Source organism: Kogia breviceps, chromosome 15 (assembly GCF_026419965.1).
Source record: "Kogia breviceps isolate mKogBre1 chromosome 15, mKogBre1 haplotype 1, whole genome shotgun sequence".
In the NCBI taxonomy this organism is placed as follows: Eukaryota; Metazoa; Chordata; class Mammalia; order Artiodactyla; family Physeteridae; genus Kogia; species Kogia breviceps.
This window is the reverse complement of record NC_081324.1, coordinates 4,173,811-4,228,798: the sequence shown is the minus strand read 5'-3', so window position 1 is coordinate 4,228,798 and position 54,988 is coordinate 4,173,811. Positions and strand designations below refer to the sequence as shown.

At 39.0% G+C, this 54,988-nt stretch overlaps 1 protein-coding gene across 1 annotated transcript; it reads left to right on the top strand.

The window, feature by feature from the left end:
- The first annotated feature begins 11,771 nt into the window (after window positions 1-11,771).
- On the top strand, window positions 11,772-40,270 carry C15H18orf63 (chromosome 15 C18orf63 homolog). Its single transcript, XM_059039698.1, has 12 exons — window positions 11,772-11,905; window positions 13,938-14,016; window positions 15,961-16,017; window positions 17,804-17,915; window positions 18,832-18,873; window positions 20,343-20,419; window positions 27,878-27,987; window positions 30,611-30,707; window positions 30,820-30,905; window positions 32,102-32,285; window positions 39,034-40,023; window positions 40,214-40,270. Exons 1-12 carry the CDS (start codon window positions 11,772-11,774, stop codon window positions 40,268-40,270), a joined length of 2,025 nt encoding a protein of 674 aa, XP_058895681.1.
- The last annotated feature ends 14,718 nt before the right edge of the window (window positions 40,271-54,988 follow it).

The window sequence follows — 54,988 nt, the reverse complement described above, 5'->3', positions numbered from 1 at the left end:
GCCCTAGCGCCACCAGAGAGAGAAAAACCCACATGCCACAACTAGAGAGAAGCCCTAGTGCCACAACAAAAGATCCTGCATGCATCAATGAAGATCCCACGTGCCTCAACTAAGGGCCAATGCAGCCAAATAAATAAATATTTTTAAAAAAATAGTAAACCAGATTATGTATACTATTTTCCTAACAGTTCCCAGGTCTGCTGAACCTCCCAGTGACTCTGGCAGAGCATTGAAGTCTTTTGAGTGCATGGCTACCTCTATAATCCAATGCCAAGACCGTTTCAGATTTCAGTCCCAGTTCCAAATAACTCCATAAGTGGTTAAAACAAAACTTTGGTGCCAGTGACCTGGTCCTATCTCTGGATTAGTAACTTATCAAATGCATGACTATGACCTAATCAGTTAACTCATCTAAGCCACTGCTTATAAAATGCTTAGCACAGGGTCTGGCACATAGAAAGCAATCAATAGATTTTAGCATGTGCTATTATCAATCAAGACTTCCTTATTCTAAAACACAGGTATAAGGAAACATCCTACGTGGAAGGTGCTCCAAGGTGAAGTAAATTTAGGCAAATTTAGAAACAAACAAACCTGAGAAATTAAAGGGACATAAGAATTTATAAACTCTTCCTGACCTCCCCTCCAGCAAAGAAATTTTAATAAACATTTAGAAAATCAACTCTACTCCTAAAGTTCCTCAGGTAAAATATACTGTAGAAAGCACTCAGTCTTCTACCATAAAGCACAAATAAGCAAACATTATTATATTTTTTATTCCTTTTCTAATTCTTTCTGCCACTAATGCACAAGAAACACTTCATCAGCTCTTTCCTTCCCATTGACAAATCATTATATTTGCCATAACCATAGAGAGCAGGTTCCCTCTTAACAAATGGGCACTCTAAAAAGATGGACTACAAATTATCGACATGGATAATTTGTATTAAGTCCATGTCTTTTAAATATGTTAGCATAGGTTAACTTTTCCCTCCTAAAAATATCTGTATCTCTAGTATGTATACCCTATTTAGTTGATTTCCAAACAATTCCCCATCTATTAGCAATAATATCCAAAATTTTCTAAATTTTTAAAATTTTCATTCATTTTAAATAAAGCATTTATGTCTTGAAGTTTTTTTAATCCATGCATATTTATAACACACCAGAATGTCAGTTGATAATCTCTAATCAGTTGAATAGCAAAGGCAGAAATGAGCAGAAAACAATAGATATCTGATCACAAAGCCAATACAAAAGTCTTAAGTTCATTGCTGAGGTAGGGCAACATTCCTCAGTAACTTCAGACAAAGACAAGTTAAGTATATGTAGGACATCTTATTGTAAATACGTTCTTAGGCACATTTTCCTTGTATGTCCATCTTTAAGTAGGAGCAGGTAAATAAAAAGATTAGATGTTTGATTGTACGTGGTTGCAATATTAAACTTCTTTTTAAAAATCTTTCTGTCTCCAGCACAAGTAAACAGAACAAGAGTAAAATGGTATAGATAAGAAAATTTCCAGATATCCTATTTAACTCTGTAAAGCCTTCAGGGTTCTAGACAGTTCTATGAAATACAGCTGACAGTGGTATCATCATCAGGTCACGCAAGTCAGAAGCTTGGGAATCATGCAGGTCAGTCTCTCCTCTTTATCCCTACTACCACAGCCCCAGATTTGCCTTTCATGATTACCTGCCTGTCTGCTTACAATAACTTCCTAACAGGCTCTTTTTGCCTCTAGTCTTGAACTCCTCAGACCCATCTTCCATGAGTAATGGATCCAAAATTAAAATCTGATCATATCACTATTTGCCTAAGACATTCCAATATTTCCCAATAACTAAAGTTCAAATTCCTTACCAGAACATCCAAGATCATTCAAAATCTGTCTCTCTCTCTAGCTTCATCCTTTGTCATTTGCCCCTCAAGCCTTATAGCCTAGCAACAGTGAGCTATTTTTAGATCTCCAATACACTGCATTCTTTCCTCACTTCCATACCCTTGATCAAGCCCTGTCCTTTGCCTCTTACCTTAACTTTACCTCTTAACTTCTTACTCTCCTTACCTCCTTTCTCCTACTTCCTTTATCCTGGCCAAGGACTCAGGATCCTTTTTGACTCAGCTTAGGAGTCAACTGTGGAGGAAGCATGTGCTGACCACACCTTTCCACTCCAAGTAGCACCCTCTCTGCTCATTTATTCCCCAACCACGGCTATCATGCACTCACTACATCATCGGTCGACATGTCTGTCTTTCTCCCTGGACCAAGAGTTCCTAAAGGACAGGAATGGTTAGTCACATCTGTATCTTCAGAGCCTAGCACAGTGCCTGGCACTCAGCACGTGCTCCATAAATGTGATATAGGAGATGGCATGTGAGTACTCGGAAAAATCATAATTACACTATAATCATACTGAGAAATGTGGATTCATTTATCTGACACTAGCAAGAGTATTAGCCAAGTTTTTAACTTTTCCCAGGACACCTACTGAAACAGGGTGGGGCGGGTAATCATCGGTTAGATCCATTACACCTGTAACTTGCCCTCACTGATCAAGCTTGCTTTAATTGATTTTACAAAAACTTGCATGTACTCCAAGTGCCACACAGCCCAAATAATAACAGATGTTTGCCCAAGTTGTTTATTAGGAACTGGAGTCATCTGTGTCCAGTTCAAGCTCAAGACAGTTAAGACTGGTTAAGATGGCGAAAATGTCTCATGTCAGAAGGCCAAAAACTCCACCCTCAAAACATGCTAATGCCACCATTTTCTGAGCACGTGTCCCAAGAAGAAGCCTGTGGCTTCGATGCACAACGATGATTACCTCACCTTTTTCTTGTCTCTAATTACCTTTCCTCACACTCCCCGTGCTCCTGACACCCCAGCTTTATTCCATAAATATCCCAAGTCCCTTGCCTTTGGGGAAGTGGATTTGAGATTTGTTCTCCCATCTCCTCACTTGGTGGCCTCGAGAATAAACCCTTTCTCTGCTGCAAACCTTAGGGTCTCAGCGTTTGGCTTGCATGTCAGACAAACAAACCTGGCTTGGTAACACTACAAAAAGTAAAACTGTTTTCTTTCTTTCCAAGTCTAGGAAACTGGGGAAAAGAAGCTAAATGCAGCAGCAGCAGCATGAAAATAGTTTAAAATGAATGAGTGTGTGGACCTAACACCAGTCCAAGGTGCTCAATGCAGCCACATAAGTGTACAAGTAACAGGAATGATGGAGAGGGCAGTGGAGTTCTCGAAAGCTGAGAGCCCCATATCAGAAACACCTAAATAAAAATACCATCTAGGACCTCTAAGTCTGATGTCAGAAGGAAGTAAAAGTTTCTTCTTTCTCGGTATGCAACTGCATCCCTCCATATCCTTCCTTCCCTGATTCTCTCACTGATTACTGATACCACTCCCCACCACCTACCACTACGCTACTCTCCTTGACACTCTGGCATAAGTGTGGATAAAAAGCCCTTTCTTTGCTTGCTTAGAGCAGAGCCAGAATATTCAAATGAACTCTGCTAAAGGATAACCTAAAAGAATTTTCCACTATGAGAGCCTGACATAGTTCATTCACCTTTAATAAATGAAGCAGTGATGCCAATTCAAAAAGTCTGTCTGATTGTCGAATCTCAGATGACTGTGAGGTGCACACCCAGTGAGGACCCTTTATAGGGACCCTTCCTTCTAAGTCCCAGTCTCCCTCTGTATGTTTGAGGGCAGAAGATTATACTCTACCCATAAATACAATCTTAGACATCCCAGTTCTTCGAATTCCCGGCCAAGGTGCATGCTGAACCCGGCCGCAACACCCACATAGGTCTTGTCATCTTCGTTCCAGTTTCCTGTCTGAAGATCTGACTCTACGCCAGGTAGTTCTTCTGAGAAATGACCTTCATTTTCATGTGGTACTTGGCTACCTACGAAGTATGGCCTAATCTTTGCATGTCCTAACGGTTTAAACATGATTTAACAGAATGCAAGAATCTTAATCTTTATAAAAGATACATACAGATAACTAGTGCGTGGAATCCTTAAGAGTATTCCTTCCCATCTTGAATGCCTGTGAGTGAGATAAAGGGAAACTTAAGTAACTCATATACTTGGAAAATTGAATAAGCTTGTCCACAAGCTTTTCATCAAAATGTATCCTGTGAGGAAAGTTTTTCCCTGGATGAAAATTCTTGCGGGCCCTATAACATTCTGTAGTTTTTTGTTAATTAAAAAGTATGATGTAATGTTTTATACATATAAATGGATGTGCATATATATTTTGAAGCACAGTACTATAAATGAACACCAATGAACTCTTCACTTGACTTGGGGACAGTGGGCTCCTCCCATATCCCATTCTTCTGCCTCCCCAAAATCATTATCCTGAGTTGTGTTCATGATGTCCTTGCCTATTAAAAAAATTAGTTTTGCACATATGGATATATCAACAAACAATTTATTCAGCTTTCCTGGAGAACTATTGAGCTTTATAAAAATAGGATTATACTGTATGTAGTCTTCTGGAACTTTCTTCTCCATTCAAAATTATGTTTTAAAAACTCATCCATATTGAATAGAAGGAAATACAAAACAAAAGAACAAGAATGGTCTTAGCAGAATTCTTCATAATAATTCTAAACTGGAAGCACTCAAATTGTCCTTCAACCTGCAATGAAAATGAATAAAATACCGCTGCCCTCAACAATATGGATGAATCTCATGAATATAATATTTACAAAAGAAGCTATACACAAGAGAGTTTGTGTTGTATGATTCCATTAAGTTTTCAAAGCAAGCAAAATTAATGTATGGTGTTCGCAGTTGGGACAGTAGTTACCTTTGAGGAAGTGGTGAGTGGCTGGGAGAGGCCATGAGGAGTATCTCCTGGATACAGGTAATGTTCTATCTTTAGATCTGGGTGGTAGGTATATAAGGGTGGTCATTTTCGAAAAAAATTTGAAAAACTGTCTAAGTGTCTACAGTAAGTCCCCTACATACAAACCTTCAAGTTGCGAACTTTCAAAGATGCGAACGTGCATTCACGTGTCTAGTCACGTAAGTTAGTTCACGTGTCTGGCGTACATTGTCACGTGTGTGCATCCTCTACGAGTGGTTGTGCTTTTGTGTACTTTACCGTACGATACTGCTGCTGTGCAACACAAGGAGCTTACTAATGAAGACCCGATGGAACTGGAGGCTTAGAGAAAGGACGAAGAGAGGCAAGAGTAAGAAGAAGTAACTGAAGAACCAAAGAGATTCATGACGCAGGAAATGGCAAGGGGATTTTCTTTATTTGAGGAGGCACTGTTAGTTTTTGAGGCACAGAACCCAAACGTAGAATGGTACACGAAGGTTGCAACAGCCATTCAGAATGCAATCCAGTATTACTGTCATCTATGATGAGAAAAAAAGAGCTACTACCCAGACATCACTGGATCATTTTCCAAGAGGGTAGACAGAATTAAATCCAGCAAGGAACCAGAACCTGTGCCATTAATGTCAGGCCTGAGTGACACTGCAGCTTGCCCTCCGTCTCCAGTTGCTGACGATCCTTCAGTTCTACCATCTCCCACCTCCTCTCCTCCTCCAGTCAGTAACTTCTTGCCTGTTCACTCGATGCCAGCCCCTGTATGCCAGCTGCTGTACTGTACTACTGTACTTTTCAAGGTACTGTACTGTACGACTTTAAATGTTTTCTTTATTTTTTGTGTTTGTTTTTTATGTATTATTTGTGTGAAAAGTATTATAAACCTATTACAGTGCAGTACTATATAGCCGACTGTGTTAGTTGGGTACCTACGCTAACTTTGTTGGACTTACAAACAAATTGGACTTAGAAACGTGCTCTTGGAACAGAACTTGTTTGTGTGTAGAGGACCTGCTGTACTTATGATATGTTCACGTTTTAATTTTGAACGTTTTATCCATATTATTGCATATAAATGTAGTTCATTATTTTTTTCTTTGCTGTATAATATCCAATTTTGTAAATATAATTCAATTTATCTATCTGTTCCGCTGTCCCTGAACATTTGGGATTTTGTTTGTTTGTTGCATTTACTTATTTTATTCAACAAACAATGCTGCTACAAACATATTTCTTGGTGCACATATGTAAGAGTCTCTTTAGGGGAAGTGTATATAAGGAATTTCTAAGTCTAAGGGTATGTTAATATTCAACTTCAGAAGATTACATCATATTATTTTCAAATTTACATTCCTACATTCCAACAGTGTATGGAGATCTTATTCTGCATCCTTACTAACCCTTAGAATTTTGCCAATACTGTGGTATTTCATTGTGGTCTTATTTAGATTTAATAATTAATGAGGTTGAGTATCTTTTCATAGGCTTATAAGCCATCCTTTTTCTTCCTTCTGCAAAATACCTGTTCATGACCTTAGTGCTTTTTTCTATGACTGACTGTCTTACTCTAATTGATTTGTGAGAGTTCTTTATATAATCTGGAAACTAATCACTTGTGGGTTACTTTTATGAAAATATCTTCTCCCAACTTGTGGCCTGTCTCTTCACTTTATTTTACTTTTGAAAAACAAAAGTTTTTTAAAAGCTTTTTATTATAGAAAAGTTCAAACACACCACAAAAGTGGAGAAGATAGTAAAATACATAAAAGCACAGATAATAATAGGAACCTTCACTCATTTTCAATAATTATCAAAACATGGCCAATTCTGTTACCTCTTTGTCACCACTCTCATCTCCCACTGGATCATTCTAAAGCAAATCCAAGATATGTCATTTCATCCATAAATACTTCTATATGTCTGTGAAATAAGGATCTTATAAGTATTATCTTTAGATGTTAGTTTGCCATCTAGAAAATAATTCCTTAGTACAATTAAATATACAGAGTACGCAAATTTCTGACTGTTTCATAAATAGTTTTTATAGTTTATTTAAATCAAGATCCAAATAAAAGCCACACATTTCACATTTTATGTGAAGAGAATTGGACTAGTTAGTACTTGGATGTTTGATGTAAACTGTTTTTCATAGGAGGCTGATTTTACTCACCAACCTTTACTACAATCTCACATTGTGGTTATAATAACCAAACAAAATGTAAGTATTGAGCACTTCGTTACCAAGTTAGGATATCTAAAAGCATTCCTCTTTGCCGAAACTCATTTTTCAAATAAAATAAGTAAAGTACTCTAATAGATCAAACTTTAAACACAATACAAAACCTCATTCTTTCACAGTATAACTTCTCGAACCTGGTAAGATGTGAGGTTGAAAAGTGGCAAATCTTCTCTTACTTGATAAAAATCTCCTGACATTCCACCCATGAGCTTCCTCCTCCTCATCTCCCTGAACTTACACAGGAGTCTCCCAGGAGTCAGTGTGAGGACTTCTTTCTTTCTACCCTTTCACTCTCTTCCAGATCTGTTCTGGTCTCATGATTTTAAATACCATCTATTACATACAGATCTCTCCTCAGAACTCCTCCTCTTCACTTCTCAAAGTTAACGTGTCCCAAAACTGACCTCCTCTTATTTTCATCCACAAACTTTCTCCTCCCAGTCTTCCCCTTAAGTTAATGGCAACCCCATCCTCCCAAGTCAGCACAAAGACCCTGCAGCTGTGCTTAACTCTCAGACTCCACATCAATCCATATCCACAGCCTATCAGATCTAACTTCAAAGGATCTTCACAGTGCAATCCCATCTCATCACCTCCACTGCCTCTGCCCCGATCCCAGCCGCATCTTCCTTCTCCTGGACCACTGCCATTGCCTCCTAGCTGCTCTCCTTTCTGTCCCTCTGTTCCCTTCAGTCCATTCTCAGCACAGCGCCTGGGTGCGCCCGTTACAATACACACAGCTTCTCAAGCCTAACACTGTCTGATCCGCTTTAACCTCCCGGCCTCGCGTCCCTACCTCTCCTTCCAGCTCCACTGCAGCCAGCTGGTCACCTTCCCGCCTGCCTCAGGCGTTCTGCTTGCACTCGCAATTCCCTCCCTTACAACGTCCTCCCCTGACCTGCGTGTGGCCGCCCACTCCCATCTCCTTTCTGTCCTACATGTCACCTCCATGAGGCCTCGCGACCTCCAAAAGGGCCTCTCCCGGCACTCCGTCTTCCTGTCCCAGCACACCTATCACCATCTTCCAGACCGATATTTTGCGCACTTAATCGTATTAGTCTATCCCCCAACCCTCAAGAAAAATGTAAGCTCCAGGAGGGCAGGGAACGCTCTTAGTTCAATGCTCCATCAGTGACTCCTAGAAAAGCTCCGGGCACACAGCAGGCGCTTAATAAAATACCTAAGAACTAGCCCTTGAGCCGGGCTTCCGCTCCACGCCACGCTGCAGGGCGCCCCACTCAAGAAGTTCCACCGCCGAACATTCACCGGAACCAAGGGCCGCCCTACGCATGAGGCCCGACAGCCCGTCAGTGCGGCGAGCATGGGGCTCGGCACCTGTGGCTCCCCAGCGGCCATACCGCGCGGATGCATCCTACCTCTCTCTGCAAGACAGCAAGGGCGTCGAGACGGGCCACACCGGCGCCAACTCCGGCTCTTCTCTCTGGGAACCACAAGCGCCAGCAGAACAGCGCAGGCAGTCAAAAGCTTTGGCGGGAAAAACTGGCGCGCGCGGGGCATTCTGGGAGCGCTCGGGGTTACGCTTGGGGTCGCGGGGCGCGCGGGGCATTCTGGGGGTTCTCGGGTAAGCTGGGGGCGCTGGTTGGGGGGGGGTGAGGGAACCGCTGAGGTCGCGGGGCATGCTGGGAGCGGTACCTCAGAGCCGCCGGGAGGACGCTGAGAAGCGTGGGCTCGCGGCCCTGGAGACTGAGGTGAGGGGGGCCGTGACCCGGGAGACCAATTTCTTGTCTGAGCCAGAGACTGAGAGGGCGAGCGCGGGAGGTCGCTGCAGGCCGGGCCGCCTCACCGCGAAGCTCGTGAGTTCGCGTCAGGGGGCGATGGCTCCGAGGGCGTTGCTTTGACAGGACGCGCGTGTGAAGAGCTAGTTCTAGCTTGTGAAAAGGAAAAAGGAAAGGAACGAAGAGTCGTTCTTTCACGAAGGCCCACAGGTTATAATAGTAGGGCACCTTATTTAATTGGTAACTTATAGAACTGCCTTTTAAATAAGGTGCTTAAGCTAAATAAAGACCTTGGAGGTGTTTCCACCAGTTCCATGCTGTGCGTTAAGAAGATGGGGCCCGGCAGTGCCGGGGTGGGCGGGGGGACTGGCCTGTTGACCTTGGAAGCCATCGGTGGGCCAGCAGGAGTCCGACCTGCAGGCAGGCTTTTTCCCACCGAGGGCCCCAACAGAGGGAGAAACTGCAGCTCCAGAGGGGCCGAAAGTTGCTTAGACCTCACAGCCTGGGCGTTCACAGCGAGTTTGGTTCTCCTGGGGTGCTGAGTCATCACGTGGAGAATCTTGTTAGGTACCTGTTCCTTACTGGTAACACTTCACCAGGGCAGAAATATGGTCAGAATTTTATTTTGGAGTCAGCAAGTTTTCCATTTGTCAGCTTGGACGTGAAAGATGCTCGTCTCCGATCAGTATGTTAATTAACTGTTCATCCGTGCATGTTATATATAGTATAACCGAGTCTCGAGCCTTAACATTACAGTTCGTATACAATCTATGAAAAGAAAACAAACTTTTAATTTGTAAGTTTTGCCAATTATGAACTGAAAAAAACTTGTTTTAACGTAGTTCTAAATAGTAAAATTAAATAAATTCTCACCTGTACCTGAACAGGTCAGCGTTGTTGCCATACAATTTTCCGAGCACTCTTGGAGATTGACAAGGGAAGGGGAGGGCCCCTCACAGGAATTTCTTGGTGACTTCGCTGGAAGATACTCAAAGGAAAAGTGAGGCACAAAGTACTTTCAGTGGGAAATGTGTTTTAGAAATGGAAGTAACAAATCTCTAACTTTCGCCCATGTCTTTGACCTACTTCCATTAAAATATGCACAGTTGTACCTCTGGGCCCAAGCCATAGTCAGTTCTTTGTTTTATATTTTACTTTATTTATTGTTGATGCCCTTTACTAAAACGCTTCAGAGGCAGTGAATTTTAGCAGAGTTATGAAGTAGATTGTGTTGGCCTTGGAACTTTGTACTTCATTTTTATTTTATTTATTAATTTATGTATTTATTTATTTATTTTTGGCTGCGTTGGGTCTTCGTTGCCGCGCGCGGGCTTTCTCTAGTTGCAGCGAGCAGAGGCTACTCTTCGTTGTGGTGCGAGGGCTTCTCATTGCGGTGGCTTCTCTGGTTGCAGAGCACGGGCTCCAGGTGCACGCGCTTCAGTAGTTGCGGCTCGTGGGCTCCAGAGCGCCGGCTCAGTAGCTGTGGCGCACGGGCTTAGTTGCTCCGCGGCATGTGGGATCTTCCTGGACCAGGGCTCGAACCCTTGTTGCCTGTATTGGCAGGCGGATTCTTAACCACTGCGCAATCCGGGAAGCCCTGTACTTCATTTTTTTAAAAAAAATTTCACAACAGTAAGCATTTACATAGGAGAGTAGAAAAGCAGAGAGAAGGAAGGACTCGTTCTATTTTTAATATCAGAAATCATCTTGATTAGGTATTTAACACCTTGTGTGACTTTGTGTTAATCATTTCCAAGAGTACTTCCACTTTTAAAAGAACCTAAGGGGTCTTTAATGATGAAAATTTCAAGCACTGTCGTACTTGAGTGAGAAAGATGTGTGGGGAGCAGAAGGGCATTGCCACTTTGCCTTGAAGGGCACCACAGAGACATTTGGTTACTGAGATCAGACCTAAGGCTGGTCACACCCCAGGTTCCAGGACTGATATATTACTACTCTTCTTCTTAAAGAGAGAAAATATGTAGGTGTTTAAGGGTTTGAAGTACTAGAATACCAGTTACCTTCCCTGGATGTTATTTGTGTGTCCTAGAGAAATTGAGCTTAAATTACATGCTTTACTTTTACATTGCAGTTTTCTTTTCTGTCGTACATAAGATAGACTCCAAAGTCTATGCCCTGTGAATTACCAACTGTAAAATGTGTCCCACGTAGAAGTTTGAAAGCCAGATAATTAGTGGAAAAGGAAACTAGATAAAAATTTAGAGATCTCAGTAAGCATTTTCTTTCATGTAAAATAATGAAAGTATATTCTTCAACTTTGAAGTGCTTTATAGAGATAACCTGAAATGGCAGACGACTTTGCTATACATTTTGATTTTTTGAAATTATTCTTGTCATAGGAAAGATTTCATTTTCCTGAAAACAAAATGAAACTTAAGAATAGCCAGAAGCTTTAGAAGGAATTTGTTAAATAAAAACTATAATAGAAACATATCTAGTACCCAGAACAGAGTAGGCATTTAATACACATTGCTGGGGTTTTTTGTATTATTTGTACTCAAATTATTCTATTTGTTGTATAGAACTGCAGGTTTAAAATTCTAGCTTATATTTTTGGGGTGACAAAAGTGTTCTAAAATGTATCGTGATGGTTGCAACTCTGTGCATATAATAAAAACCATTTAATTGTACACTTTAAATAGGTGAATTGTTTGTTATACGAATCACATCCTTATAAAACTTGTACCCCCCCCCAAATTCTAGATTATCATTAGAAAAACTCATAGGTAAAATGTGAATGACACTTAACTGTTGATGTTTGCTAACTTGTTTTTATCATCTTGTACTAACACAATATCAAATATTCTGTAATGGATTGGTATTGAAACCCTATTGGTAAAATAGTTTGCTACCCTTTTACTGTTGTTTATTTTTAAAGGCCTGATTACTGAGACATTCAGTCAACAAGAAAGTATGAATGACTGTAGGCAGCAGTCGCTGTTCTTCATCACGCTCCCAGATTTACACCAACTCTGTGCTGTCAGGATAGTATTGAGTAATGGAGTGGCAGATACTGAGACGAGGAGTACACAGTTGAAGATATGCAGGTAAAAAAAGCACATCTTATAACTAAGACTATAAACTTTTTGAGACCTTTAAGAGCTGTTTTAATAGTATCTCCTTTAAAGCAAAATATTCATTTACTCAGTCTGTTTATATAATTTTGAAATAAAGGAATTCAGTTTTGTTCTAATCAGGTATACTGAATTACATTTAGAGGAGGACTTGAAATACTTGAGATAGACTATCTCACTTTTGAGTTTTTATATTTGTGGCTTCTTGTGTGATATTTTAATTTAAATATTTTATAGACATTGATGAATTAAATCAGGCTTCCAAAACATAGAGATAGTAATTAATAAATATATATGAAGTACCTACTGTTTATGAGGCACTTTAGGAGATACTGTAAACATTTTAGATTAATATAATTTTTAAATTTTCAGGTTGATATAAGAGTATTTCTGAGGAATATTTCTCCAAGAACTATCTTGAAATATCTGACCCAAGACTAAGCTGAAAAACAGCTTAGTCGAAGCCTAAAGTATAACACTGTGATTACTGAGGACCCACCATGTATTAGCCCCTTCAATTGTTTGAGACATTCAAAAAAGAACTCTTAGAATAGGTAACAATCTTATATCTGTAACTGAATTTCTTGGAAAGGAACAAACATGTATAAGATTGCTAGGGGCCAGAAATAAGACACTCTTGGGGTGTCCTCCATTTTGCTCTTATTTATAAAACTTTTCTCCTGCCCACTGTATATTTTCCCACTCAAATGCAGCCAGGAGTCTGTACCCTCCTGCTAAGGTACAATTTGATACCCATTGAGCATTCACTTGTGACCCCTTTGGGAAACAAATAAGTAGAAAACCTTAAGAGAGACTTTTTGCTGTTCACCCTCATATGGGTCATGCCCATAGAGAGGAGTGTTTTGACTTATTGTTCCAATCACTGACAAAGAGGCTGGATCAGAGAGCAGAGATGTGGTTGTGTCAAAGGCGGGCCTTGCAAAAGCACGTACCTGCTGCACCACAGTTCTGACAGAGATGAGGCCACCAGAAACAGATTGACCCATCTCACTTTTTGATGTAATCCCCCCCACACACACTCCTGGTTTTTAAAATTTGTTTCCTTAATGATTAATAATTTTGAAAATTTTTACATTTCCACCTCTATTCCCTTTTATGTTTTTCCCATTTTTTCCAACAAAATTATTGATGGTAATTTGAATTGTAATGATTGTTGTTGTAAGTTCATTTGACTTTTGAATACTGAACTAAAACCGCTACTCACTTCATTCTGGCTTGGAAAAAACTTCCTTTTTGAAGAAAAAGAATCTAGTCAATAGTTCTCACACTAAAATAATTGATAATTTCACTGATGGGTGAATCCTTAGACTCCTTCCTCCAGTGCTTCTGACCACTACTTTAAAAAAAAAAAAAAAAAAGGAAAATGCAAGAAACAGGAATTAAAAGAGCTAGATTCTTCACAGTGGTTAGACTTTTTCAAGTCTATACTTAAGATAGAATTGGAGTTTTAAAAGAGAAATTTTGGGGACTTCCCTGGTGGTTCAGTGGGTAAGACTCTGTGCTCCCAATGCAGGGGGCCTGGGTTCGATCCCGGGTGGGGGAACTAGATCCTGCATGCATGCCACAACTAAATCCTGCATGCATGCCACAGCTAAGAGTTTGCATGCTGCAACTAAGAGTCCGCATGCCGCAGTGAAGATCCCACGTGCTGCAGCTACGACCTGGCGCAGCCAAAATAAATAAATAGAATTAAAGAGAAATTTTGGTTCACAGATGAAAGGAGTTAGGAAACAGATGCATGGACAAGTTTTCATATTAATATATCTAAAACTTTATAATTCTCTTAATTTAAATCTTGCCTGACTGCTTACAGTGTTCAAGGCAACATGCTAAGTGTGGTGAGAGATACAGAAATCTATAATAAATCCTTGGCTAGAAGAAACGTAAACTTTTGATTGGAACTAAGTAATTTTTAAATGTTCTGGTAAAGTAAAAACAGAGAGTGGGCAGTCCACTTTAAAATTAATACATTTCATCTCCACAGGCAATTGCTGTTTTTGCACCAAGATATCCTGACATCACCTGTACCTGAAATATTTACCCAAATTTGGGTGGTGATGGCGGTAAGTATTTTAACATTTTATAAAGTATTATTACTAATTATTGGGAGCAATATTGATAAACATTAATTCAGGTATTATAGCTCAAATTGAACATGGTTTATGAAGACAAATTACATTGTGTTGTAGGTTGATCAAACCATTAACAGACTTTAACTTTGATATACCTGATGTTTAAGATCCATTTTTGTGGCTCTAAATTCATATTTAGTTTTCCCTGTCATTAATGTTAAGATAAAGATTATCAATGAATAAAATACGTTACGGCATAATTTTTAAGATAGCACAGACTTAATCCTTTTCTTATATTTTATTCTTTAGAATTACATTCAATATAAAAGGAGAAGTTTCTTGTTCCAGCAAATCTCCAATTTTTAAAGAACTTAGGTCAATAGGTTTTTTTTTTTCTTTTGAATTTTTGAATTTTCTTTTAGTTTTTTATACAGCAGGTTCTTATTAGTTATCTATTTTATACGTAATAGTGTATATGTGTCAATCCCAGTCTCCCAATTCATCATACCACCACCTGCTCAATAGTTTTTTTTAATTTGGAAATTTCATTAAAATTTTTTCTTAGTAAAATTAGAACAAGAAATATATTACCAGTGCTGTATATAACTGGGATGATAAATAAAGTACCAAGAATCTTTATAAAAGTTATATTTCCCTGAGATTTTTGTCAAAATCTTTCGGAAAATCCTCTGATTCTGAGATTATAATTCCCTAGAACCCAGTGAAGTCAATATTTAATAACAATGCTGATAGACCATTCAAAATCTTCTTCAGGTCTTTTATTTCTCTTCTAGGTTTTATGGTTTTATGTCCATCTTTTATCTTTTCATCCTTAATATAGCTTTTAAGAAAGACAAGCTGTTGGTGAACAAGTATACAGTAAAGTCTCTTATTTGTGTTCTTTTCTACCTGAAAAATTTATGAAACAAGGAGGACATTGTTTTAGAGTTCTGGTAAATTCTAGTATCCTAATCCTAGCAAGAATAGTAAGAGGAAAATTGCCATCTAAAAATATGTTTTACTTTCTTACAAAGATATTACACACTGTAAAAATTTTTACAAAAATATTTAAAATAGAAAATGGGATTATTATACATACTATTTTGAAACTTACCTTTTATTTCCCCTTTAACAGCCTGGGTATTGTTCTGTGTCAGTACATATATTTTACTCATTTTTAAGGATGTGAAATATTTCATTGTATGGGTGTATAATAATTTAATTATTACCTTCTAATGCTCATCTGAGTTTTTAGTCTTGTGCTATTATAAACAATGCTTCAGGAAGTGGAAATTATATCATTTTAATTTATCTGGTAGTTTCTGTGGGTTAAATTCTTAGATGTTGGATTGCAGTACATTTTAAACTGTAATCTACATGCTGCTAAATTGTGCTCTGAAAAGCTTTTACTAGATTACATTTAATAAATAGTGTATGAGAGAACCTATATTTCGACATCCTCACAAACACTAAATATTAGCAGTCTTTGCATATCTGCCAATTTGTTAGGTTAAAAATATCAATAATATCTTCTTTTAATTTCTGTTTCATTGGTTAATTGGAACACCTTAGCCTTTTGAACTTTCTCTTGATCTTCCACGTGTGTCCATTTTCCTTATTCATGTTTAAGAAATTACTGTTTCTTAAGAAAGGTATTAAATATTTATTATATGAAATTTATTGGCCTTTTCATTTATATGGTTTTTGGATTCAGGTCACTCCCAGAAAGGCTTTCCTCACTTTGGAATGTACCCACAGATTCTATTTCAGGAAGAGAATGATTATTACCTGCTTCTTTCTCCTGGGCATAGAAACTGTTAAGATGATGGCCCTCTGCTTTACTCTGCTGAATAATGTTTAAATTCTTTATGTAGTGCATTATTTAATAATATATTTATGTTAAGTCCTTCTTATCAATGTGGATTTTTTTAATAGATACCATTTTATAAAGCTGGAAAACTTAATGCCTATATTGAAAAATATGGAGCTAAGGTAAGTTTTAAAAAGGATAATAATTCCAGATGTTGTTTATATTGATTTTGTATTCAGCTGCTTTTGTCAGTAAACAAAAATTGGAGTATCTTTCTCATAAGTTATTGCTATGCATGTGAAAGAACCCAACATTTTTTTTCCCAGGACAATTATTTTGTGCACATTTAGTAGAGAAAGAGGGGAAGAGTCTTAATTTTGTTGGGTACTTTCTTGCAGGCATTTTATGTGGCATAACTTCACTTATCATCTGTATCTTCCAAAAAGTGAATATCCCCATTTTTACAGATGATGAAAATGAAACCCAGAGAGGTGAAAATATTGTCCACAATCATATAGCTAATAAGTAGAGGAACAAAACACTATAGATTGTATTTCCCGTGGTGGTGAGTGTCTGGATCTTAGCAAGAAAAAAAAATGAATACGTGGAGTTGAGCACCTGTCATGTCTCAGTTACTCAGGCCATGGAGACTTTGCTGGAGCTCCCTCATGTCTCTGCATTGATCACTGAGGCACTGTATCCTTTGTTATTCCAGCAGCCCATCCAGGCATCACTGCTGGCCTCTGTTCCTACACCTAGTGGGGTTCGGGTTAATGAGGTTTTCCGTCATCTCCAAGATGAGATGCTTTCTTTAAGTTCTAGGAGGATGATAAGATCTCAACACTACCTGGAGATTCTTTGCAGTTCCCTGAGAAATGTTTGAATAACCTGAAAGCTGGTTTTAGCCATCATTTACAATCTGTGGGAAGGCAATATTCTTTCCCACCCTTGTGGAGCCTTCATGATTATGCTCAATTTTTCTTTATATAGATATTTTCTACATGATAATAATCACAGCAGATATTTATTACACATCTATAATATACTGAGCACTTTACTTGTTTCTGGAGATAGAGCTGTGAACCAGATAAACTTCCTGCCTTCAGGAATCTTAAAGTAGGAAATAATTCCCTCCTTTTTACTTACTGGGTGACAGTTACCTTTGGCTCGCTCACTTTTCTACATGCTAGCAAAGGCAATGGCAGTGTTTTCTTCTGGGCTACATTTGTAAGGACGTTTGTATAGCAAACAGCCCTGAGAAGTTTCCTCATATGCATGTGCTATTCCATATGCAACCGAATACTCAAGGAGGGACTCCGCTGATCTCAGAGTTTTCTGTCTATGCAGCTCTCTTCTCTCAATACTTAACCCCCAAACTCTAGCTTCTTTGGTCTCCCTGGACTCTCAGTTGTCTGCTCAACCCACAGAGCCCACTGCCTCTTCCAGGATTCCTCCTCCCTGCACTGCAGCCTGGAAACCCTCTTTAATCAATATGCTGAGGGTACTCATGAGTTTCCCATCTAATCATTAAAAATTCTGTACAAGTAGAGATACTCTGCTGGTTGCATGTGTGCCCATGTAAATATTTAATTGTTTTCTGATATTGAACTAGAGTGAACCATAATGAGAAATATTACAATATAGTTCTGGACTTGTTTCCTTTGTGTACAGCAAAATACAAAGTAAAGTTTAGGGTCCTAGCACCGGAGCTCCAAAAATTTAGGCTTATTGAGACAGGATAAGCAGGTAGAATTTGCCCATTATAGGCATAGTTTCAAAGTGAATATATTTTAACACTTTTTAAACTTTAGAACCAGATAGGATTAGCTGTAGTGATGACTATAACTTATATCCAGGATAACCCAGTTTGTTAGGTGGTGCTCTAAACACACAGACACTTTTCTCTGAGTTTGTAGGGACATAACAATTGCTGTGAACTTGCCCATATTTTGTGCTTTAATATTTTAGGTGGAGGCTCCACAACGAGTAATTCCTGTAATTCTTCAAAACTGCCTTTCATATTCACTCACAGCTAGACTTGCTCCAGCTTGGAATAAAGCTGGCCATCTCTTGGTGCAAGGTGACTTTATCTCTTTCAGTCATTGGGGCTTTCCGAACTAGCTAGCTTACTGCTATTATGGACATGTGTTTTTAATTTTAAGATATTATTTTTAGGGAATGGTTTTTAAAGCATAGCCCCAACCAAGCATTCTCAAGCAAGCCCACATCAACATAAGTGTCATCTCCTTACTTTGGGATTATATCCAGAGGGCTCCAGTGTTTCTTTGAAAAAAAAAATGTTTTTATTATAGAATACTTGACATTTAAAGAGGAATAAATATGTTACGGAGCATTATAATAAAATGAACACAAATTACCAGTATTGTTGGAACCAAAAGTCTGTTTGAATTTTTTATTGAGATCTGTTTTCTAAATATTTTATACCAGGAATAAATATTTGAGGGAAGAACTGGGTATTTCTGTCCTTTTAATTGAAGAGATACTTTGAGTGATTGTATTTTTTCTCTGAATTGTCTTTAGATATTCATATAAAACTTCATTTTATTTACTTTTAAAATTTTATTTATTCATTTATTTATTTGGGCTGTGTTGGGTCTTCATTGCTCCATGGGCTTTCTCTAGTTGCGGCAAGCGGGGGCTACTCTTCGTTGTGGAGCACGAGCTCTAGGCACACGGGCTTCAGTAGTTGTGGCACGCAGGCTCAGTAGTTGTGGCTCACGGGCTCTAGAGCGCAGGCTCAGCAGTTGGGGCACATGGACTTAGTTGCTCCGCGGCATGTGGGATCTTCCCAGACCAGGGATCAAACCCGTGTCCCCTGCATTGGCAGGCGGATTCTTAACCACTGCACCACCAGGGTGCAGTCCCTAAAACTGTATTTTAAAGCATTTTCCATAGCTTTGATAATTTTACATAAAAAGGTTATATTAAGCATTTATAAGTTTTAATAATATGGCATATCCTGTGAATTTTTTAAGGAAGAGAATTTCTTTCTCAGATGGGAAAGCAAAGTGCTATTGGTAAGTAAAAATACGTAAGTTAGTAGTTAAAACATTAATATAATAACAGTTGTTTAAAGAACGGTACAGATGGTTAGGTTGTTAAATCTTGATGATTAGGTTATATCAGAATTTAATCATATATTGTTGTAATCACAGTTTTACTCAGGAAATCACCTCTGGTTCAAAATATACATTCTACTTACATAAGAAAAAAAAATCACTTCTCTTAATTGGAATAAAAGCTATATTTTTAATTTCTCTACTTAAAGAAAACTGTGACCAAAAAGGAGTTTAATTCTGCAGGCATTTATAAAGTATAGTTTCCAGAGCCATATCATGAGAATTCTTTAGTACTGTTGTAAGTAAAAACTTTATTTCTTTTGAGTACATGATTCTTTTTCTTCTTAAAAAAAAAAAAAAAGATTGTCTAAAGAGACACAGATGATCTAAAACACACAGTTTACAATATGGTTTAATCTAATTCTTTCATTGATGTGCATGGTTATATTGCAGGTAGACATGTTCCTAAATAGTAGTCCAGAGATAGCAGATGGGGGAAATCCTGAGCCAAGTAGACATTATTGTCAGTCATAGGAGCTTTTACCACCATTTGGCCGTAGCCTTAAATCTCGGACTAGCTCCTGTAATCCACAGAGTATTTGCTCTGAGTTGACTTTCAAGCTGAAGCCTATTTGCCCTCCTTGCTCTGGTTTTATGTTTAAGTTGGAAAGTGGCACTCACTGTGCATTAGCTCTGGATGAACGGGTTCATTACCTAAATTTAGTTCCATCCCCAAACACTGTCAGGAGACTACAGCTGTCGGAGGTTAAAGATAACAGCTTAGGAGAGCAAACTTCCTCACTCGTGTGTTAGAATTTTTTCATCTAGTTTTACTGAATGTAATATTCTATGGCAAAACTGACAAATTGTAGATGTATAACACTACCAGTACACCAGAAGCCCTGTCGTGCTTTATTCCAGGTACCACTATCTGACTTGTGTAAGTAATTTTAATCACAAGAAAGCAAGATAGAAGCCTTGGGGCTCTGAAAGATCTGGAATATATCTGCCAGTATATTTGAGGACATTTGTTAGTAAGACTAGTGAAGTCAAAAGCATAGCCTGGTACCTCTTCTAATTTAAGAAGAGCCTTCATCTTTCACATATAATAGATGTCAGACTTCTAAAAAGTATTTGTTGAGTTTTCCTCTCAATTGTGAGATGTCTCATTTTTCTTATTGTAACCCTACCCTACAGATACATACCCACATATGCTTTTGTCTTCTTTTAGATGTCTCATCTATAGACCATCAAATATTATATGGTGATTATTTGAATTTTACCATGTGTGAAAAAAATCCGTTCTTAACTGAGTTTCCAACTTGAATAAATTGAGTTAAATTAATTTCTTTTGTTACTAAAATACTTAATTTGATAGGATGGAGTAATAATTCCGGAAAGTTCACAGTTAATAATTTTATTTTCAGTATTAGACATCAATGTAACAGAAACTCAAGTTTGTCTAAGCATAGAAGCTTACACAATCAGACTGCCACCACCTCAGGTACCACATATTTTGATTTCTATAATTAACCTTACTATACTTACTATATAATTAATATATTTATTATTATTACTGATATGCTAGGAGGTTTTAATTTTTAACAAGAAGAGTGATAAGAAAGTTTTTATTATCAAAATTCATATTATTAAATGCTTGCTATATTGATATTGTCCTAAATCTGCTTACCAAAGAAAACACGATTCTGTCGGTTTAACACAGATCTAATTATATTACTGCCTTGCTCAAAAATCTTTTTAGGTGGCATTCAAGACTCCACAACCCTGCCCTGCCTCGGCACCCACTTCGTGCCTCTTCTTTCATCTCCAAATATTAAAAATCCTATTTCAGCTCATACTAAATGTAATAACCCCCCATTGGCATTATTAGAGCTTTTTTTTTTCATCTATTCTTTACACATAACAGTTTTTTCCTTCTTAGTGGAAGGATATGTCTTTTATTTTGCTGATTCTCACAGCACCCAGCATAGAATCTTACACATTAATGGTAACTCAGTAAATGTTGTTTTCCTTCTTCTATGACAGTGGTTCTCAACAGAGAAGGGTGGAGGGCAAAATTAGTGATTTTGTTCCCGGTGAGACATTTGTAATGTCTGGAGAAAACTTGGCTGTCACAAAGTGGGAGGGGTGTGTTGCTACTGGCATTTAGTGGATAGAGGCCAGGATGCTGCTAAATATTCTACAGTACACAGGACAGCAGCCCCACTCCCATCCCCACAAAGAGTTTTCCAGCCCAAACTGTCAGTAGTCTCCAGATTGAGTAACCCCACTCATAGCACAGATGACACTTCCTTTGCCTAGAGTGCCCCTCTGATTGGCTATACATTATGCTTATTCTTTAAGGGCCAGCTCAAATGCTGCTTTATTCATTTCTCTATAATTTTTTGATTACCTGTTCTTTTGAGGCAATAAACAAGTCAAAAATGAATAGGATCTACTTTCTGGCCTTCAAGAGTTATGTAAGCCAGTAGGAAAGCTGACCTGAATATAAATAATTGGAATTGTTACTGAGTCAAAGCTCATACTGCCTGCTGCACGACAGTCCAGTAAATGGAAAGATGAGGTGTTGGGGCAAGGAGTAGTCACTTGCCAGCAGACCGAGGCTGTGGTGGGCTAGTGTCCCAGAGATCCATCTTACCCGAGTTAGAGTTCAGGCTTCTTTTATACTGAAAAGGGAGGGGGTGTGGCTAGTTGTTGCAAACTTCTCTGTGCCCAAATCCTTTGTTCTTGCAGCTGTCCATGTAGGTCAGGTCATGATGTTCCTGTAAACCTCCGACAAGACAAATGTTATTCTCTGTTCCACAATTTTTTATCTCTATATGAATGAAAAGTGTTATACCATTAAAGGTCAAACCTGGGAGGCAGAGCCTTGAGAATGGGCCATCGTGTATATTTCAGGTTTGTTCTTCTCTGTTACAGAATGGGCAGCATAACATGAATATCTGGTACTGATGAGGAACCTTCCCAAGGCTCCAAACCCACTGTGATCTCTCACCTTCTTTTAAACCTTCACACTACTCTTCACCATGTCATACACTTATTTGTATTTTTATTTATTTATTTACTTTAATATTATTTATTTATTTGGCTGTGCCAGGTCTTAGTTGCGACACGTGGGATCTTTGTTGGGGCATGCAGGATGTTTAGTTGCGGCATGCAGACTCTTAGTTGCGGCATGTAGGATCTTGTTTCCTGACCAGGGATCGAACCTGGGCCTCCTGCATTGGGAGCATGGAGTCTTAGCCACTGGACCACCAGGGAGGTACCCCTATTTGTATTTTCAGAGTTACACTCATTACTGTACCTCCAACTTGCCTTATAATTAGCTTCTTAGGGACCAATATTGTGTTTTACTGCCCTTTGAATTTTCTACGGATGATACTTCTGTTTTATATATCTGAGATTTGAACCAATTAGAGAATGACAAAGAAGAGTATGACATATAGAGATCAGAACACCACCTTTATTACTAGGATGAGAATATAATTTATCATCCAAAACGAACACTTTTGAGAGTGAAAGGGACACTAGCTAACCTAATGGGATACTGGCCCAATGTGTATGAACTGGGATATGTTAAAAATTAAAATCAGATCAATCAAAATTGTATTTAATAAGAGTTTATTGTGCATAAAGCTATAGTTTGTGAACTGGGAGTCTTCAAACCGACAGTGGAATGAAGCTCAGAGGTGTGTTGTTATAGGACAGCTTATATAGCAAAAATGTGGAAGTTGTTTAATCTTTATAATGATTGGTTATAGCAGTGGGGTTTCCAAAGGACAGGGGATTGGTTAAAAGTTATCATAGCATACCACTTTGGAAAACAGTGTGGTTCATTTATTATTTTTGGAGGCATTTAAAAGAAATAATCTAAGTTAAATTTTGCTTGTGTTGCAGAATAAGCTAAATTAGATTTTGCCTTTGTAGCTTAACTGGAATTGTCTGCCTAAGGAATTTTCAAGTTTGGTCTCCATTTTAATAATTTTAACAGATATACGGTCACACTGTTTATTACTGAAAAAGAAAAACAGCTACTGGAGAATGTGACCTGTCTGAACCCTAGAATTAGGTAGATTGGCCCACGAACTTATGGCAGTAACAGAAACCCACAGATTCACTTGGGAGATCAGGCACCATTCCCAGTATGACTGAGAGAATACAGAACACCACTCTTTGCCAGCAGGCCAGCTCCCAAGAGGACGAGGTAGGAGTTGTCCCAATTTTACCAACCAGATAAGCCATCCCATCTGCCCTGGGAGGGGTGAGTGAAGGAGGAGAGTGACATCGTGACTATGTGTTAGTAGATCGTTCTCGACATGGAAGCAAACACCAGAAATGGGGGTGATAAGCTCCTCTCTTCTGTTCAACATTTACACTCAACAGATGCTTGTTCAGTTTATTTAAATTGATTCCCTGAATTATAATTGCTCATCAGTTCCTTTAAATCTCACTTTACTTATACTTTTGATATGTCATTTTTCACCTCCATACTGCTATAAAAATTAGTTTCATACATGTCTCTGTTCCTACTAAGTTGTAATTTCTTTGAGAGTCTGGGTCCTGCCTTATTTACCTTTGTTCCCAATATACTAAAAGATAATTGGATTGAATTTTCATTTTATCAAAATCTAGTATTGGTTATAGGTCCGGAGGGGGGAATAAAGGTGAGGAGGAGGATATTTACCATCTCTCTCCTTTCCAGTTAATCTTCTACACTTTCATTCTCCTTATTAAAAATCTAACCATGGCTTCTATTATCAATAAGATGAAATCTCAACTCTTTAGTATAATATACCAGTTGACCCAAATTTACCTTATACATAACCTCATCTCCCCCATCATTGCTCTCCAAGTAGCCAAACTACTAATTGTTTCTCAAAGATAACATGGTCTCTCATACTTACACGTGTGTGCTCGTACTGTTCTCCACGCTTGTCGTGTCCATTCTCTGGCTCATCTTCCCACTGGTCTGTCAAGGCCTATTTCAGACATCACCCCTCTGTGGAGACTTACCACAACTCCCAAGACTCATCTCTCTCTGTGCTCCCCTGGCCGTGTGTATCACACATTCTTGTCCATGTAACTATCTCATTAAACTTAGAAGTTTTAGAAGGAAGGACCCGTGTCTTAATTGATTTTTCTATCATCAGAGCCTACCATAGTACCTGTCCCTCCAGTAAATATTTGTGGAATGAGTGGAAGGTTGAGAGGAGTGGAAGGCTAATTTATATGTTGAACTAAGTGACATTTGTTTCTATATCCTATTTAACTGCCGTGGGCTACAAGTTGTAGTAGTTTTCTAAATTCTGATCTTTGATCCTGTCCAGGCAAATTTTCAGACAGTTTATCATAATTCATTATGAGAAATGGGATTTTAGCCTGTATCTTTAGAGTTTAAATGGATTCAAGAAGTATTTGAAACAATAATTTACTCATTTATCGAATTTTAGACTATTTAAAATTTAAAATAATGCATTCCTGACAGTTAAGTGTTTAAAAAGAAATTTATATGCATAAGCTGCCGTTTTACAGGTTGATGGTTTGAGATTATAATTGAATCCACAGTTACATGAGGAATATATTCCAGAATAGCATTATGTAATCTTAAGCTATTTGCCTTGATCATTTAATTATAAGGAAAATTTGGGAAATGGGCACCTGGAAACAAATTTGTATTTATTCCATAAACAACTATTTATTTATTTATTTATTTTTTATTATTTTTTTTTGCGTTACGTGGGCCTCTCACTGCTGTGGCCTCTCCCGTTGCGGAGCACAGGCTCTGGACGCGCAGGCTCAGCGGCCATGGCTCACGGGCCCAGCCGCTCCGCGGCACGTGGGATCCTCCCGGACCGGGGCACGAACCCGTGTCCCCTGCATCGGCAGGTGGACTCTCAACCACTGTGCCACCAGGGAAGCCCTAAACAACTATTTATTGATTGTCATTATGTATATGTGCACGGTACTGATGGAAGACATCTGTTCCTTTCAGAAGTTTTTACCTTGGTCAGAAGAAAAGGCATGCACACACAACTTACCAGGAGAAAGGAACATCTCCTCAGCACCGGTTAAATTCACCAGAAAAGTTCAGTATAGGCTCAGAACTACATTAAAGTCCCCAGCTCTGCACTTACTAGCAGAGCCTCTTTGGGCATGTTACTAAATTGCCCTGGATCTCTTGTAAATGGAGGGTAATGATATTTACCTCATACAATGTTAAGAGGTTAATGGGATAAAGTACAGTAAGTGTACATAGTAGAGGTTCATAAAGGATGGCTATTGTTATTACTTTATAAGTAAATTGAGACACAGAGTTTAAGTAATTTGCTGTAGGTCATAAAGGTGAATAGATTCAGGATTTAGATTTTGTCCTTCCACTCTCTTCTTTCTACTACACTACATCATACTTCCTTCACCTAGCCTTGGGTTCCTTGGCTCAAATTTTTGTGTCCCAAAGAGCCTTACAGAAGTACATACCTAGTAAGTATTGAGTAAAAAATACAACAATTGAATAGCAGTTTTTTTGGCAATAGAGTATCAAAATAATTGTTATAGGAACTATGTTTCTTTAGGAGTTCAGAGAGAAAGGAGATGTCTGAGGGAATTCATATTTGAAACCTTTGGAACTTAGACAAAATTTTCCTCTCTTCTTGAATCAGCTCTTTTTTTGATTTCTCTGAAACTGTTTTTTTCCCCCAGAATCTCCTCCATTCATTCATGGCTCATCTTTCTCTTATCACAGTGTAAATGTTGCTTATCACACTGTAAATGGAACCCTTGGGTTCCATTTTCAGCCCTCTTTTCTTCTTCACAGACTCACCCATTCCAGTGGTGAACCTATACAATGGTACCTCCCAGACATCCTTATATAATTTCAGCTTGTCTGTCCTTTCTCTGATACTTTCACATGAATGTACTAATGGTACTCAGACCCAGTTTTGTCTAAAACTGAATTATTAACTTGTCACCCTCAGCCCCAACTCTGCTCCTCCTTTGAATTTACTCTTTTGGTCACTGGCGTCAACAGCCAGTATGTTACCCAGCCAGAGGCTTCAGGGTCATCTTTGGTTCTTGCTTGCTATATATCCAATCGCTCTTCAATAGTCTACCTTTGTCTCTGAAATCTCTTCCTCTCTGTCTTCATTTCTATTGCTCTAATTTAGACTCCTTTCCTTTGCTTGAACTATTAAAATGGTCACCATTTTGGCCTTCCTGTTTCCAGCATTTTTCCTTCTTGTTCTCTAATTTTTCCTCACAGTGTCAGCAGAGATCTCTTTCTAAAACAGAGGTCCCCAACCTAAATATCTCTAGTATCTCAATGTTGCCTAAGGAAGATAAAGTCCAAATTCTTTAGGTTGGCATTATAAGGAGGAAGTGATATTTATTGAGTACCTTCTTATGTGGGTTTGCTCACATAAGGACACAAATATATGTTAAATAAATAAATGCAAAGAGTTAATAAATGATAGGTAAATCAGAGTCTGTTGGGGTGTATAGTGAAGAGGTGAGTGGTTTGCTGGTCTTCAGAAAGCTCTAAGTTGAGAAAGACCATTATAAACATAGTGCTAGTATCATGGAGATCCCTGCAGCAATTGCCTCGAGTCCCTGAATAGTGTAGAAAATACTCAGAAGGCTATAAACTCAAGCTGTATAGGTAGATGTATGTGAGAACTCATAAACTGCAAACATTTGGAACTGATACCCACCTTCTCTGAATTCGATTTCAGGTTGTTTTCCCTTAAATAATTTATTCATCCACCTGCAGCCAGTCTCTTCTAACAGTTATAGCCATTCCTGCACTGACTATCTTTTTCTTAACACACAGCTCAGGCAACTAATCTCTTAAGCACAGCATATCACAGCACAAGACTTATTTCCAGTGTACAGCACAATAGGTATCTTTTCATTCTTGGTGTCCTTTCAGCATGACCAGCGCTTATCATCTTCCTCTTCCTACATCCATGGTTTGTTGCTCTGCCCTACTCCCCAATGCAATGGAAGTTCAGAGAAGTATGATAAGTCACTGAATGTGGAGAAGGGTCTAGATTTAGGCCCATAAGGTTTGTATTGGTAGAACTCAGATAAATCAGAGTGGGGGCAATGCTTTAAGCCCGTGCACTGTTAAAATGCTTATGACTTGTCCAGGCAATAAAAAATTGGCCAGGTTAGCTGGAGTTCATTGAAAAGCAGTAGGCAATAAAGTTAGAATGTTGTTTCCCAAAAGATGGATGATAAGGGCAAACGATCGTGAACCGTTCTCTCTAATCTTAATACAGTGTCCTCTCGCCCATTACTACTTTATTTTCCACCTCATTTGAGGTCTCTCTAATCTCTGGCTCACTGTAAGAAAATGCCCCGCACTTCCCAGGGTGAGAAAGCTGTAAGTGGCAAGTTGTTGGCTGCCTACAGGCTTAAATACCCTACAGACAGGGCACCTGAGGACTGGAGAAAAAAGCATTCCAAGACATGGAAAAGGGATGCAAAAGAAGAGTGAGAGTATTGGCTCTGTCCTCTCCCCTCCAAAAGACCAGATAGAGGTATAACTCCCTAACACATCCTCCAGTTAAAAAAATTTTTTTTACTTTAGTTAAGATGCTATTCTGACAAAATGCAAATACCTTCCTTTGGACAGAGATTCAACTTCTTATAAATTAACATAATTAAACTGAAAACCAGTTCAAATAAGTACAAAATAGGAGTTTGGGTTTGGAAGATAAGAGGGAAAGCATGAAATATTTGATATACTGTATAGAGGAGAAACAGGGTGAGCTGAAACACTGATTACATTATGTAAAGTGGTTATGTATGATTCAGTGTAATAGCCTTTGAAACTATATAATGCATAACTGACTCTGTAATAAATCTGTGTTGTTTAATGTTTCTTTTTGTCTGCCAAATTCTTTTGAGGACTTATGCATTAACATCTTATTTCTATTAAAAGCTAAGAGAATTTGATATTTCTCAAAGTATTATAAAGGATTTTGAAACTAACAAGAATGCTGTTATTGCGGGACATTCGATTTTGAGCAACTGGTGCTATGTTTTGCCAAGGTGAGATTTCAATTTGTAATATCTAGGGTGGGTTCAAGATAGTAATTATCTCTTATTTTGCTTCAACATTGATATGTGCAGAAGTATAAATCATTTTTGTGAATTTTTGAAACTGAATTATCACTTTAAAAAGGTATTGAAACAATATTGTCATACAGAAGCCATCAAATTACTAAAATAATTTTGTTATACATTTACATTTTTTTTTTGCTGAACATATATCCAACAAAGCACCTTTACTGAGAATACATAATATATTGAATATATAAAGTACTCTTACAATTCAACAATATACAATTCAATTAAAAGATAATTAAAGATTTAAACAAGTAATTCACCAAAAAGCTATATATGGGTGGCAAGTAAGCACATTAAAAGATGCTCAACATCATTAGCAGTCATTAGGAAAATGCAAATCAAAACCACAATAAGATACTGCTACACACCTACTAGTATAGCCAAAACTAAAAAGCCTGATACAATATTGTTGAGAATGTAGAGGAACTGGAAAAACGTATACATCATTGGGAAGAATGTAAAATGGTACAATCACTTTGGAAAACAGTTTGGCAGTGTCTTTAAAAGTTAAACATATACCTACCATGCAGTTCAGCCATTCTACTCCTAGGAGTTTACCCAAGAGAAAGGAAAGCATATGTCCATACAAAGATTGACATGTATACACTGACGTGTATAAAATTGATGACTAATAAGAACCTGCTGTATAAAAAAAATAAATTAAAATTAAATTAAAATTTATCATTTAAAAAAAGACACAAATGTTCACAGCAGCTTTATTTGTAATAGCCAAAAACTGGAAACAACCAAATGCCCATTAAAAAGTGAATAGGTAAACAAACTGTGGTATATCCACATAATGGAATATTATTTGGCAATAAAAAGGAATGAAATATTGATACCACAACAACAGGACTGAAGAATCCAGACAAAAAAAATAGTATGTATTATTCCATTTATATAAAAATCTAGAAAATGCAAACTAAAGAAGAATTAGAAGGAGGGATTACAAGGACGGTTTGGAGATGCCTGCAGTTCGCAGGCATCTCATTGTTGTAGCCTCTCCTGTTGCGGAGCACAGGCTCCAGACGCACAGGCTCAGCTGACATGGCTCACATGTCTAGCCACTCCGCGGCATGTGGGATCTTCCCGGACCAGGGCACGAACCCGCGTCCCCTGCATCGGCAGGCGGACTCTCAACCACTGCGCCACCAGGGAAGCCCATGTCTACTATTTTGATTGTGGTGATGGTTTCATGGTACATACATAGGTCAAAATGTACCAAATCGTACAGTTTAAATATATGTAGTTTATTGAGGGTCAGTCATACCTCAATAAAACTGTAACCAAAAAACTACCTTATTTCAACTCATTTTTTGTTTTTTTGAGATTATGAAATGTTCTAAAATTGACAGTGGTGGGAGTTACCTTGTGGCCTAGTGGTTAGGATTCCAGGCTTTCAGTGCTTCGGCCCAGATTCAATCCCTGGGGCTTCCCTGGTGGCGCAGTGGTTGAGAGTCCGCCTGCCGATGCAGGAGACACGGGTTCGTGCCCTGGTCCGGGAAGATCCCACATGCCACGGAGCGGCTGGGCCCGTGAGCCATGGCCACTGAGCCTGCGCATCCGGAGCCCGTGCTCCGCAACGGGAGAGGCCACAACAGTGAGAGGCCCACGTACCGCAAAAAAAAAAAAAAAAAAAAAAAAAAGTGGGAATGTATATATAGCCTAGAATCTGACAATAACAAGTAGAAACAAGAATTCAAACAGCTCCCCATTCTGGGTCAGCAAACAGCTTGAAAAACCTCAAACTGCCATGAAGGGAGAGCATCATTTTACTGTGTATACATAGTACCTGGGACTATACTGATAAGCCAAAAATGCTACTCTATTTGGTAAAGTCTGCTAAACAGACCACATAAACACAGTACACTTTAGAGAGAGAATCTTAAAGTGCACGACTCTAAAGGCCTCTGATATACGGTTACATTTTTATTAGACATAGTTTTAAAACAGTAAAATTTCTAGGTATCTCATTATGAAATTATAACTATTATAATAATATCAATAAAATATTATAAACTTGTACATATAATTAATGATTCATTATCATTTGATATGAGCTGTTTTAAGTTTATACTATCTTCAGGGGGAAAAATGACTTGTTATTAACATAAATATGATTATTGGCGTGAAATTTTAACCTGCTTAGGCAAAAGAACTTTAAAGCAGCATATACACAATGCCTTGATCATTGAAGCCAAGAAGAGGTAGGTAGGGAACACAGATTTGACTCTGATTCATTCAGCTCTTAACAGACTTTTCCCTAAAGTCTAACAATTAACAGGCATACTTCTGTGTGGCAACACTGTATTCATTAGTTTGTGTTTATAACTGGCTTATTGTTTGCATCAGTTCAACTTAGTTTTTTCTAACAATTCTAGTTGTTAAGAATTTAGTACAATGTTAATTTAGAACTGGGAGCAAATGAGTAGCTTATTATTTATGTGTTGATACTTGCTAAAATTTTTGAATGCTTTCCAAATCACATAGTTAAACTGTATCTAAGCATTGTCTCATAATACTTCACCACCTCTATCTTTTATAGTATGAAAATGGGACAAATAATAAGTATTCTTCACACCATACCCCCTGACTGTCCTTTTCACTCATATGAAGATTTCCAGATGCACTGGGATGACCTGGTAAGGAATAGAAACATGTATTACATTTAGTAGCTATTTGATTTTACTTCTTGTAATTTAACCTTAAGTTTAGCTTTCTCAGGAGAATTTCAACTTTGTTCTTAATTTTTAGTATAGCTATAAGCTTCCAGAAAATTGTGGAACTACTAAAATATACTGCAGCATCTACTTCAAAATGATAGGAAGAAGGGCCTTCACATATCCTTTACAGATGCTCTCTGCCCGCCTTACAGTCCAGGCTTACTCCTGCCCTGATGTCATCATTTTCAGCCTTCTCTAAGTTCAGATGAAGCTACTTTCCTTCCCTCTACTTCTTTTTATCTGAATAAGTGTTTTTTTGTTTTCCTTAGAATTTTGCTATTTTTATTTGAGGATGAGCTTAATAAAAATATTTTTTACCCTTAAACACTACTGCAAAAATTCAGACAGCAGAAGAAACTTTAGAGTGGATAGGAAAAATGTTTACATGATTCCTGGTAGAAAGTAAGAAAATAATTGCAGGCTTCTCCTTAGCCAAGGGCTCCCTCCTGTGGCATGCTGTATATTACTGAAAGGGTAGAATTAAAAGAATTAGTCATTTAATGAAATTTTCTTTTCAGAGTATTTAATTTTACCATCAAAGCGTAGAGGATTTGAGTTGCACTTAATGCACCCCATTGATTCAAGAAAATATTTTTCTTAATGTTACTTTAAAAAATCTACATACAAAAAGAGCACAAGCGCTCAGGTGAAACTCTTCCATCTTAATTAGTACTTATTTCACCATTTCTGTCTCTTTATATTCTGACCAGCTGGAGTTTCCAAATGGAAGAGGGAGGAGCCTAATGTTCTCTTTCTGTATTCTGCATTTCCTAACCCAAATCTTAATATAAAGCTGAGGTTGACAGGTATCAATTTTTCCCCTTCATTAGATGCTAAGACATTATTCCAAGTCTTCAGAATATTTTTCATCAGAAAAAGTAACTGCTTTTCTCAAAGAACTGCTTTCAGAGCTTGAATACAATCTATACATGTTGTTTCTCTGTACTGAATTTTTACTACTCTTGGAGATGCAGCCTGTTTATCGTTTACTATAAACACTTATTTTTATAATCTATAAAGGTCATAGTATCTTTTTTAAAAATCATTTTTTTATATATCTTAGTTTGCCAGTCTGTGTAGAAAGCCATATAGTAAGGGTACTGTGAGTCGTCTTTATTGTGAGTGTTAAAATTAAGCAATATCATCTCTATTCTCTATAGCTTTGGATAATATGGAATAAGCAATATATAAAATAGTTAGGATTTAGTTGCGTGCCTTTTTAGCAGTTACTATTTTAAGACTGTTTTACTTCCATTAAAAAATGCTGTCTTCTATCTACAGAAAATGTCCCACTGTTCTTTAACAATGTTCACATACCCTCTCAGTTGCATCAGAAGTCAGCCCATACAGTTCTTTCCAAGGGTAGATACGGAAAGTGTGTTGAAAAGTTTTCTTTCAGATTTAAAATCTAAACTGCCCCATATATGTGGATCTCCCATAAAGATGACAACTAAACCGTGCTACTACACACAAGAACTAACTAAACTGTATCTGCAGGTAAGAGATTTCATATCCTACCAAGTTCTCTAAGACATGCTATGCACCTTTTGCCTTCAGTGATGGACTACCTACCCACTGTGCTATAAGTCTTTTCTCTCAGTTCAGTGTTTCCCTAGTACTGTTTGTCATTGTTGTACTTAACCATTTGTTGTTGTCATTATTATTATTATTGTATTTAACTTGGTATTATGGTAGTAGTTGTTTACTGTTCTATTTCTTCTAATTTAACATGACTTCCTAGAGGACAAAGAGCATATTCATCTTCTTATTCCAAGTTCCTGGTACTTAACAGGTGTTCATTAAATGTTTTTTCAAAGAATAAATGAATAAATGATCGTATAGGATAGTTTGGAAACATTTGCCTCATACAAATCCAAGTTTTCTTTGAAATTCTGCCACTTCATTTGAGTCTGATTGATTGAAAAAGCCTTTGAATAATTCCATTTATAGAAATCGAATTAACTTGATAGCATTTTCATTGTAAGATGATATGCTAAGTGAAATCTTATTTATGAAAAAAAGAATAAGAAGAATGGGTAAAGGGAGAAGTCGAAAGCAAAGCAGGTGCCAGATAGCCATGGCCAACCTTCTGAGGAGCCCAGTGGCTAAAACGGCCCATCACAGTGGTTCTGCATTGGCCAAAATAGCCAGGCTTTTATACCTCTTTCATCTGTCGTTGGATTTGGGCCACCTGGAGACAGGCAGGTTCTAGGGTGAGATGGGTCTCCATAACTGAGGCAGTCTCCGCAAGGGCTGACTGCCAAGGGTGGTTTGCTGACAGTAACCTGGCAGCGGGGGAGCAGCCGTTTCTTGAAGGGGGTCTGGGCAGCACATCACCATTTCCTTCCCAGTACTTCATGGGGATTTTTGTGTTTTGTTTTTGGATTAGATAATCCTATTTGGAACAGTTCCTTGTACTGGAGCTCTCAGTAAATGTTAGTTCCTATTATTGCTACAACCTTGTTAGCTCTAAGATTCATGAAGTACTAAAAAGAATACATTTTAAAAATGAAAAATAAATTGATCAAACTACTTGATAAAACTCAACTTACTTAAAAAAGTAAATTAGTAGGAGTGCTTAGCCAAACTAGCTTTTTTTTTTAACTTACCGAATTCTCCAAAATACATAAAAGAAATTACTATAGTATAACGAACTGTTGTATGCCTATCATCTGGCTCCTCCTTGATGGATTTTTGGGGTGGGGGTAAACTGTAGTATTTTAAAACAAATCCAAGATATGCTATTATTTTAATCTGAAAAGACTTTAGTGTGTATGTTTTGCTGATAAGAGCTTTTTAAAAATATTATGTAACAATAATCCATTAATATCACCTAATACCAGTTCATACTGCAATTCCCTATTTATCTCAAAGATTTATTTTAGAGGTTTCATTTAAGTCAGAATCCAAGCAAGGTTCAAATAATTTGGTTGTTCCCTCTCTTAGATCTCTTTTACTGAATAACATTCCAAACTCCCCTCCCCTTTATTTTTTATTTATTTATTTATTTATTTATTTATTTATTGTGTGGTACACGGGCCTCTCACTGCTATGGCCTCTCCCGTTGCGGAGCGCAGGCTCAGCGGCCATGTCTCATGGGCTCGGCTTGTGGGATCTTCCCAGACCGGGGCACGAACCCGCGCCCCCTGCATCTGTAGGCGGACTCTCAACCACTGCACCCGCCACCAGGGAAGCTCTCCCCTCCCCTTTATTTATGCCAGTTATTTGCTAGGAAAACTGGATCATTTACCTGGAAAATGTCCCATATTTTGCCTTTGAATGATGGTTTCCTTGTTGTGTCATGTCTTTTAAACTTAACACATTCTTCCAAGCCCCATATTTCCTACAAACCTGTACTTAAATCCTAAGCTTAACTGAATCCTGGTTGGACTTTAATCAAGAAACACTCAGGTGGTGCAAGACATAGAACCAAATTTCAATAGAAAAAAACACATTCGATCCATCATTTTGATTGGTTCTCAAGCTTCATTTAATAATTTCCTTAATTCTAGGTCTCCATTAGATGTCCATTCATATCTAAATATAAGTTAAAGCTTTTGGTTTCCCTATAATTTTATGTTAATGGACAAAGTTATATAAATTGTATATAAAGTTCTAGAAATTAAAAGTCAACTAAGCCACACTGACACCTGGCAGAATAATGGTAATAATGTAGTAAAGTGTGTGCTTTTTTGTTAGGTTATGACTTCACAAAGCTTTGGTTTGTTGACAATTTAAGTATTTTAAGTTCTGTGAATTACTTATGATTTCATCTGCTGTTTACATTGGTCCTTTTTGTAGTCTTTTTAAAATTTTTGAATGTAAACCTAGAAGAGGTTTCCCCCTTTGGGCTGTTTACTATATTTTAGAAATTGAAAGAATGAATAAATAATAATACATTGACAGGCTAGGGAGCAAAACAAGCTCCTGGAAATTATTTCCACCACATACATATTTCTGAGAGACAAATGAAGATGAAACTGGGTGTGAATATAAACGTTTCAGATACATATTCTAGATAGTTGGTTTTTTTTGGTTTTGGGGGGGGGTTTTGTGGTACGTGGGCCTCTCACTGCTGTGGCCTCTCCCGTTGTGGAGCACAGGCTCCGGACGCACAGGCTCAGCGGTCATGGCTCACGGGCCCAGCCGCTCCGCAGCATATGGGATCTTCCCGGACCAGGGCACAAACCCGTGTCCCCTGCATCAGCAGGTGGACTCTCAACCACTGCGCCACCAGGGAAGCCCTCTAGATAATTTGTATATCAAAATACACGTAATCTATTCTTATATGAATCTGCCTAGAATGAGTTTTTCTTTTGGTATATCAAGTGGTAGGTATATTGTTTAACAATTACTATGGTTTATGAAAACCAAGGGTCTAAAAAATGTTCTTTGATTTTCTATAATTGGTTTCAACTTAGTTCTTGACCTGTTTTTTCATCAAATGGAAAAAATTCAATCCAAACATTTTAAGATGATTCAGCCACTTCTGACAAAACATCTTTTTGAGGTAGAATTTCATTCAAATTTAAGAATCATTCTCCCCGTGATAGCATCTATGTACAGGGGAAAGCCTACATAAGGTGAGGGCATTTGCTGTGTTTGCCTCAAATGGTCCACATCAGGAGAATGAATGCCCTAAGCTCTGTTTCCAGACACCTGCAAAGCTGGTGAGTGGACACTTGGGCTTCTGCTAACTCTGCAACTGAAAAACCAAAGGCATTCATAAGTAAACTTTTCAGCAGAAACTACAGAAGTATGGCTTTACCTCACTTCTTTCTTCCAAATATTGTATGAGTGCATCTGACTGGTTGATCCTAAATCACATCCTGAACCTTAGCTGCAAAGGAGAAAATGTTCATTTTAGATTTCCAGGCTCTAGAAGGAATGCTAGAAGGAGGGTGGAATGGGTATTGAACACCAGTCCACCATATCCATCGCATCCATCACACAGTCACAGCTGAGTAGTGGAGGGGAGAGGGCAGGCATTAACTTCTTGACTGCATTAGTCTGATGTTGCTGGTCTCATATGGTATCTTGACAAAGATGGTGTACAAGGTGTTCTAGCTCCTTTGTACAGATGATCTTCAGAAGAACAGCTTTACCCCCTCTTGAATTTCTCTAGAGCTACATGTCAAACCCTGTTATGGGTAGAATTGTGCACCCCTCCCCCCCCAAAAAATTGACATGTTGAAGCCCTAACCAGCAGTACCTCAGGACGTGGCCTTGTTTGAAATAGGGCTGTTACAGAAATGACTATATACTAGCATATGTGGGCCCCTAATCCAATGTGACTGGTGTTCTTATATAAAAGGGAAATTTGGACACAGACTCATTTGCAGGGAGAATGCCATGTGAATATGAAATGGCCATCTCCAAGTCGAGGGAAGAGGCCTAGAACACATCCTTTTCTCATGGCCCCAATTCTGCCAGCACCTTTATTTTGGACTTCTCACCTCCAGAATTTTGAGGCAATACATTTCTGTTGTTTAAGCCACCCAGTTTGTGGTGGCTTTGTTATAGCAGCCCTATCAAACAGTACAAACCCCTTCTTGATGCGTGCTTTTTCACTCACCCTATCAATCTCCTGGCATTATAAACCATTCCTCAGTTAGCTTCTGCATCACTTCACTCAGGGTCATGAAAGCTGGCTAGGTCCTCTTCTGTTCCCTCTGCAAATTATAAGAAAGTAAAGAGAGGTGTCTTCTTGCCTTACTGACATGGATAAGACTCAAGCTTGAGAAATCTACAGACAAAAGTGAACCCAGTCACCTACTTTGAGCATCACCCAAACCTTACCCAGGACTTTATTGGGGACTTCCCACTTCTCTCACGAATAGCCATGATGGGAGAAGGAGCATTGTTCTCTGTGGTGACTTTATATTATGTCAACTTGAGTACGCTGTAGGTATGTGTCCTTGAATTCCTTCCTACATCGTTCTGGCTTAGGGTGGCATGTGATTGGAGGTGGAGGTGGAGGTGAAGCAAGAGCTACGTCCACACAGAGAAAGTCTGTGTGAGGCCAGGATTGCAACTCAGCCTCATCGGGATAAGCTACGGCAGCTTGTTGATGTGCAGCAGAAGTGGGGCCATAGCTCCATCTGCCCCGACCACATCTCCTCCTTCAGCTCCCTAAATCCTGCGTCGGGTTTGCATGCATCTCAATTGCCAAGTGCACCAGACCTTTTGTAGGTCACCTGTACTATGATGTCAGAGGCTTGAAGTTGGTAAGAGACCAACTGCTCTCTGACATTCTACTCCATTTTTCAAGGTGGCCACCAGGTCACCCAGCCACATGCCCTTCTGACCAGTGACAACTCTTCTATTGTAGTGTGGGGTCTATGTTCCTTCCCTTTGGGTCTGGGCAGGCCTGTGATAGAGGTGATGCTACATGACTTCCAAGACTAGGTCATTAAAAGAAAAACAGTTTCTACCTGTCTCTTGGGACAGTTGCTATGCCACGTGTGAGGGATCCCAGTCTACATGAAGAGGCTACCTATAGGTACTCCAGATGACAACCAGTGTTGATCATCACACATGTGTGAGTGAGGAAGTGATTCCAGCCCCAGAGTCATCTAACCATAACTGCCTGAGAGACTCTCAGCTAAACCAGGTCAAATCCCAGAATCAAAAAATAAATAAATTTTTTTTAAAAATCCCAGAATCATTAAAGATAAAACATAATTATATTTTTGTTTAAAGCCACTAAGTTTTGGTATGATTTGCCTAATAAGTAACTGGATCACTCACTCACTTTTCCTCTGCCTGTTCACAGCTCTTACTTATCTCCTAAAATTCTGTCCTGCTGTCCTCCCAACTATATTCAACAACTGGATCTCCAGTAAGGGAGAGAAAAACCAATTGTTCTGGTTTGAATATTGTTCTAGATTGTCTTTTTAAATTTTATTTCAAGGTGTTAATCTATGTGTTTTTTTATGTCAGAGGGTGAGAAAAGAACTCTGTTCAGTGTTTCAGATTATTGTCACATGTCTCTCTTTTACAGACAATAAGACTTAATAGGTATGTGTTTTAAAAGACTATAAGCACTTCCCAGCAGCAGATGAATAGATAAACAAAATGTGATATATACATACAATGGAATATTATTCAGCCATTAAAATGAATGAAACTCTGACATATGCTACAACATGGATGAACCTTGAAAAGCTAAATGAAATAAGCCAGACACAAAAAGACAAATATTGTGATTCCACTGACATGGAATACTTAGAGTGGGCAAATTCATAGAGACAGGAAGGAGAATGGTGGTGACCAGAGCTGTGAGGAGAAGGAAATGAGTTATTGCTTAAAGACTATGAAGCTCCTGTTTGGGATAAAAATAAAGTTTTGGAAGTAGTGGTGATGATTACACAACAGAAGTACAGTGGGGAATGTACTTAATGCCACTGAATTGTATGCTTAAAAATGGATAAAATGGTATATTTCATGCTTTATATTTTTCTACAACAATTTTTTAAGAAGACTATGAACACTTGTTTCTCTTTGATGTATCTGACAAGTCAGTTTGACGAGTGCTTGCTGAACTGTTTCCACGTACCAGGCACTCTAGTAGGCAATAAGACTGCAAAATGATTAAGACACAGTCACTGCCTATACTCAGAATCCTACTTGTTCTGAAAGGCGTAGAGTAGATGCAACCACCTCCTCTATTAATTTAATTTCTGAGTAAGTGTTTTGTTAGTAACTGTGTGAAAGATTTAAGAATGTGAAGGATGTAAGAATAAGTAACTCATAGTTCCTACCCTCAAAGAATCTAGTGTCTACTTAGGGAGACTGACATTCACACTAAAAGATAAGAACATTACCTTGTCCTATTTTTTTGGTGACAAATAAATAGTAACTGATAGAAGATTCTTGAGAAGTTGAGAGAGAAAAAATGGAGAGAAGAGGGAAAGACATTCTGAGAGAGACAGTAGAACGAGCACGTTTGGAGGACGATGGTAGCAGCTAAGGGTGTAGTTTTTATAGGTGATTTATATACAATTTAGAATATAACTTCATCTTAAAATATTATCTTGAAAGGATGGTATCTAAAGAAGGATACAAATCATAAGAAATATACACATGTCCTCACTAAGGCTCATTTGTTTTTTGTTTTTCTTTACCTGTTCTATGTATTGTAGTGTTACTTTTTATCCTTATTTTGATGATATCTTATATCTTATTTCTTTTCCATTAAGGACATTATTACATTTTCTAAATTTCCTAATCTTTATCCTTTCAGGAAAACAAAGTCAAGCCACCTAATCTAACCACTAAACAAAAGTTCAGGTCCTCTCTGGCTCAGGCCCCTTCCACAAGACCCGCCCAGGCTCAAAGTATCCCATTTCATTCAGTAGCCACGGACCACAAGGTGGAGCTTTCGGTCAGCCAGCCGAAGCCCTGTGTGTCCTCAACTCTGCACCTCCAGCCAGAATCTGTTCAGAGCAGAAAGAAATCCCTGCCTGACAAGGCAGCACAAGTACATCTGGAAATACCAAAGCTGCACAGAGGAAGTATTCAAGTTCAAGACACAGATTTTAGCTCCCAACATACTATTGCCCCTAAATTCATACCAGTTTTCAAAAATCGACAATTACTGATGAACAAAAATATCTTAGAACCTAACAACCTGAAAAGAAAACATGTTACAGAATCTAAGTTGCTTTCACTTAAAACTAGTGTGATCCAGGATGATAAACTGAATTTACATCCAGCTATTAAAAAAAGATCTAATCGCAGCATTCAGATGAAGACTTCTAGATCTCTGCAAGAAAAAAACACGGAGTCCTTTGAAAATATGACAGAAAATCCCCCTTCTAGTGGAAAATTACCAGTCATGAGTTTAAGTGAAATAAAACAACTATCTAATAGTTCAGTATTTCAGATATCAAATAACAAGTTAGGTGTAATAAAAAGTGCTGTTGACTTCCAAGAGAATGAAAAAGAAAATTTGACAAGCAAATACATAACACAAATTTTAGGGAAAGGCCACGAGTCACTAAAAGTGAAAAGACCACCACACATTTTTGAATCAGACACAGAAACGGAAGATTCCCAACTGCTGCAGCAACAATCAATTGATCAAACTAAAGCTGATGTAAGTGACCACCGATTAATAGTAAGCAGAACAGCCCACAAGTCTAAAAGGAAGTTACGTCAGGACTCTTCAGAAACTTCAAAGAAGCCTCACTCCAATATTATCCATTATGGACAATCCAGTTCTAAGAACCAGGTAAAAAACCTAAAAACAATTTTAATCTGGGGATATTGACCATGTGATAGACCTTTAAAACCCCTAAATAAAGATTTAAATGATTTGCCCAAGATCATCTAGAAACACATTAAGAAACAGAGTATCTAACACAACTGCAAGTATATACAGTTAATTTATAACAAAATGTGATTCTTCAATCTGGTTACAGATACATAACTTGGACAAATCAAAACACAAGAAATCTCTCATCATTCCTAAAGCTTAGGACATGGATGTGAAAGAAGGAAATACCCACCAGGTAACTTAGATGATATCTTCTGATTGACTGATTGATTGATGATTATTTGGATACGTTGGGTCTTCGTTGCTGTGCGCAGGCTTTCTCTAGTTGTGGTGAGCGGGGGCTACTCTTCGTTGCAGTGCGCGGGCTTCTCATTGCAGTGGCTTCTCTTATTGCGGAGCATGGGCTCTAGGCTTGCAGACTTAAATAGTTGTTGCGTGCAGGTTCAGTAGTTGTGGCTCGCGGGCTCTAGAGTGCAGGCTCAGTAGTTGTGGCTCACGGGCTTAGTTGCTCCACTGCATGTGGGATCTTCCCAGACAAGGGATCAAACCCTCGTCCCCTGCATTGGCAGGTGTATTCTTAAACACTGCGCCACCAGGGAAGTCCCTGATTTATTTTTTATTACATTAACAAAATTGGAATTACCAAGTTTAGGGATCCCCGATCTCATGTACCAAAGGAGCTACTTTTAATTCCTTGAAGCCTTAAAATCAGCAAGGAAATAGTAAATGGTGGGGACAGTACAATCCTTGACTAAGGACTGTACACAGCAACTGTAACGTGTTGTAAAGGCCCCTAAAGAGGGATGAGTTAGAGAGAGGTTCCCATCACTGGCTCCCACCCACTCTGTTCTGGGGTCTTTGCAGACTAAGAGCAAGGCACGGGCGCAGACTGCCTAAAGTTACAAGATTTCATAGCCATTAGAACACCTACGTTTTGGACTCTTACCCAAGATGATTACCCTTAAATGTTTCAAAAGTTAATCATTAAGTTCAAGTTTACTCCAAAAAATGTTGCAGCGCTCGCTAAAGTTAAACTTGAGATTTAGCTGATAAGGCTGAGTCCACAGCACTGAAATCACAAAACCATGCATCTGGAAATTGCATTTTATTCTGTTCTGCCATCTGTTTAATCTAACATATTACTAAAATACCCACAAGTACTTTTTTGCATAGAACTGTTGGAATATTTTCAATTCAAATTTATTATGAACAAACTACAAAGCATTTTCTTATTTTGTTTTCTAAATGCTATTTCTTTCTATAATTAATAGAGTTTTCAGCCTGATTTGAATTACCAAAAGATACTTAAGTCTATTTTCATATATTTTATAATGTTAAGTTTCCTGTAGTTTTTGATGGTTTACTATATGCAGTCAGTAGGTGGTTGAGGAAAAAATGTATGTGCTGGCTAGAATGCCTTAAAATTTTTTATTTTCATTTTTAAAAATAAATGAAATCTCTAGATTTCATATTGTTTTAGAAGTATAGCACTTTCCCACTTTGAATTACTTAAGACCTAACACAGTTTTTAACAATTAAAACATCTGTCCATCAGCTAGAAAGAATAACATAATGAGAAAAATCATAGGATATCATAATAGAAAAGAATTTCCCCAAAATATAAAATTGATGTATACTCCTGTAAAATTGTTAAATAATACAAAACAGTTTCAAGAAAAAAGTAAAAAAACAAAAACAAAAAACCACGTGCAATTCCTCTTTGCAGAGATAACCAGTCTGAACAGTGGATGGACACACACGCACTCCTGTGAACATGGATTCAGGCTCCATACGCTGCTGTGGAAACTTTTATCACTCCACAGGTTTTTTCACAGTTGGATAGTGTTCCATTGCAATGTGGATATCCTGTATTTAACTGTCCCTACTGATTGACATTTAAGTTGTTCACAACCTATCACTCTAACAACATCATATAATTAGTCTAGTACAGATCTTGGCAAAATGCCAGTTATATAGTAGTTTTGTTAGTTGGAAATATCTTTATTTTGCTTTTTTATTATTGAAATGTATTTGAATTCATTATTTTTATTGTTGAAATTTTCAAACCACACAACATGCATAGTATAAAAAAACCTCTCAGTACCTATCACCCTGCTTCAACAATTATTAATATTTAGCCACTCTGTTTCATCTATTTCTCACAGATACACTTTTTTTCCTATAGTATTTTAAAGCAAATTCAATATGTCGTATAGTTGTACTCATAAATACTTTAGTGTATATCTCTTACAGATAAAGTATAGCATATTTTTAAAGAATAAAAAGAATGTGTATATATACATTAAATTGGGGGAGTCTACCATATCTTCATTGATTCACTAACTTTCATTTTAGTGTAAATATGCAAACTAACAGGAAGCCCTCAATAAAAATAAAATCTATTTCACAGAAGAACTAGAGCCTTCAATCATAATCAAAATATTGGAGGGAGATTTATTTGTTCAGCCTTATTTATTAAGCCTATGCTGTGTGCCAGGTAGTAGGTTATACACTGGGTTACTGAAATAAGACTGCAATTGGCCATGTGGTCTGTTCTCCAGCAAACCTACTCTGGGTGCCTGGCAAAGACATAGGAGTATAAATGTATTGAAACAAATGTCAACAATGATATTTGGTCCATATTACAAATAAATTATCTAATATATAAAAAGAGGGAAACAGAAATGGAGCTTCTATCCTAACTAGTATTATTCTGGCTTTCAAACATTTTAGAAATTTAATTTGCAAAATGTGATATAATTGTTGTGGTAAGATATTTAAAGAAACCAAAATCCTCATTAGTATTCCACTGCAATAATCCTTCATTAAAAAAGAGACAGCAGAGAGTCAAGTATAAGTTGAACTTAGATTTTTTTAGTGTGACTTACTGCTTTTGCTACTTCACTAAACCACTGCAATTAAAGGCAAAAATGAATACAAACTTTACTTCAAAATTGTAAATATAATTCTTGTTCTTGAAATTGTGCCCTATTAATTTACTGTATACCTTTACTGAACAAGTTTCTATTTTCCAGAATTATCTCTATTTTATAATTATTTTACCATTTTCATAGGGAAATACATCTGGTTGAAAGCCTATTTTGAGTGTGCCTTTCTCATTCTAAAACTAGTATGATGGATAACTAGTAGACTGCAGTAAAAAACAGTATGTCACTTTGTTTGTGAGGGCGTGGTGAAAATATTTATTTATGAAGGTGCTGTTGATAAGGATATATATTTGGTCACTTGGTCAGTCGACCACAACCTGTACTCATTCTTGAAACCAGTCTTCCTCCTGCTCCGTGGAGCTTTAGGCTGCCTTCCTGCTACTGTCCAGTTATCATGTCTCGGGTAATAAAAACTTATTTTACTATTAGACTTAGCAAAATAATTAAAAAAGATAAATCCACTGCTTAAGTAGTGTAGTGTGTAATATCTTCCAATTCTTTATATAAGTAATCTTGATAGCCCCTCCTCCACTCCATTAGTGTCTAAAATTTAGAATTTATAGGAAAGCACTTCTTTAGATAAATATTAACTTATATGGCAAAGCCTGCTTATGTTAGAATCAGTCTATTTTCTGGTATAAAGTAGGTTTATTTTTCATCTTACAATATTTATCCTAATGAAAATTTACCAAAAAATATGTATACACATATAACACATAAAGACATACACATATATGTATGTGTGTGTGTATATATATATATATAATTTACTGTAAAGATAAATTGATTGATTATTTACTACTCCATGTTCAGAGATGAGAGTCCAGACCAAACTGTTATGCTCAAATTCACTGGAGAAATCAGTGAAGATTTTGGTTCATTTTAAAGAAGATTTTGGTTCCTTGTTTTAATTTATATGCATTGTGGAATACCCCTTACCCTGCCCCCAAATCATTCTTTACATTCCAATTGTATGTCAGTTTTAGAACCATTACAATTTTAAAACCATAAACAAATGAATTTGTTTATAGATTAGCCATGACATTTAAAAACCAAGTATGCTGAAATTAATGCTAAAAATCACCTTCATAGAAATGTAAAAAAGCTTTTTTTGTACCTTTCATATTTTTATTTCACAGTATTTATTGCTTACTATGTTACTATTTATTTTTATTTATATTTTATTAGATATTACTATGTTATACATTATTGTATATTATTTATATTTTATTTGCTGCTTACATAGCAAATAAGTAAAAAATACAGGTTAGTCAATAATTAGCTTTTATCTGACTAACCAGTTCACTAACCAGTTCTTGCTCTCTTTTTCAAATTGCTCATCATCTGCTGTTATGCTGGAACTGACAATGGACTGGGTATTTATTGATACTTAAGAATGGTCAGTATTGATAAATGCTTAAAGATGTCATGGTCATTATCTATTGATGCTTAAAATATTTATGCTGTATCCTACATAGTGTCATAGTGTCTTGTTTTTAATTAAAAAAACTATTTCAAATAGATGTATTTTTCTATGTCAGAGTGACTATATAGGAATGGAAAGGCTTAGATAAATTACAAATTCTTTTACCTCTGTGGTTCCATTTCTTCACATGCATTTGCTGCTGGACCCACGTAAACTATTTTAGGTTCTCACCACTTTACAGAACCTTTATTCTCAAAGTCTTTCATTCTTTCATACAACAGACATTTATTTAGTATTTGGCATGTGCCAAGACCTATTGTAGATGCTTGGGATATATCAGCGAACACTGGCAGGGAGAGACAGACAATAAACATAACAAATAAATAAATTATAGAATGTATTAGAAAGTGACAAGTATAGGAAAAAAGAAAAATAGGGCAAGGTAAGAGACATGGTTTAGGTAGGCTTCCTTGAACAAAGACATGCAGGAGGAGAGGGAGTTAGCCACATGGATATCTGAAGGATGAGCTCTCCAGATGTAAGGAACAGCCTATATGTTCAGGGAGACATCGGGAAGCCCAGAGTGGCTAGAGTTAAATGGGCTGGAGAGGAGAAGCCAGGAGATATGACCTGATCAAGAACACATACTTTTACCCTGAGTGAAATGGAGTTGGGACCAGAGGGGTGACACATCTGACTTAGATTTCAGCAGCATGATTCTGACTGCTGTGTTTAGACTAGACCGGGGTAGAGGAGAGTTCAGGATAAGAAACAGGGAGACCCGCTGAGAGGCTGTTGCAGGAATCCAGGCAAAGATGAAAGTGGCTGGTAGCAGAGGAGGAGATGAGAAGTGGCTGACTCTGGACATGTTGTGAGGGCTGAGGTCCACAGGATTCGGGATGTGAGGGAAAGAGGTGCTGAGGAGGGCTCCGGGGCTTTTGGCTTGATCACTTGGGAGGATAGAACTGTTATCAACTGAGATGAAAAAGAGCAGGCTTTGGAGTAAGAGGAGGACTGGGGATTGACCATTTCATAGCATGGAGGTCATTGATGACTCTGACAAGCAATTTCTGTGTCATGATGGAGGTGAAAGCCTGACTGGGTGAGTTTAAGAGAGAAGGGGGGCACGGGGGGGGGATTGGAAATCACGAGTGTAGACTGCTCACTTGACAATAGTCACCGGTGGACTTTGCTAACTCGTTTTCATTTACTCCTTAATAGTATTATCCTGTGATTACCCCTTTCTTGAAACACTGTTCTCCCATGGCCTCTGTAATCTTACATCTCTGGACACAATTTTTCTGTTTCCTTTACTCACTGGCATTAAATACCCCAAAGACCTTGAAGGATAAACAGTGGTTATGCCTGACACATTTGGGACATGGGAGGAACAGTAAGAAGGACATTCCAAAGAGAAGAACTAAATCGAACAAAGGCCCGATGAGGTTACATGTGTTTAAGAAACAGTGAATACTGATTCTGGTGTGGTCAGCATGTGCTTCATACAGGGACCAGAATGAGTGTAGACTGGGCCACGGTGGTCAAGGAGAGTTTTAGGTATGTAGAAATCACCTGGAGACTATTCCAGAAACCTAATCCAAGGAGCAGAGAATGGAGAATAAGACAGTACTAACAGACCTAGAAATGGCTGGTCAGGGAAACTGGCTGTGGATGGCACATGCTGGAGAGGTAGGCTCAGAGATGAAGCTGGATTTTCAAACTTGACCAATGCAAGAAGAGCATTCTCCTTTAAAAATACAGAAATGAAGGAGTGATAGGGAAGATGGAACAGAAAATGACTGATTGCATCCATCATAAACTGGGTTGGACTGAATCAGTAGACAACTAGATTAAAATTCAGGACATGGCATCGTTTGGGGAGTCGTCCACATAGAAATGTTAGTTAAAGGCATGTGTGAGCATGTAAGTAGCAAAGAGAAGAACATAAATGACAATTTTGAGGACAGGATATCAATGCATAAGGAATGGGGGAAAGGGAGAAGGTGCAGGTAAAGCAGTCAGGATAAGGTCAGAAAGCAGAGGTGTGGAGTCCCAGAGCCAAGGAAAAGGAAGGTGTGTGGTGGCAACATTGGTGTCAGTAAAAGTCCAGGAGAAGGAGGCCTGAGAGTCAGAAGGCTTCGGTCTCAGGGGTCCCTAGTGGCTGCTGCGGTTCAAAGGTGACGCACCGGATGGTCAGGTGTGCAGGAAGCAAGTGCTGGAGTTTTCTGTGAGAAGTTCGGCTGTGAAGGGAGGATGGTCATTAGAAGAGATGGCAAGATCAAAGGAACATTTGTGATCTGAAACAAAAGTACAAACACTTCAAAATAACCAGAAAAAAAAAAAAAGAAACACTGAGAATATAACAGATTAATAGGATTTTTCAATTTTAACGTTTTCCTCTATGATTTGTAAAACTTCTGAAAACTGCTACCACTAAATATTAAGAGAAACACTCATAAACAGTTGATCATCTTAGTTTATCAGCTTGTGTTTTTAAGAATGCTCATGATTGATTTTTTTTTTAATATTACATGTATCTTTCATGTTTTCTGCCAGTGAAACTTTTCCTAGTTTCTACAAAAAATAAAATGCATTAATGTTTTATTATATTCCACAGAGATCATCCTTGCTACTTTATATTATTAAATTCCTGAATTTAAATATTCAAGGAATGTTTTACTGTTAACATTCAAAGATGAACGAAATTATATATAGTATGCAAGTAATATTTTAATATTTTGTTCCCCTAGCTTTTTTTCCAGAGGATCAATAGGAATTATTTACATTTGTTAGCCTACATTCCTGTATAAAAAGCAAAAATCTGGGGCTTCCCTGGTGGCGCAGTGGTTGAGAGCCCGCCTGCCGATGCAGGGGACACGGGTTCGTGCCCCGGTCCGGGAAGATCCCACGTGCCACGGAGCGGCTGGGCCCGTGAGCCATGGCCGCTGAGCCTGCGTGTCCGGAGCCTGTGCTTCGCAACGGGAGAGGCCACAACAGTGAGAGGCCCGCATATCACAAAAAAAAAAAAAAAAAAAAAAAAAGCAAAAATCTGCAGTCATATTCAAGGAGAACTCTGGCAAAACATAGTTGGCTCTGTGGTTTATTATATATCTACTTATCATTAAAATAGTTTTGGGGGCTTCCCTGGTGGCGCAGTGGTTGAGAGTCCGCCTGCTGATGCAGGGGACACGGGTTCATGCCCTGGTCCACGAGGATCCCACATGCCACGGATTGGCTGGGCCCGTGAGCCATGGCCGCTGAGCCTGCGCGTCCGGAGCCTGTGCTCTGCAACGGGAGAGGCCACAACAGTGAGAGGCCCGCGTACCGCAAAAAATTTTTTAAAAAAGTTTTGGAATAAAATATTTAAATCTCTGAAGAACAGGAGTTAAGCTGCTTTAAAATAAAATCCTGGGTCTGCATGTAGAGGGAACATATGCCAGTATAATCATTTAGCTAAGATGAGTGACATAATGCAATTTTATAAATTTTTATAAATTTTTAATAAATTTTTATAAATTTTATAAACATGCTGTTTCAACCATTATAAGGTTTTATTTCTAAGAGTAAAAATTTTATATAAGTTGTCTTTTTCAAATTCATTTCTAGCTCTGCTGCTTACCAATACTGCTGTACTGAAAAAAAGAAATAAATATGGGACTTTTATGAAGCAGAGACGGCCTCACTACCCTCATTTCCCTTTGGTTCTCAACTTGGTAAATGCTTGTTTTAGTCTGAATCAGAATTTGGAAACTAGCTTCCTTTCTGGAGTTCCTGTTTTTGATAATGGCAAGCTAGGTTGTTCAAACTAACCCTCTCATGGAAAGCAACTAATAGTGCTGGATGAATTTTTTAAAGTTCATGAAAACATCCAAGAACCAAAATGACATAAGGAATTACAGTTTAAACACTATGAAAAAACCAGAAAGGTAAACAGAGAATTCAAAAGCACTTTTGCTTATAAGATATATGATAATCCAGAGCTGAAACTAAGCTGTTTTGATGCTATTGAGCAGTGAGGGGAACAGAAACGTAAAAGTCCAGAGCCTGCAAAGACGCAAAGCCTAACTGGAGTGCCCACCACACCCTGCAGCACACACACTTTGCTGGGATCCTGAAGCCTGTGCCCATGGCAAAGGTAAGCTGCCAGTAACTAGCTCCATTCTCTTCACCCCCAGCAGGCCACCACAGTGCACCGCCTTAGTGGGAGAGGAGTAGGCAGAAAAACATCCCTGTAAAGGGGCCCCCAGTGGATTTCTGCCCAAATTTATATCACCAAGGTGATCCAAGAAACCTCAAACCAAGAATTTAGTTTAAAATAATACCAGAAATATAAAATTATCAGAAATATCAAAAACTTTAGGGAGAAGACTAAACTTCATTGAATTATATTAAAGAATATCCAAGTAAATGGAGAACTATGTCATTTTCATAGATTGGAACTCAGTAATGGAAAGATTGAATGTGATTTTGTTCCAAATTTCAACATGTTTGTTTTAAAACTTGATAAGCTTATTGTAAAATTGATACGGGGATGCAAAGGCAAGAATAAACAAAGGCTCTTAGAGAAAAACAAGAAGAAGGAAGAACTTGCTCTCCAGATAGCAAGATTTATACAAAGCTGTAATAATTAAAACAAAATGAGGGACCTCCCTGGTGGCGCAGTGGTTAAGAATCCACCTGCGAATGCAGGGGACACGGGTTTGAGCCCTGGTCCGGGAAGATCCCACATGCGGCGGAGCAACTGAGCCCATGCACCACAACTACTGAGCCTGTGCTCTAGAGCCTGCGCTCTAGAACCCGCAAGCCACAACTACTGAGCCCTGCACCCCTAGAGCCCGTGCTCCACAACGAGAGAAGCCACCGCAATGAGTATCTCACACAACGCAACAAAAGCAGCCCCACAACTACTGGGCCTGCATACCACAACTACTGAAGCCTGTGTGCCTAGAGCCCATGCTCCGCAATAAGAGAAGCCACCGCAATGAGAAGCCCGTGCACTGCAACGAAGAGTTGCCCCCGCTCGTCAAAACTAGAGAAAGCCTGCGTGCAGCCACGAAGACCCAACGCAGCCAAAAATAAGTAAATAAATGTTTAAGAAAATGCATTTCTCAGCACCTCTCCCGTGAGAAGGTAGCTCTGCTCCAGAAAAGTTAAACTGGGTAATTTCCACAAAGTATTGTACAGGTGAGGGGGTTTAGAACTCTCCAGATTTACAGTCCAGGTTCACCTCTTTATGTAAAATTTAGGGGGTCACTTCCTCAGCACAAAGCTGGGTATAAACCCAGAATGAAGTGGTCACCCTCTGCAACTCTCCACCCCATTAGCAATAGAAGAAGGAAACCCCTCACCCTGGTAGACTTTCATACGCAGAATGCGCCGATCACTTGTATTATTTTTCTCTGACATGGTAAATCCTAACTTCCTCATACTTTTTCATGCCATTCTATAACATTAAAATAACTTAAAGGGCCATAGGCTTTCAAATGGCACAAATGTCCTTGCAGGAGCTGTGGCTCTCTCTCTTCGGCTGTACAACCAAAATAGCTGTGGGTCTGAGGGTACCCTGGCAGTCCCAGAAGGAGCATAGCATAAGTGTGTTTCTCAATCTCCCTTATTTTAAAAGGGGGAGGTAATGCATAACATAAAAGGAATGCATTGCTAACTGTGGAATTCCATGTATCTGCAGGGCTTGGGGAGGCTGTCCTTGACCATCTCAACTCAGACAGTGCAAGCTGGCCCTGAAGATGACAACGGCTCCTACAGACTAGACTCCTTGACTGTACTAGAGGAGGATGGTTCTCAAACGTGTCAGTCTGGGCTGGGACCCGCATTTCTTACACGTTCCCAGGGGATGCTGCTCTGAGAACCACTGGGCTGCAAGCGCCTTTCTCAGGTAAGCTCAGGTGCTTGTAAAAACATCTAAACCTGCCTTCTCTCTTTACTCACTGTGTTGACAAGCATCGGATTTGAACCATGGTGTGTGCTGCAGTGCCCACCTGCAATATTGTGATTTACAGCAAAAAGGTATTTTTGGCCATTCGGTTGAGAAACAGTGTGAGAAATATATATTTGGTCATTCATGCATAGTTCCTGGCTCATAGGTCCCAAAACCCTTGGGATTCCCTGAGTGATAAGGGCAACGAGATAATATTCGGTCTCTCATCCTCAGTTCCTGAAAACACTTCAGGGAAGGTGACTTCTGGATCCCACGCAGGCGTGGGGGCTGGTTGCCATGTGAACCGTGTGATTAGAGAATGGAACTTTCAGTCCCACCCCCTGATTTCCTGGGAGGGGAGGGGGCTGGAGGTCCAGTCAATCACCAGTGGCCAATGATGTAACCAGTCGTGCCTGTGTAATTAACCCAGGAGGACAGGGTTCGGAGAGCACCGGGTTGGTGAACACGTGGCAATCTGGGGAGAGTGGCGCCTGGCATGGGCATGCGAGCACCACACCCCCTCCCAGTACCTTCCCCAAAGTATCTTTTCATTGGTGGCTGATCTTATCCTTTAATATCCTTTTGTCATAAATCGATCTAGTGAAAAAACAGGTTTCCCGAGTTCTGTGAGCCATTCTAGCAAGTAAACTGAACCTGAGGAGGGGCTCGTGGGGACCTCTGATTTATGGCCAGTCGGTCAGAAGCACAGGTAACAACCTGGACTTGGGATTGGTGTCTGAAGTGGAGGGCGGCCTTATGGAACTCAGACCTTAGCCTGTGGAATTTGATTCTCTCTCCTGGTAGATGGCATCAGAATTGAGTTGAATTCGTCAGCTGGAGTCCAAGAATTGCATGTTGGTGTGAGGGAGCCTCCACACGTGTGCTGGAATGGGGTCTGGGAACCCCAAAGGTATCCCACTCCCATATTTTCTGTATGTAAAGTGATTTAGGCCAAATAACTTAAGGGGGAAAAAAGCTTTTAAGGTGAAAAAGAGAGACTATGAACTGCTTTGGGTTTTGTCTTTAAAGAAAATTCCTGGGCTCTGGAACTGTCACCTTTAAGATGGAATCATGTCGATCTATTCCTGTTGAGAATCTCGAGCTCCCCAAGCAGCGTGTTCTTTTTCTGCTTCCTAATCTTAAAATTCCCACTTCCTAGACAACTGCTGAGCTTATCTTGTCTTTCCAGCCACTGAATGATATAAGGTCTGTTACTGATTTTTTTTAAAGGAAGAGCAGAGAAATATTAAAGAGCCCCATCTAATAGAGGAAAAAGACAGAAGATACAGAAATGATTTGAAGTTCTAGCACATTTCTGTGCTTTAAAAAGCCAGTTCCAGGCTGGCCCATTTGTCACACAGTGACCCCCTGACTCTACCCACAGCTACGTTTGGGGAACAGAGTCAGAAGAAACATCGTCCCTCAGTTAGTGGTCCTTCTCCTCCCTTTCCGCAGGTAAGTTCTGGAAGTTTCTCATGCAATCAAAAAATGTGAAAATGAGGTGGAAGTTGATAATAGAGAAATGAAGATAAAAAACAAAGAAGGTGGAGGGAGGGCCATGGGCCCTCCGAAGGCAGTGCAGCCATCATTCTGTGGAGGAAAATCAATGTTCAAGAGAAGCCATTTATCAGACTCAGTCATTTTACACTTACCAGCCGTCCAGCCATTGGAGGTAGTGCTGCCTGTTGGACTTGGGGGTGAGAAGGGTGGAAACTAGAAGGACCAACACAGGCCTTACCTTCAGGGTCTCACGGTACACGGGGAGGGGCCAGAATGATGGCCCCACTAATACGCGCCGACCTAATTCCCAGAAACTCTGATTGTGTTACCTTATGTGGCATAAAGTACTTTGCAGACGTGATTATCTTGGAATATTCGTGTGGGTCCATTGTAAGCACAAGGGCCCTTCTAAGGGAAAGAGGGAGGCAGGGGAGTCAGAGAAGGAGATGTGAGGATGGAGCAGAGGTGAGAGAGAGAGAGATTTGAAGATGGCATGTTTCTGGCTTTGAAGATGAGGAAGGAGCTGTGAGCCAAGGAATGAGGTGACCTCCAGAGGCTGGAAAGAGCAAGGATCCCCAGAGCCTCTAAAAGGAACATGATCCCACCGATATCTTAATTTAGCCCATAGCACCCATTTCAGACTTCTCCAGAACGCTAAGATAATTAATATGTGTTGTTTCACAGTTAAAGTTGGTGGTAATTTGCTACAGTGGCAATAGGAAACTGATACAGAGGGACAGGGAATTAGGAAATGTCAAGCAGCCTGAGGCGCACACTCCCAGCCCAGCTTGGGGCACCAGCCTGAGTCCTGCAACCCCAACCCTGATCAGGGCCCGGGCATGATAATCTGTTCCCACCTGGGGACTGGGGACCGGGTTGGGGGGGGGGGCGGACACTGACCTGGGTTTCCATTTGTAGTGGAAGCAGCCCTGCCCAAGGGTTTTCTTTACCCACAAAACATGTAGTTGGCCCCTTCACCTCCACTGCTGACCAAAAATCTTTAGAGACTTAAAAGCCTTACGCTAATCTGGGTAGATTAGAAATTGTGGAAATTCCAGTGCAGTATTTTTCAGACCTTTCCCCACCACCCCATGGAAATGGGGTCTGAGAAACAGCTCCTCCAGGGGAGACCCCACTAAGAATTCTCCATCAGCCCAGGAAAACAGACTGCACAAACAGCACCCATGAGGAGGGAACTGGCTTAGGGACAGAAAGATTTGTTAACAAGGGACACTCTCCAATAGTACTATGAAGACTACATGTATTAAGCATTCGGGATAGAAGAAATTGATTTAAAACCATTCACTGAATGAGCCAAAAATAATTGCCCAAGAGGCTTGGGATAAAAGCCAAGAAAAGCACAGAGCAAAGCCCACAGAAATACATGAAGCCCTCACATACATTTGCTTCAAAATTTGTAGCTTAGCAAACAATTGAAGTTGGTCCTCCCTGTCCTGCTCCCTATTTAGAAGGAGACCAAAAGGAGGAAATACATGGCCCCCCAAGTGCAGGTCAAGAGGAGAGAAGAACTCCCAGTGGCTCTGAGCATAACCTTGGTTCAGCCAGTTTATGTGGCAAAGAGGTCAGACTTACTTGCTTTGGAGGCTGCGATCGGAAGTCTGGCGACAGGAAAGTGGACCAGGTGTTACTGAACTCTACCCATCATTTGTTCCCCAAGCTGCCAAACACCGCGCTGGCCGGTGGGGACACACAGATGCAGGTGGCAGTTCTGTGCCTTTCACACCCTACCACGTGATATAGGGGGTGGGAGCGGAGTGGCTGGAAAGGTGTAAGCCATGAATTATGATCTAAAGTGTGGAAGAATGACATGCAGCCCCAGAGGAGCATAGCTGGTGAGCAGCTGGTGGTCTTGTCTTGCTCAGCAGACAGCCGGGCCAGAGTGTGCGGGTTGACAAAACTTTGAGGGAGAGTGGGAGAGAAGAATGGTTGGCTAAGCTTAAGGGGAGATATGAGGAAGATAAGAGGAGATAAGGGATGGGAGAGAAGAAGTAGGAATGAAACAGCTGCTGTAGGGAAAAAGAATCTTGGAGAAAGAATTATTTTTTAATTAATTAATTTATTTATTTTTGGCTGCGTTGGGTCTTCGTTGCTGCGCGCAGGCTTTTTCTAGTTGCGGCGAGCGGGGGCTACTCTTCGTTGCAGTGAGTGGTCTTCTCATTGTGGTGGCTTCTCGTTGCAGAGAACAGTCTCTAGGCGCGTGGGGTTCAGTAGTTGTGGCACGGGGGCTCAGTAGTTGTGGCTCACGGCCTCTAGAGCGCAGGCTCAGTAGTTGTGGCGCACAGGGCTTAGTTGCTCCACAGCATGTGGGATCTTCCTGGGCCAGGGCTCGAACCCATGTCCCCTGCATTGGCAGGTGGATTCCTAACCACTGTGCCACCAGGGAAGTCCCGAGAAAGAACGTTTTAAAGAGGATTTTAGGAATTCATGTGATTTGCGATATAATATCCCTCTCCAGCAGAAGTAAAATCAACATTACTCATCCATGCTGCTGGAGTTTGTGAGGGGATTTGGGGGTGCAAAGATATGCAAGTGTATCACTTAACATTAAATTTAGGCTGCATATAACAGGAAAATCCAAGACCTTTCTAACTTGGGATCAAATGTCATCTGCAAGCCCCTGCTCAGAGCCCAGCACTATCCATGCAAAGCCCAGGCCCCTGACAAGACCACATGCAGGTGCTCAGGGCTGCACTCATACCAGGGCCTGACTCACGAGGGAAGGCGCCGTGCCATCTTGGAAGTGGGCCTTCCTGCCTGTTCCTGCTGTTTTGAGTTTGGCTTTCTAAACTCTAACCCACACAATCTGTGAGCATAAAAAAAGTTTGGTTTTTATACTACCACAGCAGTAGCAACCATGAGGGAAAATAAACATATTTACAGTATGTCTGAATATATGTAGATCTTTGAATACATGTAGATCTTTGTAGGTCTTTGCGCTTACTTAATCTCATTTATGTCCCTTCTTAAAATTATGTCTTTTCTTCACAAAGAGTGTACACATCTTTTATTAGATTTATCACTAAAGACTTTTGTTGTTGCTTTTGCTATTATAAATAACATTCTACCAAGTACATTTTCTAACCATTGTTT

Bases quoted from the DNA above. Each gene is read 5' to 3' on its own strand.
- C15H18orf63 (XM_059039698.1), top strand. From the start codon at position 11,772: ATGAATGACTGTAGGCAGCAGTCGCTGTTCTTCATCACGCTCCCAGAT. The intron at 20,420-27,877 runs GTACCACATATT...TTCTATTAAAAG, and splicing joins TCAGACTGCCACCACCTCAG to CTAAGAGAATTTGATATTTC. The intron at 30,708-30,819 runs GTAAGGAATAGA...CTTAATTTTTAG, and splicing joins AGATGCACTGGGATGACCTG to TATAGCTATAAGCTTCCAGA.